This window comes from Vigna unguiculata, chromosome 5, assembly GCF_037176805.1.
Source record: "Vigna unguiculata cultivar grain cowpea cultivar isolate G323 ecotype 2 chromosome 5, ASM3717680v1, whole genome shotgun sequence".
NCBI classification, from domain to species: Eukaryota; Viridiplantae; Streptophyta; class Magnoliopsida; order Fabales; family Fabaceae; genus Vigna; species Vigna unguiculata.
This window is the reverse complement of record NC_140796.1, coordinates 29134877-29206965: the sequence shown is the minus strand read 5'-3', so window position 1 is coordinate 29206965 and position 72089 is coordinate 29134877. Positions and strand designations below refer to the sequence as shown.

General features: G+C 33.3%; 2 protein-coding genes and 1 long non-coding RNA gene across 6 annotated transcripts; 1 reads left to right on the top strand and 2 right to left on the bottom strand.

Moving 5' to 3' along the window:
• Positions 1 to 7382: 7382 nt before the first annotated feature.
• Positions 7383 to 9206, bottom strand: LOC114184563 (uncharacterized). Its single transcript, XM_028071869.1, has 4 exons — positions 9003 to 9206; positions 8419 to 8642; positions 8075 to 8320; positions 7383 to 7983 (listed from the first exon to the last, which is right to left on the bottom strand). Exons 1-4 carry the CDS (start codon positions 9204 to 9206, stop codon positions 7383 to 7385), a joined length of 1275 nt encoding a protein of 424 aa, XP_027927670.1.
• Positions 9207 to 36476: 27270 nt separating this feature from the next.
• LOC114186173 (germin-like protein subfamily 1 member 7) lies at positions 36477 to 37285 on the top strand. The gene is made up of 2 exons (XM_028074200.2): positions 36477 to 36594; positions 36683 to 37285. Exons 1-2 carry the CDS (start codon positions 36477 to 36479, stop codon positions 37231 to 37233), a joined length of 669 nt encoding a protein of 222 aa, XP_027930001.1. The 3' UTR covers positions 37234 to 37285.
• A 4889-nt stretch (positions 37286 to 42174) lies between these two features.
• On the bottom strand, positions 42175 to 46514 carry LOC114185623 (uncharacterized). 4 transcript variants are annotated; one of them, XR_003604845.2, is made up of 6 exons: positions 46264 to 46514; positions 45991 to 46085; positions 45824 to 45883; positions 43123 to 44957; positions 42509 to 43044; positions 42175 to 42422 (listed from the first exon to the last, which is right to left on the bottom strand). It is a non-coding gene; the product is annotated as an uncharacterized LOC114185623 (long non-coding RNA). The 4 variants fall into 4 exon arrangements; XR_003604848.2 differs by having other exon boundaries at positions 43123 to 43215; XR_003604844.2 differs by having other exon boundaries at positions 42509 to 44957.
• Between the last annotated feature and the right edge of the window lie 25575 nt (positions 46515 to 72089).

Below are 72089 nucleotides of genomic sequence, written 5' to 3'. Positions count from 1 at the left end.
AAAAAACAAAAAGAAGTCTACTAGATTGAAAACCCAAAAGGCCAATCTAGGAGAAAAAAGATGAAACAAAGGAAAGAAAGAAAAAGAAAAAGTGACTCGTGTTGAAGTCATTGAGCTTTGTCACAAAGTTAATCTTTTGAAAATAAAGCAATCGAAATTTGAAATGATGTGTGGCCATTTTTCTTCATCCGAAAAAGTAAAATATCCTTTGTTACCCTGTTGAGCCAAAAAAAAGTTTTCTTTTAAATTGTTCCGAAACAAGGGTTAGCATCGTCATCGTACTAGAAGTTAGCTTGAGATGCACACAAAAAGCACTCAATGATCAAATGAAGAAATTTCAATGAAAACAAAGCCAAAAAGCAAAAGTAATCACAAAGTGATGGGAAATGAAAAAAAAAATTGAAATAAAATTTGAAAAAAGAAAAGTCTTAAAAAAGTCTTGAGAAATAGTTGTTGCAATACCTAGATGGTAGGTCTTGTTTAAAAAAAATTGCAAAAAAAAAAATTAAAAAATTATTTGGGCCTTTATATCCTTTCTTTCAAAGCCTTTTAGCCCATAGCCACGTTACAAGCCAAGTAAAAGTCCACACATATTAATATTGATTGTTCTGATTTTTATACGCTTAATTTTGTGATAAAAGCCACATGGCTAACAATGTGGTCGTAAAAAATGAATGAAAGAAAAATAAAAATGGTGTCTTAGGAAGAGGGGAACTCCGTACTAACTGGCCAAAGCAAGTGAAAGAAAATCAAACCAACTAGGGCAATTCCTTTAGCCAATTCTTTCCATATCCATTATCTCTTCTGAACAAAATCCATATCCCAAAACTGGGGCAACTTTGTGGGTCTCACATGAATTTTTTCCACCTTGACATTCATAGATCCATTCCCCCATACCTTTTTCCCAAACACCATAATTGGGGCAGCTTTTGGGTCTTTTGTGTATTTTCACACTCAGTGGCAGAGCTATTTGGGGGCAGGGAGGAGCCCTGGCCCCCCCAAGATTTTTATTTTTTATTTTTTTACATATATATATATATATATATATATATATATATATATATATATATATATATATATATATATATATATATATATATATATATATATATATATATAATTTATAAATATATTTAAAATTTATTAATTTTTTTAAATTATAGATAATATATATTAGAAATTAATAAAAATTAAATTTTTTATTTTTTATTTCTTTTATTTAAACATAACATTTAATGTAAATACATAAAAAAACATAAAATTAAATATAATAGAAAATAAAAATATTTAGGTTTAATTATTCTTTTGACCCCTGATTTTATTTAAAAATTAATAGTAGGATTAGGTTAATTTTACCAGCAAAGCAAATCATCCATATTAACTGTTTCAATTTTAATGGAAAGATCATTGATATGTTTCGAGGAATTTAACAAAATTTATCATACAAGACGATCAGTTTTTCAAAAATTGGGACCAAATTGAGACTAAAAAAAAATTAGAGAACCAACTTAACATTTTTAAACGAAAGCATGAATCAAAAGAATAATTAAACCAAATACTTATTAACCTAATTTTTATTTTCCTTTTCATTGTCTTTTTAGTTTTTCACAAATTGTAATAATTTCCCACTCTCATATGTCTTCTTTTTGTTTTTAAAGAAGAAAAAAGTTAGACATAAACACCCATTATATTTCTCATTTATCCTCTTCCTTTCATGTCTTTTTGTCTTATTTGATAATGAAAACATTTTTTTTTATCTAATGAGCTTTTCGTATTTTTTTATGAATGTAGAAAAAATAATAGTGTATTATGTATTAAGAATAATGAACATGTTTTTCTTTTAATAATTACATATCTCAATTTTTTATTAGATTATGATCACTTATTTTTTAGTATTATTTTAAAAAAAGTATGTTGATAAAGAATGAAAGAATAAATTAATCCTTTAAGAGTGATGAAAAGAAAATTATTAACTAAAACAAGATAGATTCTATCTCTTCACATATTTTAAAGCATTATACTAATGATAAGAAATGTTCAGTTAGAGAAGTCATCTTTTGAAACATTATACTAATGATCGAATTTAATAATCTCAAAATTATATTACTTTGGCCCCTCCGACATTTTTAGTCAAGATCTGCCACTGTTCACACTGATATTCACAAAGTATATCTCCTTTGAGGAGTGTGTGCAGAACTACATGCCCACATGGCTATCCCAATCTCCTTCAAATACTTTTCAAAAAAGAAATTCGGCCTTTCACTCACTTGTGAATTCAAGCACATGCATGCAATGATGTTGTGAAAGAGAAAGTCAAAAGTACATTCATTTTAAACATTAGACCTCAAGGTGTGTGACATTCCTCACTTTCAAGAAATATTGAAAATAACAATGAGTTTGATGATTGCAAATAGAAGAATTGACTCGAATGTGCAAAAAAAAAAAAGAGAAGTCAAAAGGACAAAGCATTACAAGGTTTTCATCATGCATTCATGCATATCAGGGTTTTGATCCTTATGTTTGTGTTTGAAATAATAAATGTGCATTCTACAATACATAACCATTTCTATGTCATATAATCATAAACATGTGTCAACATATCATCATAACATGAGTCAGCATAATTATGCAACATGTTTCTTCAATCAAAAGTTTTTCTAGAAATAAGAAATTAATATTATAAAGGTTACTTGTGACATCTTTCAAATTAATGGTCCTCTTCATTCATATGAATGACTTATAATCTCAAGCCCAGTTTAGTCTGGCCCAAGCCCAGTTTAGTATGGCCTTCAAGCCTAGTTTTGTTTGGCCCAAGCCTAGTTTAGTCTGGCCCTCAAGCCTAGTTTAGTCTGGCGCAAGCCCGGTTTAGTTTGGCCCTCAAGCCTAGTTTAGTCTAGCCCAAGCCCAGTTTTGTTTGACCCTCAAGCCTAGTTTAGTCTGGCCCAAGCCCAGTTTAGTCTGGCCCCCAAGCCTAGTTTAGCCTGGCCCAAGCACAGTTTAGTCTGGCCCAAGCCCAGTTTAGTCTGGCCCAAGCCTAGTTTAGTCTGGCCCAAGCCCAGTTTTGTCTGGCCCTCAAACCTAGTTTAGTCTGGCCCTCAAGCCTAGTTTTGTCTAGCCCAAGCCCAGTTTTGTCTGGCCCAAGCCCAATTTTGTCTAGCCCAAGCCCAGTTTTGTCTAGCCCAAGCCCAGTTTTGTCTGGCCTAAGCCCAGTTAAGTCTGGCCCTCAAGCCCAGTTTGTCTGGCCCAAGCCCAGTTTAGTATGGCCCCCAAGCCAGTTTTGTCTGGCCCAAGCCTAGTTTAGTCTGGCTCCCAAGCCCAATTTGTTTGGCCCAAGCCCAATTTCATATCGGCCCCTTAGTTTGGTTTCATATTGTCCAAAAACTCAGTTTTTGTAGCTTAAAAATAATAAGAATTATAAAAAGACAAAAAAATAAAAATGAAAATATATACGATTTATATGGAAGCTTTGCATAATAAATTCATACATTTAAGCATATTAAGGTTTTGATACCTTCAACTCTGAAAAAAAAAAAAAGAGAATAAGTAAAACTGAAAAGACAAAGGTCTTAAATGATTCATGCATAACATGCATTCATGTACATATGCATTTCATATTATATGTATAATTAAGATATCATACATTCCTTAAGTTTATATCAAGACCCTCTTCAATGGAATGGTCTTCGATTTCCTTATGAATGGAGATAATGTTTTTCAAAAAAGTCAAAATACAATTTTAAAATATTCTAATCAAGTTTTATCAAGAACTACATGATCCTTGATTCTTCATTATGAATGGAGATACGTAGGAGCAGGGCAAGTCTTTGTCAGGTTCACTCCCCAAAAATTAAAAAGTTTTCCAATTCATTTTCAAAAAGTTTTATAAAGAATTACGTAGCCCTGATATCTCATTTTTTTTAATGAGAATACGTAGGACCAAGGTTAATCCTTGTCGGGTCTCTTTTACTAAAAGAATAATTTTGTTCAATATTTTCTTATTTATAGGAAAAATAAATATTTAAAATAAAACATCTCTTTTGCAAATTTTATTAAAGGTACCGCCTTTGGACGGACGCTGTAGGGTGCTAATACCTTCCCTAACGCGTAACTGACTCCCGGACCCTAAATTTGGTTTTCGCAAACTTTATTTTATTTTTATGGTTTTCCATAGTTTTCTAGAATAAACTATTAGTGTCAAATTGTAATGCGAGACAATCTAAATCACAAAAGGAAAATCTTAATAAAATATATGAAATTAGTTAAATTTACACAAGGAAAGGACACCAAAGAGTCGAATTAACAATATAACCCCAACACTTTAGAAGCAACATAATACGCACTCCTAGAGAGTTCAGAATTTACTTTAGCTGGTGTGTTATTCTGAGTAGTAGTACCATGGAAATTCTAATCATTATTTGAGAACAAAATGGTTTCCGGATATAAAATTGCAAGTATTTTTTAAAAAATTTTCTATGAAACATATTTTGTGCATAACATTTTTCAAAAAAAAAATTGATAACAATTTCTTACAAATTATTATTCATAACAAAATTTAGAATTATTTCCGAAGAACAAAAAAATTAAAAGAATTGGGAAGAAATATGTGTTTTTTTAATAGGGATTATTGTCCACTATAATTACTTTGCACTAGAGGTTATGTATGATAAGTGCTCTAATATAAATTGATTTTGTATATGAAATACTTTCAATAACATGCTTAAATTTTTATTTTTAATTTAGTTCAGAGTTTGTGCATAATAATATTTTTTATCTACATGTTTATTTGAAGTAATAATTTTAAAGGAGCCCGATTTAGATTTTATCTTTTCTAAATTTGATACTTTTATGTCGGTTGTTGTCAAGACTACTGTGACACACTTTCAATTTGAAAGGTATTTGGCTCTTAAATTATTTTTATGTATATAATTTATTTGATTTTATTTCTCTTACTTTGTACATATTTATATTTATACTAATTTGATTTATTTTAAGGTGAATTTGGCTATAATGCTTATTATAGTCTCTTGATGTTATTGATACTCTAAACTTGATTTGGTATTGTAATATTTTAGGTTCGAACTTTCCTTCAACAACAAAATAGATAGAACCTCCAAAAGATTCAACTGAATCAAGAGGTAAGACTCTCAAAAGAATGTAAGATAATATAAATGTCTTATACCGAGTACTCCCTGTATAAATCTATTTTATGTGGTTATACTATTTAGTATCTTTGTTTAAGTTGTGCTCCAAACAATAGTTATATGGTTATGATTGAGTTTAAATTAAAATTGGTAAGTATGTCTCCTTTTCAGGATCCCGAACACCAATTCCCAACTAATGGAACGACCATGGTGATGTTATTGAATACAATTACTAAGCAGGAGTTGTAGTAACGTCTAAATGTTTATGACACTAATAACATCTTTTTACAAAGTTCATACAATCATCACGCACTGTCGGCCAATAAAAGCTTACCCTTAAAACCTTGTAATTATAGAGCCATTCTCCCTATAAGACTTCCACAAACTCCTACTTGCACAAGTATGACCAGCTTGCTCTTTTCTACACATTTAACGCTAGCTAGATTACCATGTAGCTTATTGAGTTTCTGTGTACTATTCTACCTCTTATGCATTGTCAGTCACTTTCCCTTCATGTTATGAATATGAGTATGCCTTCATCCACGAGTTTCCCGCCTGCACCTGCATGACAACCTCCATAGTGACACTTAGCCAAATACAATAAAAAAATACAAAAAGATAAAGGTAAAATGAAAATTTTAAATAATAAACTAATAAAAGAAGGAAATATAATTGAAAAGATAAAAAGAAATAAAAATAATTATAATGAAAATAAGTTTATTCCTCTGCTTATTTTTCAAAAGAAAAGTCACCATTGGTTATCCAAAGATTATTTTTCAATTAATTATTGTCTTAGATTTTCAAATTAATCAATGTAAATTCTCAATTATTTTGTTAGCGTTGTCACTACTAAAAAATACATTCACAATTAAAAACAAGGACATTATAGATTAATCATAGTAAATTTAACCAAAGTACATTCTCAATTAAATATTATTATGCTTAATCACGTCTATTTTTTTTTACCTCTTCTATCAAGTAAAAAGCTAATGAACCAAAGTACATTCTTGATTTATTCTTGTTAAAGTTTTCACCTTTAAACAAAGTACATTCTCAGTTATTGGCAAAAACTCATTCAATCAGATAATGGCCTACTTTCATTCATGAAGCACAAACTGGCTCTTGAACACCAAAGGCAGAAGTTGGATTCTTGTTGAAAGAAAGCAAATTTTGGTTTGACTATTAATTCCATTAATGTGCACATTCAATTCGTGATTCATTATTTTTGTTTTTTCGTATGTTCTAGCTGTGAATTTGTGTTGTTTTTATGCTTGGTTTGCTCCCATGAACCTCTAGAATTCATTTCACACAGATTATAAGTACAAATTAAAGGATTTCATAGTGTTAGTTAATTATGTTAATTAGGGTTCAAAAATTGGGGATTTTTTTATTTAATTAATCTTTTGTTAAATTTTTAGTTAAGTTTATTGCTTTTAGTTATGCTTAAGTGTTTTTAAATGTCCAGTACATGAAATGCATGTCACTAAACCAGAAGTTTACAAATCAATGGTTGAATAAAACAAAAAGTGTATTGGAGAAATTGTCAACCTTCTCTTGTGGCTTTTATTGCACTTATCTATTAATAATACAAATGAAGGTAGCACAAAATGCAAGTTTTTAATAAAATAATATATATGTAAAACTTGAATTTCAAATTTGGTATAAATACAGATTTGGTACCCAAACTTTTTCGGAAAGTTCAATTTGGTACCCGAACTTTAGGAATGTTCAATTTGGTACCCGAACTTTTTAAACGTGTTTATTTTGGTACCTTCCGTTAAAGACTACATAATGCCGTTTGCCTTCTGTTGAGGTGGCACTGTGCTGGGGATACGTGGCAGAAACAATTGTTCAGATAAAATGAGTTGGAATCCCCCTTTATTTGTAAACTTTAAGTGCACTATTTTGTGGAACCCTAATAGGTGGTTTTCTCTTCTTCTCATTTTTCTCGAAATTGAAGAAATGTCAAGGGCTCAATCATCTTCCTCTTGCTCTCACAATTCATGGTTGATGCGAAATCAAAGCTTGTCCTGTAATAGTGGTGGCTGTAGAGGGTTGGGTGAAGCACCCATTTGCAATTGCAGAGTGGAAGTTGTGCTGAGAACGGCTAGAACTGTGAAGAATGGTGGGAGACAATTTTAGGGATGCCCTAATTTCAAGGTCAGGCTTCTGTTTTTTTGTTTAGATAAGTTTATGTTTGTGTTTCCATGTAGTTGCATACTGAAGTAATTTTTTATTTTGTTATTTTTTGAATAACAGGGTGGAAAGTGGAGCTTCATATGGGTGCAATTTCTTTAAATGGTGCATTGAAGATGGTGATAACAAAAAGGATGCAGATGCAATTCTTGTTTGTGGTGCAGAAGCTGGTGCAGGTGCAGGTCCATACTCTTTAGGCCAAAGGGGGCAAGTTTTTTTGAAATGGCCAACTTCCATACATATAGCACATTTTTTTCGTACACATGATCTCTTCACAGATATAACATGTTTATCTTTCTTCTTCATTTCCCAAGCTTCTAGACGTCTTTTCTTTTTTGGCCTGCCTAGTAGGATTCTTTTTGGTAGAGGTAAAACATCTGGATATTGTGTGGCATCCCACTGGTGTTGTCTATTGGTTGGGTATATTATTGGCTGGTAAGTCTCCTCATATGTTGACATCTTGAAGCATAGAGGTATGAACTCTTCTTCATCCAAATTCAAGAATTTCATTGCAGCCAATGAGTGACAGCAATGCAGCCCTGTGATACTCCATTTTCTACAGCTGCACTCCCTGGTATCTAGGTTAACAACAAATTTCTCCCCATTGAATGTGTGCCTAACCTCAAAATTTTTTTCTGCAGACCACCTGGTATGATAAAAGCAAAATTGATTCTAAATTAACCATTGAAAATGTAAAGATTACATGATACTAAGAAACTAATTACAGGAGCAAATACCTTGGTAACCAATTTTTGGTTTCTTTAGATTCCTCTTTCATTCTTGATTTAATTCTTAGGCAGATTGGCCCTTCTATTGCAGTCACCTTTGATCTGTTGGTGGCCCATCCATCCATCAAATAAACTCTAATTTGTTCCATCATAGTTATGATAGGCTTGCTCCTCGCCTCAACAATCACACCATTGAAAGCCTCACTCATATTATTCACTAATGTGTCAGACATAGACCTTGGGTTGAACCTAGACCTAGACCAATACTTGTTTATGCAAAACAATGAGAACATGGTAATGGAAAATTTCGTACTGAATAATAAATCATAGCAATATTGTATAAGTTCAGTCACCTAGAAGGTATGGCTATTAGATGCTTGAATGCCTCCAAGTTAACTTCTTTAATCATCCGCATAGTTGTTTCCCATTGTTGTGGATAAGTACTCACTGCAGCCTTCCACATCAGATTCTTCAGATTTTTTCCTAGGAATTTTTTCCTAAAGTTTGCATACAAGTAACGCATGCAAAATCTCTGAGCAGCTCCTGACAAAATGTCTTGTACAGCAGGCAGCAAACCCTATTCAACAATTCAGTGCATAATTGTTTCATCCATGTAGTTGTTAAACAAAAAACATTAGTGAATGGAAGTGGTGGAAGAACATATATTAGGCCCACCAAGATCCTCAACTAACAATTCCAAGAACCAAGTCCATGTATCTTTATTTTGTACTTCCACCACAGCTCATGCAATTGGCATCATTTGATCATTTACATCCCTCCCAATAGCTGTCAACAATTCACCTCCATATCTCCCCTTGAGAAAACACCCATCCAAACCAATAATAGGTCGACAAAAAAAAAAACTATCTTTGCAGGCTTTAAGACACATATAAAATCTCATAAAGTATGTTTTCCCTTCAATTGGATCAACTTTAACCTTTGCAGTTGATCCCAGATTAGATCTCAGAATTTCATGGGCATAATCATATATTCTTTTAAATTGTTCATTAAAAGAACCTTCAACTTCCTCATTGGCCAATGCCCTTGCTCTACGTGACATTGACTTAGTCACATTCATATTCCACTTTCTTGAGATTTTCTTACGAATATCCATAGCCCTAGTACTTGGATTATCTCTCATTGTGTTTTTTAACTGCCCACTTAACCACTTTGCATTTATTACATTCACATTGAATTCTACTACATGTGTGCTTGTCAACTACTTTCCTTAGTTGCCAAATGTTTTTAGCAGGGACATATCCACAATATGCAAACCACTTGCATTTTCCCTTAGCTCCCAAACAAATAACTCTAAGTCTGCGGTTATCATTTCTTTGAATTTTCAACTTCAAACCAAAATGCACACCATACGTCCTAATTGCATCTACAAATTGGGCCTTCATCCACCTGTTCATTATTAGCATCATCCTGCAATTCAGGATCAACTACATTATCCCCTGCATCTGGATGTTCATTATTACCATCATCCTACAATTTAGGATCAACTTCTTTGTCATTAATACCATCATCCTGCAATTCAGCCTCCACATTATTGCCACCTATACAAACACTATCACAATCCATCTGCCCCTGTACCTCAACATTTCCATTACCAATTTCATTGTTGACATCACCTAAAGGGTAATATTCCAAAAAGTTATCAACTACTTCAGCCTCAAAAACTGTGTGAACTACAAACAAATGCACATTCCCATTTCTTCTCGCAATATTTACCATGTGCAATGCTCCCTTATCATCACTCAACAACTTCAACTTATTCTTTAACACTGACCCTTTTCCAACTTTATACCACAATTCCTTCACAAGATGATAACCCATCTCTTTAAGTTTCCCTATAATCTCAAAGAAACTCCACCAATCAGGATCACATACCCATGTAGTTGTTTCCCCATCACTATAAATTAAGCTACCATTCTGTATAAAATGGCCACCATGGTGAAGCACAACTTCAAAACAATCATCAGACATCACAACCTATAAAGTAAAACGATTTACCCAATTCAAAAAGAATACCCAAAAAAATGCCACAAATTACAGCCCATACCCCAAAATAAACAGTATAAAGTCATAAAGGGGACCACAACCGACTTACTCACCGCATACTTTACTTTACACTTTACACTTTACAGAACCCCATAACATTTATGAAATTTAATCCCTTACCCCACAGCATTTATCAAATATATCACAACTTCGCACACACAAGGACCCCTACAGCACAATCCCCACAACAAAACCCCCACATTTACGCAATATAATACAAACCCTAAAACGAAAGTGCAGCTTCAAAAATCAAAAAAATCAGAATGCATTCATCAACTAAAATATAAAAAGCAGGAAAGAAAACTCACCTTCCACTCGAGGATTAACGCTCTGTCTTCCACTGCCAAAGCTCCGTCTTCCAACGAACGAAAGCAAATCTTCGACCTTCTTTTATTTCTGGTTTAGAGTGATGTTTTGCTCTCAGAATCATGAGCATCGTCAAGAACATAAAAAAGGTAAAAACATTTCTGCTATTTTTCATTCTTTTACCATATTTAACTTATTTTCTTTGTTGTATTTATTTGTTGGATGGATGTTTTGCTCTCAGATATACTTTTCTTTGTATTGATGTTTTGCTCTCAAATTCATGAGCACCGTCAAGAACATCCAAAAGGTAAAAAAAAAATTGATATTTTCTATTTTCTACCTTATTTGTTCTTCTCGCAGATCTTTTCTTCTTCTCCAAGATCTGAATACTTTGAATACTTTTTTATGTTTGTTTGCCTCTAATGAATGAATGTTTTTTGGCAGATAGATAAAATGTGTCAAGAACACAATAAAGGTTGAAACTTTTGTTCTTCTTGCTTGGTTCTTCTCGCATATCTTTTATTCTTCTCCTAGATCTGAATATTTTTTTATGTTTTTTTTCTTTGATGAATGAATGTTTTGTAGCAGATGGATGAACTATTCCAACAACACAATAAAGGTCGAAGCTTTTTGTTCTTCTTGCGAAATTTTTCTTCTTCTCCAGATCTGAATACTTTTTTATGTTCTTTTTCTCTGATGAATGAATGTTTTCTTTCAGATGGATGAATGGGTTGAGGAACACAATAAAGGTAGAAGCTTTTGTTCTTCTCGTACATCTTTTTTTCTTCTCCCAGATCTCAATATTGTTTTGTGTTTTTTTCTCTCTAATGAATGCATGTTGGAGATGGATGAACTGTTTCAAGAACGCAATAAAGGTATAAGCTTTTGTTCTTCTCGTGAATCTTTTCTCCTTCTCTTGGATCTAAATACTTTTCTATGTTTTTTTTCTCTGATGGATGATTTCTTTCTATCAAATTGATGAAATGTTTGAAGAACAAAATAAAGGTACAAGCTTTTCTTCTTATTGTGAATTTCTTTTCTTCTTCTCCCATATCTGAATTTTTTGTGAATCGTTTTTGCTTCTACCACCCGTATGTAATGTTGTATGTCTTCTTTCTTCTTTTTTATCAATGCAGTTTTTCTTTGAAATGAATTAATTGTTTCAACAAGACAACAAACCTACAATTTTTTCTTCTTCTCTTAGATGTTTTCTGATTCTACCACATTTAAGTAGTTTTCTGTCTTTTTGCACTTTAAAAATGAAAATTTTCTTTTAGATGAATGAACTCTTCTTTTTTTTTTCTTGACAAAGTGTCAAACACATTCATGTTTTTTTTAGTGATTTTCACTTTTGATTTTTTATTTATGGATTTTTGTATTTTTGGATTCATAGTTCTACTAAAGTTTTTGTTCTGCCACAATGAAAGTTATCTTTTTTTTCTTTTCTTCATTTTCAAATCAGATATGTATTTCTTTTTTCGAAAGATTCCATTTCAAATATTTAAATTTAATTTATTTTTTTATTATGCATTCCATTTTAATAACTCTGATGTTATTATTTACATTTACCGTTAGAACAGCCATGATCAACACATTTATAGTTTTGTTGTTATATTTGAATTAAAATTAATTTATTTTTGTTTATTTATTTAACCATAATTATTGCTATTTAATAAATCATGTAAGTGCAGGATAAACAATAAATGTGAACCATCATGGCGTACAATTGTAACTCTTGGAATAACTATCATTATCATATTCTCTTCATATAAATTGCGAATGTTGATTTTATTTGTATCTTTCAATTTGATCTATGAGTAACAATCTTCTCCCACTTCATTACCCATCTATAAGCAACAATCTTTTCCATTTTCTGTTAAAAATATTCTATTACTATTCTTCTTCATTACCAATATATTGTTATGGTTAAATATTAGTTAAAATTGTTTTCTATCACTTTTTCTATGTTATATAATTTCTTAAAAGTAGTAAATTATGAATACATTTATCAACACTTATGTGTATCCATTTTAATCAAAGTAATGGCAAGAAATAAATATTTAAATTTAATTAACTTAATTAAATATTACAAATGAATAAAAACAAACTAAATAATTAATAAAAATAAAGTTTGGATGAGAAATATTTATAACAAAATAAATACTTAAGAAGAAATAAAGATTGGAGAAACATTATTATAATATATTCATATTTGTCAAAAATGTTTATTGGTCAATAACGTTTACAAAGTTTGAACTTGAGGAGCGAGAATTACTTATTTTTGAAAGTGATAAAGACAAGATCAACAAGGATATCATAATTATCTATCCGTTTGATTAATTTTTTCTATTTCATTTCTTTTTCATCGCAAGTTTTTTATTATTATTTAAAAGACCTTTATGTTTACAATGTTTTATGTTTTCTATTTTATATTTTAAAATAATATTGTTTTGAATTCTTATTTTAATCATTATTAATTATTTTATATTACTTAGTTTTTTATATTTTCAAAACTTACTTTTCATCCTCCAAAAATTAAAAGAGGTTGAGAAGAATAAAAATAACTTTTCAATTTCTTCCAACACTACTTCCAAGATAAACTTTTGTCTCTTCCAACGCGTTTTTGTCATTAATTAACATTAATTATGAAGAAACAAATGACTTTTTATGTGTCTCAATGCAATGTTATATTTGAATTTATTGTATTATAATTTTAAATGAAAAATGTAAAAAATCTACCTACCTTCTTGAAAAAGTTTAAACTGGTCTCAAAAATCTTCTCACCTTCCTATAAAGTAAAAGTCATTTTGAATTACCAAATCTCTAATGATATCTAATCTAATATGTAATACATAATATTATATACAATTGCAAAGCTAACAATATTGTTTTGAGTTCTAAGTTTAACCATTATTAAACGTAAATATTACAAATACAAATAAATGAATAAATAGTGAATAGCGGACAACAATTAACTTATAACAAAGAACAAAGATATATACTTATTACATATAATATATAATAAATATTGTTCTTACGGAACCGAAGGTTGTAATTCACAAATCACTTGAGGGCTTCAGATGGTTGATCTCGGCTGTTCTCCTGTTGCTTCCAAAGGGATTCCAGGGGCGGAGTTGGGGACCTGCAAAAGACACTCCAATGCCTAAGTCAGCACTGGTGATATCAGAGTATCAAAATAATTTAATCCGTCATCAATGCATGGAACAGTGTGCTATTTATACCTTTTTTACCTGTGGGTCCTACCTGGAATGGGGTTTCTGGCCCAACATCCCCTTTTTTGGCTATTCTTGGATCCAGTGTTCAGAGGGGAAATTACCAAAGGATCCTTCAGGGGTTGGTGGTATTCGGTACTCGGTCATAAGGATCTCTATAGGTGGATGATCTCATCTTGTTGGTCGGAATGGCTGTCACAAATCTGGGCTGTCTCGTGGAGGGATATTTGCAATGCGGGGTAGGCGGCCTGCAATGCGGGGTAGGCGGCCACCAGGAGGTTCGCCAAAGACCACGTAGTTTGTTAGATTTCCTTCTGTGAGTATGCGGTCCTCGGTCTTGTTGAGGGCCGTGCTCTTCAAGGAGGGTGTTTGGTGTGATGTATGCGGCTTTGAGACTGCTAGGGGTGGTATATCAGGGGCTGGGATCTTCCAGAGTGGAAGGTGATGTATGTGGCTAGTGGAACTTTGGTCGAGTAAGCGGCTCTGAGACTTGCTGAGGGCCATCTATCAGGGGCTGGGGTCTTCCAGAGCGGGAGGTGATGTGGGCGGTCATTAGACTTGTTGGATGCTACATGAACCAGGTGGGCTCTGCTAAGGTAAGCGGTCAGGGGGTGCGTCTGGTGCCGCGTATCTAGGTATGGTTGGGACAAATACATATACTTTAGATTTTATGAATTTGTCAATAAACAAATAATAAAAATAAAAAACCTGATTGCACACATTTATCAATAAATTTATTCTATATTAAATAAGTGTACATCTTTTCATGCATTGATTTTAAATAATGAAATTAATTTCATAACATAAAATTTACTATTTGACAATTATAATACTAAACTACATGCAAATCATAAACTACAATTTATTTTTATAATAAATGCATATACAAGTGATATCCAAAATTTTCAAAAGATTAAAAAATTAAAATCAAGATCACACTCTGATAAATATTTATTAAAGTTTAATAGGTTAAATCTATGAATGACTCTTTTACTTAATTTTATTTAACTTTCCGAAGAAGATTTATACACCTTTCAAAACTTTTCATTTTTTCATACCTACTTTTCATCTCCAAAAATCAATTATATTGTCAAAAATAAAAATAACTTAGGATACATGTTCTCAAAGATGACGGTTTGCTTTTTTTTGTTTCCATACACTTAAGATACATATTACAAAATTTTAAATTCGAAATATATGGTATTAAAATTTGTATTTGAAATTCAAAATCACAAAAACTATTATAATATGGTAACAAAGTTTGATTAATTGTTTAATTCTTATTTAATTGATTTGGTAGAACATATAACATTAATATTAATTAATTTTCATAGTGGCATATTTTGAAAGTATGTTTTATGTGAGTAGTATCATCTCTCTATGTATGGCCACTGATTGAAAATGACAATTTCATAATTAAAATTTTAAATTATTTTAATATTGTAGTCGGTTACTCAAGTGTTATATCTTGGTATGTTTTATTTATTTATTTTATTTCTCATATCGTCCTAATGTTTTTGTTCCTGATAAAGAAAAAAAGAAAGGGCTTGATCATAATTGAGCATGTATATGAGCAGGTACTTGAGATACCTTTAGTTCAAGAGGTTGGTGCATCGAGAGCACAACGAAATTAATGTAACAATTATCAGCAGAAAGGTATGCTTGAAGCTAAGATTTGGAATGATATAGTTGATTCATGGAAGTTGTTCTTTTTCTTCATCTATTAGGAGACAAGTTCTTCTTCATCTTTATTGTTGTTTATATGTACAAGTTTAGTTCTTTATAGTTATGGTTGATTAATTTCACCGCTGATTTGTAGAAGCTGCAAGACAAAATGGAGTCTCAGCCAACAACTTCACCAGATGGAAGCAACTTAAAAGGAAACAACTAGGACAAAAATAGATGAAATTGAATCTGTGGAAGATATGAAGAATTAGTGGGTACATGATATGACTAAGACAGTTCCTTAGAAAAATGAATAACTTAATTGCCAATGTTAGCGTTATTACTTTTTGCATGAAGAGGTCACTATGGCAATAATAGATGAGAATACGCTTTGGGTCAAGATCATCATGAGAAAATGAGTAAAAGAAGGGATGTTTCAGGAAGTTGATGGAGACACTCAATTTTACTTCGAGATTGAGTTCATAAACATTAATTTCACTATCACAAAAGAAGCATTTTTTATTACAAGCTGAATATAGGTGATTCTGAGAATGATAATAATCAATAATGTTTTTTACTTCAATTATTTCTCAAATTCATAAGAAACTTGAAGATGATATGTGATTCATCTTTTCACGACTATCAAAAAGGACTTTTATTTTTTTGTAATAATGATTACAGTGACAACATAGAATTAGTTTAGTTTATGTCAATTAAGATATATGTTTTTTTGTTACAAATATGAATGATGTATGTACATCCTAATCCATCCTACCTCTTTGAATATATGTAGTGGGTTTTAACTAAGAGTCTTACGATATATAAAATAAAATTTGGTGTATTATTATTACATAATAAAAGAAATGTCAGAAAGAAAGGATATACACATAGACAAGAACTTGAAAGACTATGTCTACTTAAACCATAAAATAAAATGAAAGATAGTTATAACAAAACTATCATTGTTACATTTTTGCTCTTATATTTTGATGTACTTCAATATAAAAATAGATTACCGATAATCATGTATTAATTTAATTGTTATTATACATCTTTATATTAACAAATTTAAATAAAAAATATGTAAATATATATTATTATATAATAATATACTCTATTAGAAAACAAATAAAAAATAATAATTAAGGTCATTTAATTATTACAATTGTTTATTCATATTTCAAATATTGTTTGACACATGTACTTTATCATTTGTTCTAAACTTAACATATTTCTATATTCAAATCACAATATATAAAAACAATTTATATTATTATAAATAAACTTATCATATTTTTTTATTATTCATTATTTTAATTAATTATTATTTAAAATAATAAATATTTCATAAATTTTACTATTTTTTATATAAAATAAAATACATGTATATAAATATTTAATAAATCTTTATTTCAATAAAATACTTGCATTGGAAGGTTGAATTCTTTATTTCCATGAATAACATTAATATACCGTGTTTGAAGATAATTAATGTAATAAAATATGAAAATATGAAAAGAATTAAAATAAAATAAAAGATGGAAAATAAATCAAAAGAAGCAATTTCTCATCTATCTTCACGAATAACATTAATAAAAATTTCTTTACACAAGAAATAATAAATAGTAATGTTATAATTAATGAATACATAAAGTAATAAATAATAACTTTATAATTAAGAAATATTAAACCTTATTATGTTTTGGTTCTATACAAAATTGCGATTGCAAAATTGGAAAATTATAATTGTATTAATTTTTAATAAAATTGTTTTGTGATGTATTGCAATTGGATTTTAATGATATTATTATTTTTTATTAAGAAATGAATTTTAATTATATTAATGTTTAATTTAATTAGGTGAAAGGTAGTTGTGTGACTTAGAACACATATAACAAAAGACAAGGGCAAACTCTCTCTAAAGTTGGACTTTATCTTTCTCGCGCCATATGCACTCATGGACAACTATATGTAACAGTTTCTAGAGTTAAATAGAAAAAAATATTGGATTGAAAATACTAATTATGGATGAAGATGAAAATGTAACTAACCACTACAACTACAAATGTGGTTTACAAATAGATATTTAAAAATCTTTGATAAGAGGTATACAAATTAATCTTATAATATTCCAGTTATTTGTCAATTATTGTATTGCATTCTTTTGTTTTTTTAATCCAATTTTAAATTTAATAAAGTTATATCGATTTTATATTGCAGATTGTAATGGTCTTCTGAACAATGAAATCAGTAAGAAGTTTTGTATAGATGTTCATAACAAGTACATCTATAAATGTTTAAAAAATTATAACTTTATATTGAACAAAATAATAATTACTACAATTAGTATTGTCATGATCTAAATGTTTCAGAACTATTGCATTCATTTATAAACATAATAAAAATGATATTTCCTATTTTAAATCATATTTATCATTATTATTATTAATATCTACTTTTAACTTTTTAATTTTTTTCATTTACAAAAAAACAAAATTCATTCATTAAAGAATAACCCGTGCGTTGCACGGGTCAAAAATTCTAGTATTAGTAAAATTGAAACGCATGTCATTGTAAATAGAAGTTTACAAACAAAAATAAATTCCTTGTTTGACATGATTAGTTGGGTCATCCTGAATCTATCATGATACGAAAAATAGCTTAAATGTGAACACCCACTTAAGAGTCCTAAACTTCTTCAATCTAATGATCTCTCACGTATTGCTAGTTCATAAAGGAAAGTTGACAATAAGATCATCACCAGAAACATTAGAAATAAATCAATTTCATTTTTAGAACGAATAAAAAACAATATTTGTGGTCAATACACCCATCATCTGGATTATAGATATTTCATGGTTAATTGATGCATCAACTAGAAGGTCACATATTTGTTTATTATTAACTTGCAATGAGAAATTTACAAATTTATCAGCACAATTAATTAAGTTAAGAGCTCTCTAACTAGATTATCTGATTAAGATAATCCATCCTGATACAGTTGGTGAATTTACATCTCATGCTTTTCATGAGTATTGTAGGTCAAATGGAATTGAAGTTGAACACCTAGTAGCACATGTTTAGACTCAAAATGGACTTGCAGAATCATTAATAAAACGTATAAAATTGGTTGCAAGACCACTACTTATAAGAGTTAATCCTTCAATGGCTACTTGGGGATGTGCAATTTTGAATGTTATAGTATTGATTTGCATCAAACCAACAAGTTATCATAAATATTTTATTATGTAGTTGGTTTTGGGTCGATAACCTAATATTTCTCGTTTAAAATATTTTGGGTGTGGTGTATATGTTCCAAATTTCCCCACTAAAAGGAACTATGATGGGTCCTCGGAGACGATTGAGAATATATGTTGAATGTGATTCTCCACCAATAATAGAATATTAGGTTTTCCAACATTAAGGGAAGAAAGAAAGCATTGGAAAAAGATATTGCTTGAAATAAATTATCATTATCTTGTCACGATCCTGGTACAAAATAATATGAACTAGAAGTTCAAAGGATAATTCCTTTACAAAATTATTCAATCAATTACCATATGTTTTTATTTACGCAAAAAGAGTAAATAAATTATATATACCAACTGATAATGCTTTGAATAGAATTGATATTAATTTATAACACGCTTGAAGCATGGTATGCCTGTTAGTTCCAAAGACACCTTTGAAACATGGTAGGTCTATTGGTTCCAAAGATAAAAACCCTCAAATGAAAAAAAGAGCTAAAATGTAAGATGACTTAGTAAAAAGGTGGAAACCCCAAAAGATTTATTTAACATAATTAATTATTCGGTTCCAGAAGAACCTCAAGTACCTGAAATTGTTGAAAATGATGAGATCTCAATAAATTATGTCATGAACAAGATAATATGGAATCAAAATGAAGTCAACATTGATGAAATTTTTTTCATATAATATAGCAATGAATGTTATGAGTGACAATGAGCATCAATAACCAATGATCATTGAAGATTGTCGACAAAGAAATGATTGCCTAAAATGAAAAGATGAAAAATAGCATAACTAAATTTGCTTGCTACACGAAAGGTTTTTGGACCTGTAGCTCGCACACCCGAGGGTGTGAAACCCATTAGGTACATATGGATTTTTACACAATTGTTAGATTCAAAGCACAATTGATTGCTCAAAGTTTTTCACAAAACCTTATATTGATTTGTGAAGAGACATATCCACTAGTATTGGATGCAATAATGTTTCGATATTTGATTATCCTAGTTGCACAAGAAGGTTTGCATTTACATCTAATAGATAATGTTATGACCTATTTGTATGATTCTCTTGAGAATGATATTTATATGAAAATCACTTAAGGATTTAATTTTCTCAACAAGCCAAATTCCAACTATACTGCAGCATTCCCATCATCCTGACGACTAATTGGGGTTTCCACATTTACTCACACCAAATAATTGGTGATCATTGCAAAAAGGAAGACCACAGAAGAAAACATACACAAGCAAAAAGGTAAGCTAGAGTAAAATAATTTTTAACATAGCATTGAGCAAGCAATATTAAAACAGTTTTCAAACAGGCAACACAGTAGGCACTCAAACATGTGATGGCAAACAACGAGACTCTATGACTCAATTATCCAAATACATATAATAAAATCGAATTCATTGGATGCTTGCACCTGTGGTGGCCTCTACTGCACTACAGAGTCATTGCTAATGGGTTTCGCCCTACCACGCACAAGGTTAGCCCATGATCATCTAAGGTCATTATCTTGCCAAAGACTAGGACCTCATGTTACTTTCACCACTTGAATCAGTCTGCTCTATATGGGACTGAGTAATTCTTTAGAGTTTCATGATGCAACCTTGTAATGAGTTCAAATTTTTGCCCTCATTTAATATTTAAATTTGGGGATTTAATTGAATTTTCTGTGCTAAAAGATTGATTTAATTAGGATTTGTGATTATTGGATTTATTGAGTAAGTTTGGTAAAAGTGGCGTAAAAATTGATTTTAGTTGCATAAAATATTATTGGATATTCTAACGTTTGTTAATGCAGCTGAAATTTATTTTTGGTCAATTAATAGTGTGATTTTAAAATATTCAAAGTTACAAAATAAGTCCAAAATCAAGAAATTCTGAAAAAGAATAAATCAGGAGCTAAATGCACCCCCAGATTTTATTTGCACACTCCTCCCTCAAGTGGACCACAAAAACCTGTTCTGCACCCCCAGTTTTCACTAAGTTGCACCCCTCCTACCACTTAAACTCCATTCAACCAGATCATGCCATGTGGCAATCCCCACCTTTTAAAATTAGCCAACCATAAGCCGCCACGTGTCATAATCCCCACCTCACCAAATTAACCAATCAGATTCTGCCATGTCATCATCTTCATCTCCCAAAACCCTAACCCTAATTTTCTTCTCTCCTTCCACCACCATGGCAGCCGCCGCCGCCGCCATCTCCACCGCACATTCATCTCCTTCCCACACCTCCATCTTCTCGCGAGCACCGCAGACCTGCAACCAAGACGTCCGACCACCGCGAGCCACCAGCGCCTGCATCTGCATCTGCGCGAACTAGTTCTCGCCTCCACTGTTTGCACAGCCACCGCTGCAGCAGCGAACACCACCACGCCGGAGAAGAAGCCGGAGCAGCCGCGCCGTCAGCCGTCATTGCCATCTCCATCTCCATTGCATCTGCAGAAACCCTAATTCTGGAGAGAGAATCTGCACTGCCACGTGTCAGCGTCTGATAGGACAGTCAAACTGGTCAACTGGTCAACTCTGGTCAACTGGTCAAAGTCAGCAGTCAATTCTGGTCAATTTTGTAAAAATGCTTAAATAAGAGGGGTAGAATTGGAAATTGGACAGGAATTAAGTTGCTAATTAATTAAATAAAAATAAAAGATTTTAGCAACTGACAGATAAAGCCCAAAGTCCAGTGGAAGCCTATATAAAGAGACTTAAGAGAGCAGAAGGACTGACAATTTTTACTTACAGCTTAGACACTTAGAACTCTCTGGTTTTGGCAGATACCATCTCCACCACATCTCTCATTCTTTCTTTTATTTTCTTTCCTTCATCATATTATCATGTATTCCATCAAAGCCATGGAGGGCTAAGCTTTTAGGGTTGATTCCACTGTAATTTCTTAAATGGATTCTGAGGTTAGATGAATTTATATGTTTTGTTATTTTGATTATTGTTGTGGTTTTTGTTTATCTATGTCCTTTGCTTCTTAATCGAATAGAAAATAATGATTTTAAATCTACATGCATGCTAATCATATGAGTTAAAAGGTTTTTAAATTAAATTGAGACTTTACTTTAATTTTGTTTAGAAACTTTCATTTGATTAAATAAGTTTTTGCCAATAATTGAGACTTTAATTTGATTAGAGGTAATTACTTTAACCAAAATTAGTCAAGACTTTACTTTGATTAATTAAGTTTTCTATTTGGTAAAGGAACAAAGGAATAGACATGATTAGGCATAGTAAAATTAATTGAGACTGTACTTTGATTGAATTTACTATGGATAATCTAACAATTCTCACTTTTAATTGAGACTGTACTTTGATTAAAAGTGAGGATGCCAACAAATGAATTGAGTCTTTACATTGATTTATTTGTAAATCAACAACAATAATTAATTTAACAATAATCTCTAGATAACCAATGAAGAATCTTATTTAGAAAAAGCAGTGGAATTGACCTATTTACTATTACGGTGTTTACAATCTTCCGTGTCATTTTCTTTGCATATCAAAACCCCCTATTTTTATAATTGCTAATTGCATTTTTAAGAATCAAATATTTGAGATCAATTCTGTATTCGTTGTGAGACGACTCAGGGTTATCTTAACCCTAACTATTTTCTTCACTACAAACTGGCAATACTGAAGTTGCTAAAGTAGTGGTAATTTCATCGCCCAACGACAGCGATATCAAATTTGGCGCCGTTGCCGGGGAATACGGTTAGTATTTCTTTTATTTTGATTCTGTTTTTATTTATTTATTTTATTTTATTTTATTTTATTTTATTTTTTATTTTTATTTTATTTTTTTATTTTTATTTTATTTTTTATTTATTTTACGCATATACGTTTGATATAGTTTGTTATTTTGTAGTATCTAGTTTTCTGTTAATATACTCCAAGCAAAGTTCTATTTTTGTTTTGATTAAGAATTTCTTTTAAGAAATTTTTGAGACTAGTTTGGAAAACTTTGTCTAGGAAAGACTTGGTATTTAAGTTGTCCACTGTGACGCACCTCTCTTTCCTGGGAGTAGACCCAACGACATCTTAATTTATTTCTTTCTTGAAATCTTTCTCCAAAACAAGAATAGGAAGAAAAAAAACACGCAGGGAAACACTTTCAGGTGGACTGCATAGTGCATGACTCGGGCCAATCCGGGTCAATTTTATCAACTTGATTCAGAACTTGAAAGGAACTTGCGTAAATCACGTAGGAGACTTGAACTCAGGTGTTCTACTGAAGGAGCACCATCATCATCTGAACCTACCACTGAAAGTGTACCACTAGAATCACCTCCGGTGATTAACATATCTTCTGATCCATCACCTGAACCAGAAATTCAAGAAGATAGAATGGAAGAAAGAACAATAAGAGAGTTGGCTTCACCGGATGCAGCAATTACACAAAACATGTGCATCCAATATCCAGATGGAGAATGTGAGCTTAAGTCTGGGTTAATCCATCTTTTACCCAAATTCCATGGATTAGCAGGAGAAGACCCGTACCATCATTTGAAGGAATTTCATGTTGTTTGTTCATCCATGAGACCTACAACAGTGACAGAGGAACATATCAAGCTTAAGGCTTTTCCATTCTCATTGCAAGATGCCGCTAAGAATTGGTTATACTGCCTTCCGCCAGGATCCATCAATACCTGGGAGACTCTGAAAAGATTATTTCTGGAAAAGTTTTTTCCAGCATCTAGAGTTGCTGCTATTCGCAAAGATATTTATGGGATAAGGCAACAAGAAAGAGAAAGTCTTCACGAGTATTGGGAGAGATTCAAAAAGTTGTGTGCTTCCTGTCCTCATCACCAAATAAACGAGCATCTCCTCATTCAATACTTTTATGAGGGATTGAGTATCATGGATAGACAAATGATAGATGCTGCAAGTGGAGGGTCATTGGTGGACAAAACGCCAACAAATGCAAGACAATTGATTGAAACTATGGCGTCGAACCATCAACAATTTTCCACAAGGAGTAATTCTATAACTCTATTGAAGGGAACCCATGGAGTAGAAGCTTCGTATGTTGCAGATCACAAGAAATTAGAAGGGAAGTTGGATGACTTAGCAGCCATGGTAAGGACCTTGACAGACTTACAGAAAAAGCCTATCCCTTCTACTTTATGTGGAATTTGTGCTTCTACTAATCATCCTACAGAGGCTTGTTCTATGTTAAAAGAGACAGGGACGTTAGACAATGAACAACCTCAGGCATATGCTGCAAACATCTATGGCAATAATAGACCACCTCGGCAGCAATACAACCATGATTTGTCCTCCAACAAGTACAACCCAGATTGGAAGGAATATCCCAGCCAGAAATGGGGAAATCAACAGCCTCAACACCAACAAGTCTATGTTCCACCTCAACAGAGGCAACAACCACAACCAGCTGCAACCTCTGGTGATTCAAACATGGAAGCAATGATGAAAATGATGGCTGACATGATGAAGGGACAAATCAATGAGTTGAAACAGACGATGGAAGCAACCAATCAAAACTTGCAGAACCAGATTGGACAAATGGCAAATGAGTTAAATCAGATGAAGTCTCAACAAGGCTCAAGCAATTTGCCTGCACAAACTGTAATCAACCCGAGAAATGTAAGTGCTATTACTTTAAGATCGGGTAAGCAAATACAAGGTCTTGGGGATGCCCAAGAAGATGAAGATAAGGACAATGAAGTTGTACCTAATGATGAAAGAGGAAGATCAGATGAAGCAACACAAGCAACATCTGAGATGCCTGCACCCAGTGATAACTCCAGGTTGGTATCCCCTAATACTTCCTCTGAAAATCCTTCTCCTTATTCTCCTCCTCCTCCCTATCCAAACCGTTTGAAACCAAAAACTAAAAAGATGGAGGAGTTAGACAAAGAAATCCTGAATACCTTCAAGAAAGTGGAGATAAACATTCCTTTGTTGGATGCTGTGAGACAAATTCCTAAATACGCCAAGTTTCTCAAAGAATTATGTACACATAAAAGGCGTATTATGGACAAAGAGGTAGTGAACATGGGAAGAAATGTCTCTAGCTTAATTAAGAAGCCTGCAGTCAGAATGCCACAAAAGTGTAAGGATCCAGGTATGTTTTTTGTTCCCTGCATTATAGGAAGTACTAAGTTTGACAATGCTATGTTAGATTTAGGAGCTTCTATTAATGTAATGCCTTTATCTGTTTTTACTTCACTTCATCTGGGACCTCTTAAGTCTACTGGTGTGGTCATTCAGTTGGCCAACCGTAGCACAGTTAACCCTGCAGGTGTGCTAGAAGATGTGCTTGTCCGTGTGGACAAGTTAATTTTTCCTACAGATTTCTACATCTTGGACATGAAGGATGATGAAGGAATAAGTTCAACCACAATTATCTTGGGAAGACCATTCATGATGACAGCACGTACCAAGATAGACGTGCATGCAGGATCCTTGACTATGGAGATAGGAGATGAGAAGGTGCAGTTCAACGTGCTAGAAGCCATGAAGCACCCAATTGAAGACCATTCTTTGTTTTGTATTGATTTATTGAGTAATGTAGTGAACAATTATGCTTTTGGACTTTTGGACGTTTTATCTGGTTTTTCTTCTTCTTTGGATTTTTCTTTTTCGAATGTTTCGGGCTCAATTTTAGACGAAAGAGAAAATTGCAAAACAGGTGATGTTGAGGACGCGGTGTCACTATTTGATACCTCTGTGGCGTCCAAGTGTGATGCTGAGGTGGCTGAAATTACCTTAGGCAGTAAAATGTTGTCATCTGTGGAACAGCCACCCACTTTGGAGTTGAAACCTTTACCATCTCATTTGAAATATGTTTATCTTGAGAGGGATGGGAAACTCCCTGTTATTATATTTGCCTTGCTTACTGACGAGCAGGAACAAAAGCTATTGCAGGTTATCAAAGATCACAAGCGAGCAATAGGCTGGACTTTGGCAGATATTCCTGGTATTAGTCCTTCTTTTTGCATGCACAGAATACTCTTGGAGGAGGATGCTAAGCCAGTGAGGCAACCTCAGAGGAGACTGAATCCTCAGCTGATGGAGGTTGTGAAGAAAGAAGTCACCAAGTTGCTACAAGCAGGTATTATATATCCCATTTCTGACAGCACTTGGGTGAGTCCTGTACATGTGGTCCCCAAGAAATCTGGGATCACCGTGGTCAAGAATGAGAAGAACGAGTTGATACCTACTCGTATTCAGAATAGCTGGAGGGTCTGTATTGATTATAGAAGACTAAACCATGCCACCAGGAAGGACCACTTTCCTTTACCATTCATGGACCAGATGCTAGATCGATTGGCAGGTAAGTCTCATTACTGTTTTCTTGATGGATTCTCTGGGTATTTTCAGATTTGTATTGCCCTAGAGGATCAACATAAAACTACCTTTACTTGTCCATTCGGTACATATGCTTATAGGAAAATGCCATTTGGCCTTTGCAATGCTCCTGGAACATTTCAGCGATGTATGATGAGTATTTTTACAGATTTGTTGGAGCATTGTATTGAGGTTTTTATGGATGATTTTAGTGTATATGGTTCATCTTTTGATCACTGCTTGTCTAATCTTGCTAGAGTCTTGGAGAGATGTGAAGAAACTAACCTTGTTCTAAATTTTGAAAAATGTCATTTTATGGTGGAACAAGGTATAGTTTTAGGTCACGTTGTTTCCAAGAATGGTATATCTGTAGATCCTGCTAAAATTGATATTATTTCACAATTGACTTACCCCTCTTCTGTGAAAGAGGTTCGATCTTTTCTTGGACATGTATGATTTTACAGAAGGTTTATCAAGGACTTCAGCAAGATAGCTAACCCTCTCTCCAACTTGTTGCAAAAGGATGTAGTATTTGACTTTGGAGAGAGGTGCAAAGATGCATTTGATACATTGAAAAAGGCGCTTACCACCACTCCTATCATCCAGCCACCTGACTGGACATTACCGTTCGAGTTGATGTGTGATGCATCAAACTTTGCAGTAGGAGCGGTGCTTGCACAAAAAGATGGGAAGCTATCACATGTGATATATTATGCTTCCAGAACATTGGATACAGCGCAGGCCAACTACACCACGACTGAGAAGGAATTATTGGCCGTTGTGTTTGCCTTGGACAAATTCAGACCGTATATACTTGGTTCCAAGATAATTGTTTATACTGATCATGCAGCATTAAAATTCCTTCTGAAGAAAGCAGATTCGAAACCAAGGTTAATCAGATGGATGCTACTGCTCCAAGAGTTTGACATTGAGATTCTAGACAGAAGTGGAGCACATAACTTAGTAGCTGATCATCTTAGCAGGATTGAAAATGGAGAAGATAACATTCCTATTAAGGATGACTTTCCTGATGAAGTCCTCCTAGCATTGACTGCTGTGAAAGGTATGTTTCCTGAACCTTGGTTTGCTGACATTGTTAATTATTTGGTTGTATCTGCTATTCCTCCTTCCTTCTCCAAATATGAAAGAATCAAGCTAAAAAGTGAGGCAAAGTACTATATCTGGGAAGACCCAATTTTATGGCGCATTGGTAGTGACCAAGTCATAAGGAGGTGTGTTCCAGATATCGAGATACCTCATGTGCTTGAGTTTTGTCATTCATCTCCTTTTGGTGGACATTATGGCACACAAAGAACAGGTAGGAAGGTGTTGGATTGTGGATTATATTGGCCTACTATTTTTAAAGATGCACAGAGGGTATATGAAAATTGTGAGCAGTGCCAAAGGGCAGCCAGATCCATTATAAGAAGGGATGAAATGCCTCAACAACCCATGCTATATTGTGAGGTATTTGATATTTGGGGTATTGATTTTATGGGTCCTTTTCCTCCTTCTTTTGGGTTTTCTTATATTTTGCTTGCTGTAGACTATGTCTCCAAATGGGTGGAAGCCATAGCTACAAGGACTAATGATTCTCGAGTTGTTATGAGTTTTGTCAGGTCTAACATTTTCTGCAGATTTGGGATACCACGAGCCATCATCAGTGACCAGGGGACTCATTTCTGTAATAGGCTACTTGAGAACATGTTGAAGAAGTATGGGGTGACACATCGCATTGCTACACCATATCACCCCCAAACCAATGGACAAGCAGAGATCTCTAACAGAGAGATTAAAAAGATACTAGAGAAAGTAGTGAAGCCTAGTCGAAAGGATTGGGCAACAAGATTGGATGATGCACTTTGGGCACACAGGACAGCCTACAAAACACCTATAGGTATGTCACCTTTCAGGGTGGTTTTTGGAAAGGCTTGTCATCTACCTGTGGAGATTGAACATCGGGCCTATTGGGCCGTGAAAGCATGCAACTTGGATTTGGAAGAAGCAGGAAATGAGCGAAAGCTTCAGTTGCAAGAACTAGAGGAGATTAGGCTAGCAGCCTATGAAAATTCAAAGTTCTACAAAGAGAAAACCAAGAAGTTCCATGACCAAAAGCTTGTGGCTAGAAAGGATTTCAAGGTAGGCCAGAAGGTGTTACTATACAAATCCAAGCTTGGTCACATGAGTGGTAAGTTGCGTTCTACTTGGGAAGGACCATACATTGTTACAGAAGTCTTCCCTTATGAGCAGTGGAGATCAAGGAAGAATCTTCAGCAAGAACTTTTAAAGTTAATGGGCATCGTCTTCGGATATTCAATGAAAATCAAGATATGCTGAATAAGACGATGGATGGGATGAACTTGACTTCTCCCTCATACCTTCCACCTTGAGGAGGTAAGTACACTTCATACTTTTTCTTTGCATTTTATACATATTGAATACATTGAGGACAATGCATGGATAAAGTGTGGGGGTGTGGGGAGATTTCCCCCTTTTCTGTTTTTGTTTTCTATTTGTTTTGTTTTTCCTTTTCTAATTTTGTTTTCTGTTTGTTTTTATAAAAAAAAAAGTTTCTGTTTTCAATAAAACATATTGACATTGGATTTTTGGATTTGATTTACTAATTGGAACGGTCATAATTCTGGGAAAATAAGAGTCATGTGCTATGAATGGATTGATTCTGTGATTTACTTGATTGAGTTGATTTGAGAGTTTCTGGAATAAATCTTTTGTGAAAGAGTTTTTGACCTTGTGAGTTTTGAGCTTTATTGTAAGGATGAACTACCATGTGCCATTCCTATTTTTCTTGTGTGATTTGCTCATGTCTTGTTGGTACTCAAATGTTTAGCTTAATTCTATTGTTTTGCATCTTAGGTGAACATGCATGATTTGATATGACTGAGGCATTTCTTGTTTTTAGCTACTTGGCCAAATAAGCTAACCATAACATTGATCCATTGGTAGCCCCTTGAGCTTAAACCTCTTTTTCTTGTTTTGAGCATATTGTTAAACCTTAAAAAGAAAAAGACCATGTTTGTCCTTAGGGAGAAAGAAGGAGCTAGTGGATTATGTTGAGATTGGTTGAGGAATAAAGTGTGGGGGTGTGTATTTCCCCCACAAAGTTGTAAAAATGGCAAAAGGAAAATAATTGTTGATGACAGAGTGTTGAAATGAAAAATGATTGCTGTCTGAAAAAGAGCAACAAAGGATAAAAGAGAAAAAAAGAAGAAGAAGTAAAGATTGTTTTTGAAACTGTGCTCCATAACTCTTTCTTCCTTACTATTTCAAAAACACACAAATCCTAAAGTTTTTCCTACCTTTGCCTTGGCCTCATTATAACCTGTGGAAAGTCCTCATGATTTTTGAATGCATGTTTTCTGAAAGCTGTGAATATTAGAGTCTTGCTAAGCATTGAGAGTGTTTACTTGCATGGGTATTTTGAGTGAAAACACAAGCCAAAACACTTGAGCGAATCTTGGTGAGAAAATATATATTTAACTTGAGTGTTTCTCTTTCATATTTGATTATCTTGTAAACTCAAAAGATTAACTCATGTGTGAAAAATAGAATTTCATCCATTTGTTTGTGCATGACAACATGATTTCTAGAAGATTGATCTGTTTCCATTGGTATTCATTTCTTTAATCCACTGAAAATATGGAATAAAAGACCTCAGAAAAAAGTTTTGAAATTGTTCAATTTTGCCCAGGAGTGCAAAAGGATAAGTGTGGGTGTGTAATGAGTTCAAATTTTTGCCCTCATTTAATATTTAAATTTGGGGATTTAATTGAATTTTCTGTGCTAAAAGATTGATTTAATTAGGATTTGTGATTATTGGATTTATTGAGTAAGTTTGGTAAAAGTGGCGTAAAAATTGATTTTAGTTGCATAAAATATTATTGGATATTCTAACGTTTGTTAATGCAGCTGGAATTTATTTTTGGTCAATTAATAGTGTGATTTTAAAATATTCAAAGTTACAAAATAAGTCCAAAATCAAGAAATTCTGAAAAAGAATAAATCAGGAGCTAAATGCACCCCCAGATTTTATTTGCACACTCCTCCCTCAAGTGGACCACAAAAACCTGTTCTGCACCCCCAGTTTTCACTAAGTTGCACCCCTCCTACCACTTAAACTCCATTCAACCAGATCATGCCATGTGGCAATCCCCACCTTTTAAAATTAGCCAACCATAAGCCGCCACGTGTCATAATCCCCACCTCACCAAATTAACCAATCAGATTCTGCCACGTCATCATCTTCATCTCCCAAAACCCTAACCCTAATTTTCTTCTCTCCTTCCACCACCATGGCAGCCGCCGCCGCCATCTCCACCGCACATTCATCTCCTTCCCACACCTCCATCTTCTCGCGAGCACCGCAGACCTGCAACCAAGACGTCCGACCACCGCGAGCCACCAGCGCCTGCATCTGCATCTGCGCGAACTAGTTCTCGCCTCCACTGTTTGCACAGCCACCGCTGCAGCAGCGAACACCACCACGCCGGAGAAGAAGCCGGAGCAGCCGCGCCGTCAGCCGTCATTGCCATCTCCATCTCCATTGCATCTGCAGAAACCCTAATTCTGGAGAGAGAATCTGCACTGCCACGTGTCAGCGTCTGATAGGACAGTCAAACTGGTCAACTGGTCAACTCTGGTCAACTGGTCAAAGTCAGCAGTCAATTCTGGTCAATTTTGTAAAAATGCTTAAATAAGAGGGGTAGAATTGGAAATTGGACAGGAATTAAGTTGCTAATTAATTAAATAAAAATAAAAGATTTTAGCAACTGACAGATAAAGCCCAAAGTCCAGTGGAAGCCTATATAAAGAGACTTAAGAGAGCAGAAGGACTGACAATTTTTACTTACAACTTAGACACTTAGAACTCTCTGGTTTTGGCAGATACCATCTCCACCACATCTCTCATTCTTTCTTTTATTTTCTTTCCTTCATCATATTATCATGTATTCCATCAAAGCCATGGAGGGCTAAGCTTTTAGGGTTGATTCCACTGTAATTTCTTAAATGGATTCTGAGGTTAGATGAATTTATATGTTTTGTTATTTTGATTATTGTTGTGGTTTTTGTTTATCTATGTCCTTTGCTTCTTAATCGAATAGAAAATAATGATTTTAAATCTACATGCATGCTAATCATATGAGTTAAAAGGTTTTTAAATTAAATTGAGACTTTACTTTAATTTTGTTTAGAAACTTTCATTTGATTAAATAAGTTTTTGCCAATAATTGAGACTTTAATTTGATTAGAGGTAATTACTTTAACCAAAATTAGTCAAGACTTTACTTTGATTAATTAAGTTTTCTATTTGGTAAAGGAACAAAGGAATAGACATGATTAGGCATAGTAAAATTAATTGAGACTGTACTTTGATTGAATTTACTATGGATAATCTAACAATTCTCACTTTTAATTGAGACTGTACTTTGATTAAAAGTGAGGATGCCAACAAATGAATTGAGTCTTTACATTGATTTATTTGTAAATCAACAACAATAATTAATTTAACAATAATCTCTAGATAACCAATGAAGAATCTTATTTAGAAAAAGCAGTGGAATTGACCTATTTACTATTACTGTGTTTACAATCTTCTGTGTCATTTTCTTTGCATATCAAAACCCCCTATTGATGAGTACGTATTTTTGCCCTCATTTAATGTTTAATTCTGGGTATTTAATTGAATTTGTGTGCCTAAAGAGTGATTTAATTGATAATTTTGATAATTAGGTTGTTTGAGCTTGTGTGATAAAAATGTCTTAAAAAGTGATTATTAGCTGCATAAATTATTTTTGGATATTTTAACGTTTGTTGATGCAGCTGAAGTTAAGTTTTAAGCTCATTTAGAGGTGTGGAAATAAATTGATTAAAGCTTCATGACACCTTAAAGATAAATCAAAGAATAAGAAATTATCAAAAGCACAAAAATTCAGGCTAAACATTACATGAAGACGGCAAGAAAAGCTTGAAAAAAGTGAAGAAGTTTGGCTAAACCAAGAAGAGAGGAAAGAAAAATTGGACCTTGCGGTTTTCTTTATCTTTATGATAGAAGATAATTTGGGAAAATATATCTTTAGATATTTTATTTGATATTTTTAAATAATTATCTTATTTAATTATATCATAAAATATTAAAAGATAATAACTACCAAATCTTTTTAAATATGACAAGATCTTCTTGAATCCTTTTAGTTCCACAACAAACAAATATATCTTGAAGATATTGGATTATTTAGAAGATAATTTAAGGAGATTGCAAAGGGTTGATTTGGAAAATTAATACAAATATTAATTGGTGATAATTTATCATATATCTTTAAGTAATTAATTAATTTAATTATATTAGATATTGATATTATCAACCAATTATATTTGTCAAATAGTCTATATCTCTCCAAGTATTTTTAAATATTTATATTTATCTTTATTTTAAAAGATATTTAAGAGATTTTAGCAACAGAAAAGCCCAGTCCAATTCCTATATAAAGAGACCAAGGGAGAAGCAGAAAACAAGCTCGGGACTTCGGAGTTTAGGAACCCTCAGGGGGGCCTAATTTCGTTTCCTTTCTCTCTCTATTCTTCTTTTATTTCTATTTTGTATTTCATGGAGTGCTAAACTTCTTGGGTTGATTCCATTGTAATTTCATTATGGATTCTGAGGTTAGAATGAATTAATTTCTTTGTTCTTTTTATTATTGTTGAGGTTTTAATTCATCTATGTCTTTTATCTTTGAATCACGTAAAAAGTAATGATTTTAAATCTATATGCATGTTGATCATATGAGTTCAAGGGTTTTTAAATTTAATTGAGACTTTACTTTGATTTTATTTAGAAACTTTCATATGATTAAATGAGTTTTTACCAATAATTGAGACTTTACTTTGGTTAAAGGTATTTACTCTAATGAAAATTAATCGAGACTTTACTTTGATTAATTAAGCTTTTTATTTGGTGAGGAGATAAAAGAATAGACATGATTAGGCATAGTAAAATTTGATTGAGACTGTACTTTGATTGAATTTACTATGGATAATCTAAAAGTTCTAACTTTTAATTGAGACTGTACTTTGGTTTAAAGTGAGAACACCAACAAATTAATTGAGACTTTACATTGATTAATTTGTAAAACTATAACAATAATTAATTGAGCAATAATCTTTAGATAACCGATGATGAATCTATTTTGAAAAAGCAATGGAATCAATCTATTTTCTTTACTATTGTTTTTATTTCTTTTTACCATTTAAATTTTATTTCTATCTTTGTTTATCTTAATCCCCTATATTTTTTATTTTATTTGACTAACTCATTTGTATAGTTTATAAGAACTAATTTGTTAAAAATCAATTCCGTGTTCGTTGGGAGACGACTTTGGGTTACTTTACCCTTACTATTTTGTTGACTACTTTCTTAACAATACTGAAGTTGTTATAGATAAGTAGTATTAATTTGATCGCGTCAACGACAGCGTTATCACCTATTTTTATAATTCCTAATTGCATTTTTAAGAATCAAATATTTGAGATCAATTCCGTATTCGTTGTGAGACGACTCAGGGTTATCTTAACCCTAACTATTTTCTTCACTACAAACTGGCAATACTGAAGTTGCTAAAGTAGTGGTAATTTGATCGCCCAACGACAGCGATATCACCTTGCTTGAATCCTTATCTGATTATATACACTACAACACCACCATGAAATCACTTAAGGATTTAATTGTCTTAACAAGCCAAATTCCAAAGAGGATTATTCAATAAAATTGAACAAGTTCCTTTATGGATTAAAGCAATTAGGGCATATGTGGTATAATCATCTTAGTGAATACTTGTTAAAAGAAGGGTGTGAAAATGATCATATTTGTCCTTGTATTTATATGAAAATATTACAAAATGAATTTTCCATAATTGTTGTTTATGTAGATGACATAAACATCGTTGCAACTCCTAATGAGCTCACGGAGGCAAATGATTACTTAAAGATAGTTGAGATGAAGGATCTTGGAAAGGAAAAGATTTGTTTGAAATTAGAAATTGAGTATAAATAAAGGTGTTTTTGTACATCAAGAGTCTTATAGAATGAAAGTGCTTAAAAGGTTATAAATGGACAAGTCACATTCATTATGCACTCCAACAGTTGTAAGGTTGTTAGATGTTGATAAAAGTTCTTTTAGACTTCTAGAAAATGATGAAGAACTTCTTGATACAAAAGTATCATATCTTAGTGTTATAGAAGAACTAATGTTTCTTACTAATTATACTGATCTAGTATTGCATTTACTATAAATTTGTTAAACAAGATATAGAAGAACCCAATTTTGTTAACTTTTTTTAACATGTGGAATGTGTTTCATGTTAATATTGGAGTTGTTTACGCCGTTTGACACATTATCGGCTCAATATTTACTGAGAAATATGTTCGAAACCTAAAAAAAAGTCAACATAATTGGGTTAAAAGGACTATATTCATTCATTTTTAAAGTTTAGAGACCAAACTTTATTAAAGTTTCGATCAGGGACGAATTCCAATTTTTGACCAAAGTTCAAGGACTAAAAACATACTTAACCCAATAAAATTTGTGTTACCGACAGATTTTTCCATCGGTAGTTAAAATTTGAGAATCGGTCAATAAAATCCGTCGGTAATTCAAATTTACCGACAAAATTATATCCGTCGGGAATTTCAATTTTTTTGTAATGTAAGTAAATAAACGTCTATAAAATAAAGTAGCATTTTATTTGTAAATTTTGTAAATTATAAATTTATTTTTACTTTCTTTCTTCATAAATGCGATTATGATATTTTTTATTTATTTATCGAAGGATTTTATCCATTGATAATGTGTCAATTTTTGTCGGCAAATAATAAACCAATTTAATATGGACATTACTAACGAATATATCTGTCGATAATGTCATCAGGAGATTGTCCGTCGGTAAATTCGTTGGTAATGGTATTTACCGATGGATCATAATCCGTCAAAATTTATCCGTCAGTTATTCCTATTTTTGTTGTAGTGTAGGTGTATGTGGTATAATCGTCTTAATGATTACTTGTTAACAGAAGGGTGTGAAAATGATCATATTTGTCCTTGTATATGAAAATATTACAAAAATGAATTTTTCATAATTGTTGTTTATGTAGATGACATAAACATCGTTGGAACTTTTAATGAGCTCACGAAGGCAATTGATTACTTAAAGAAATTTGAGATGAAGGATCTTGGTAAGGCAAAGATTTGTTTGAAATTAGAAATTGAGTATTTAAATAAATGTGTTTTTGTACATCAAGAGTCTTTCTTATATAGTGAAAGTGCTTAAAAGGTTATAAATGGACAAGTCACATTCATTATGCACTCCAACAATTGTAAGGTTGTTAGATGTTGATAAACGTTCTTTTAGACTTCTAGAAAATGATGAAGAACTTCTTTGTGCAAAAGTACCATATCTTAGTGTTATAGAAGAACTAATGTTTCTTACTAATTATACTCGACCTAGTACTGTATTTGCTATAAATTTGTTAAATAAGATATAATTTTTCACCTACAAGAAGACATTGGATTGCAATAAAACATATACTTCCTATCAGTAATAAGATACACAGAAAAGTTGCACCCCATTCTCTATTCTTCATTTTTCTTCTTCCCTCTATTAATAGCTTTATTTTATAACATAATTTATTTTTATTTTTTTTTATAAAAATGTGTACATTTAACAATAACTATAAATAAATAAATGTCTATAAAATAAAGTAGTGTTTTAATTGTAAATTTTAGAAATTATAAATTTATTTTTACTTTCTTTGTTTATAAACATGTGTACAATAAGAAATATTTAAATTTTAGCCTATTAAGAGAAAATAAGTTAAGGGTGGAAATAATATATATATATATATATATATATATATATATGTGTGTGTGTGTGTGTGTGTGTGTTTGAAAACGTGAAACAAGTTTCGTTTGAAGGATGTTATTATAAGAAAGAATAAGAACTGTAAAGCTTACAAGTTATAAAGATAAATAGTAGAAAAGAATTAGAATACAATAAGTAATTGTTTTATTTACATTTAAAATAATTATCCGGATGAAATGAGTAATGTTTTAAAATGATTAAGAATAAAATTAAAAAATAAAATTGTTTATACGGAGAAATAAAAAGAAACAAAAACGGTTAATATATAAATATAATGCTTGTTGTTAGCCTTGGATTGTAGGCATTGGAAGGAAAAGCAAAGAGAAGTTGAAAGGCTCCTAAGCCACGAAAGCCAAAATTGTTGATGAAAAAATAAAGTATTCCCGCCGTGGGAAACCATTTTATGTTCGAAAAAGAGAACAAGTCTAAACTTGCCGTTGACGTGGCTAATGGCTTTCTCATTAATTTATAATTTAAGAAGATTACAGAAGAACAAGTACTAATAAAGAATGGTTCTTCACCTAATAAATAATTAACTCTAGGTAAAGATGAATAACAAGTTAAACAAAGGGTTCATCCTTATAAATACCAAAGATCAATTAGCCAAAATCATAGAGAAAAAGAGTGCAAAAGAAAAATGAAAGGTGTGTATTTCCTTGTGGCCATCTTGGCTTTGACGTCGTCCATTGCCTCTGCCTATGATCCAAGTCCTCTGCAAGATTTTTGTGTAGCTTTGAATGATACCAAGAATGCTGGTACGTATATAGAAATAAATTATTTACATGAACATGATTCTAAGATTATTACGATTAGAGATTGATTTTGCACTATTTATGGTTACAGTATTTGTGAACGGAAAACTTTGCAAAGACCCAAAAGTAGTAAAAGCACAAGATTTTTTCAGACACGTGAAAGCTGGTAATACATCGAACCCACTTGGTGCACAAGTGAGTCAAGTGTTTGTGGATCAGCTGCCAGGATTGAACACACTTGGCATATCGATGGCTCGTATAGATTTTGCACCAAAGGGTTTAAACGCTCCCCACACTCACCCTCGCGGCACAGAGATCCTTATTGTTGTTGAGGGAAGTCTTTATGTTGGATTTGTGAGTTCCAATCAAGATGGAAACCGTCTCTTTACCAAAGTCTTGAACAAGGGTGATGTCTTTGTCTTCCCAATTGGTCTCATTCATTTCCAACTGAATGTCGGTTATGGCAATGCAGTTGCCATCGCTGCTCTCAACAGTCAAAATCCAGGAACTATCACTATTGCCAATGCTTTGTTTGAGTCCACTCCATCTATTTCTTCTCAAGTTCTTACCAAAGCTTTCCAAGTCGACAAGAGCATAATTGATTACCTTCAAAAGCAATTCTGGACCGACAACAACCACTAGTCATTCTCATTCATTATCCATTTCCTCTTTTAACGGTTATGTAATAGATCAAAATTCGTGTGAGTTCTATTTGTATGTGGTTTTTGTTGTATTTGGAGTTCAATTTAATTTATTATATCAGAATAACATTCTACTTTGCTCAATAAAAATATATCAATATCAATGACCGTAAAACCATGTATAGCATTACAATCATTACATCTGACATTTGTTTGTATTACACCTGTACGTTCAATAGAAATCAACAAAATATATGGCTATAACTCCAATTGAATAGGAAAGTTAAACTTACCCAGGACTTCAATTCTTGAGAGTGTTTTATTTGGGATCAACTCGTAACATGTTCTTGACCAAATCTTCGGCATTACTTGAAATGGAAGGCTGATGCAACATCAATATGTCCACAAAGAATATCATCCAAGATGGAAAGGCGCAAACACAATTATGAAAGAGGTATCAACAAATAATGTAAAAGGAAAGGAAACCTACGTACTAAAAAAACAATTAGCTAATATCAAAACCTTTAAATCTGAACAAAAAAAAAAAACAAATGAACAACCATCCAATTTTCAAAATCTAACATAGTCATAAAATATGCATCAATGTTAGTAAAACTCAAGCTTAAATTATAATGCAAGCCAATCTAAATCACAAAAGGAAAATCTTAATAAAATATATGAAATTGGTTAAACTTACACAAGGGAAGCACACCGAAGAGTCGAATTAACAATATAACCCCAACACTTTAGAAGCAACATAATACCCATTCCTAGAGAGTTCAAAATTTACTTTAACAGGTGCATTATTCAGAGCAGTAGTACCATGAAAATTCTAATCATTCTTTGAGAACTGAATGGTTTCCACCTGTACCCAACTATGGCCAAACTTATGATGGATGATTTGCCCACTTAAGAGTAAACAAAAAATGGAACCTAACTTCGAGCAAATTGGATCTAGTGGATCAGGAAGTGGAAATTTCACTAGTAGTGTGATAAAGCCTATAGTCACCTAAAGATCTTAGTCAAAATCCAATTTCCCCCTAAAATATAGTATAGAGGTAACCTTATGAATCAAAATGTGGAAATGAGAATATATAGATGCAAATGCTTGTAAACAACTTGTGTTAGGGAAATTAAACTAACTAGAAACACTAAAAGCCTAAAAATATTATGAAATGCATGTCTTAAAGCTATAAACTACAAAATATTACTCAAAATGCTTATTCAATGAATGGATGTTAAACATGTGCTACTGGACACTAACATATGCAAGCTAACTCTTAAAAACACTAGAAAACACATGAAAATATAATTAAGCAAATTGTGAAAGGAAAATCCTCAATGACACACCAAAGTTCATAAAATTTGCATATAATAGGGTAGTCCATAAAACTACCAAAGTCTCTCCATTTGAGGTTGTGTATGGGTTTCATCCTCTCAATCCTTTGGGCATAATGCCCCTACCTACTCCTAGTGACTTTATTCACAAGGAATGGCTTTCTAAGGCCGATTTTGTGAAGAAAATGCATGAGAGGGTGAAACATCAAATACAACAACAAATAGAAAGATACATGATATAAAATAGTAAGCGGAAGAAAGAAGTCATATTTGACGAAAGGGATTGGGTTCGACTCCATTTGAGCAAAGATAGATTTCCAAAACAAAGGAAGTCCAAACTCAACCCTTATAGGGATGGTCCCTTTGAAGTGGTCAAAAAGAGTCAACAATAATGCATATAGGCATATCTGCATAATGAGTATGAAGTCAATGCTACTTTCAATGTGAGTGACTTGATTCCTTTTGATGCTAACACAAATGATGAGGCAGATCCTCTAAATTTGAGGACAAATCACTTTGAAGAGGGAGGGGATGATGTCAAATCCCTAGCCAAGGGACCCACCACAAGAGCCATGACAAGAAGGATCCAAGAAGAATAGGCTTCAACTGAGCTAAATAGGTCGAAGTTGATGTTTACATCGGCTAAGGAAGTTATGAAGACCTAGTCTAGGACTTTTTGTAAATATTTAGAATAATATTTTGGGCATTGCATTTTGGGCCTAGTAGAATAGGGTTTTTTCTTTAGGCCATGTATTGGGCATTGGAGGAAATTGGGCTTTAGAAGTATTTTGGACCAAAAAAGGAGTTGAGCCTAAATTTGACCCTACTTTGGAGCACATAAAGTTAAATGTTTCTAGATGCTTCATGCACCTAGCTTGCTCACCAAGCTTGTTCCATGCACCTATGTGCAAGGAAAGTGTGACTTGCTTAGGTGGCAAGTCACACCTCCCACATGCTTTTTTTTGCTTCAGTTTTCAATTGTTTCAGCACCCTTTTACCCTCCTTTATTGGAGCACCTTGCCCTCCTTTTCCCTTATAAATAGAGGGGCTTACCTCATGTAATCTTAGCTTGAATTTGAGTATTGAAGTGTTGCTAAAATTGTGCACATTTATCTTACTTGAGCTCACTCTAGAATAGTCTCCTTATTAGTCTATGTTATCGTTCTTCTTAAGAGTTGACCTCACCTCTTTTAAGATATTTTCACCTCCACCGAACCAAACACTCTTAACCTTCATCCTTCATAACTTCTACATCATTCTTCATCCATGTAGTCTTCATTCCAAGTGCAACCTTCAATGGAGCAAATGAGAAGTTATCAGGTGAAAATGTGTGTATATAATACATGCCCTCCTTTTTTAGTGTAACATTTTGCCACTAGATGTGCTTTATAGCATTATATGACTTTATTAGCCATGTACTTGACTTTATATACCCATTTGCATCCAAGGTAAAGGATTCATTGTACAAGTGTCATTCTACTCAGTAGTTATCAGCTCTCCTGTCATTGCTTTCCACCAATGTTCATACTATGTCTAGTAGATCTTCTAAGATCATTTTTCTCTAAGATAGATTCAAAATTTTGTTTAATATCAACACTATCAAACTCATCCAGTCTAACATGATGATCATTGTTTTGTGCATGTGTATGTTGTTTTCAGAAATAATGAGTAATCATTTTGTCAACATGACTTTCTTCAGAAATATTTTTAAAAGGAAACTTGTCTTCATAAAAATTAACATTTCTAGAGACATAAATGTAATTGGAATTTAAATAATATACAACATAACCCTTAACATTTGGTTTGAGCCCGAGGAATATTGGAAAAAATGGTAGAAACATAACAAAAGCATCAAAAAATATATAGTTGTTTCAAAAGAATTGCCATATAAAATTTCAAAAGGCGTGGAATTCTTGAGGAAGAGTATAGGAAAGAAATTTATCAAGGTAACAACATATAGAACGAAAAAAAAATCCAAAACTTTTGAGACAAAACTCAATCACTCAAGATCTCACTTGATGAAAGTTATCGCTTTACCCACACTAGATTTTTCAAAGTCTTCCCACAGAGAGTTCTCAAGTACTCAGACTTCTCTAACTTCTGTATTTACAAATAAAAGCTTACCACTTTATTTATAGAAGCCTATTTAGAAATTATGTTAAGAATATGAAAAGTTAAGTCACAACTGTCATAGATAATCGATTATCATAAGTGATAATCGATTTTTTATCACAGAAACTTTTATAAAAACATTTTTCCCGCTGTGATATTATCACCAGGGATAATAGATTATCAGCAGTGATAATCGATTATCAACAGTGATAATCGATTACCACAAAAATAATCGGTTATCACTAAGAATAATCAATTATTCCATTAAGTTTTGCAAATAATTAAAATTCTCTTGGTGCTCTACTACTTGGATTTTGCCTTTTGACTCTTGACATACTAATTTAACTATTTTAAATAACATACACATATTACAAGACCTAAACAACTGAACTCTTAAGTCTTCAATTAATCTCTTTAATGCAAGCTTCATGCATTATTTAAGTCTTCAACATTTTTTCATAAGTCATCATCATCAAAACTCCTTATTGAAGGAAGATGTCCATTTTCTTCTTTTTGTTAACATTTGAGACATGATTATTTTTTCTTCAAAAAGAATTCCTTAAGAGACTTAAGGAAGTAAAAGAAGCTCAAGTTCACTTCTAGGAAAGAGATGTGAATCACAAAGGATTACTTAATAATCAAGTTTTTCCTAATCAAAGTTTACCTTAGGCCCTCTTGCACCAAACTTCTCAAAGGGAATTAAGTTTGATAAGCAAGTAGACACACATTAAAACCAAGTAATAATAGTATTCATTTGCATATTTTTCATGATTTTTCTTAGATCTTTTGGTAGTTCTTTTGTAACTTTTTTTCTAATCTTTTGAAATTTATTTTTCACTCTTTTTTAAGCCCAAATCGTGATCATTAGTGCACTTAACTCGAAATATATATTTATTTTGAAAGCTCAAAATGAAATTTATATAACTTTTACATGGAATTTATCATGACGGTATATATATAGCTTAAAAATAATCAACATGCATTCAAAATACACTACAAAAAAAAAGTTAAATTGTGGAGGTTTTAATTTCGTTTAGCGGGAGTTTTTACGCTTCGCAAATTAATTTACAAGGGTTAATCAAACCTCCGCAAATAGGTTTGCCACTAGTTATTTGTGGAGATTTTCTAGAACCCCTGGTACATGATTTATATTGTAGAGGTTTTTTAGTAGAGGGTTGTAACCTCCTCTATTCATGACTATTATTTTGTGGAGGTTTTAAACATTCATTTATTTCCATCCACCTATTTGATTCCAAATATTTAAAATCCCTATTTTTCACTTTTTTTGTGGGGGTTAATACCCTCCTCAATTTGATATTGTATTGTAAAGGTTTTAACTTGTCTCGTTTGTATTATTTATTTTGTGGGTTTACTGTTATATTTTTCATGCGTTATTCAAATCTCTTAAAAATAGTAATTTGTTTGTAATTAAAATCTCATGTTGTACCTAATAATGTATATTCATGCTCAAATATATCATTAAAACTATTCATTCTCAAAATCAACATATTAACATAAAAGTTAATACTTACTCAAAGTTCATAATACATGCTTAATAAAAACTATTGATTCTCAAAACAAAATTGAAATGTAATTACAACTTAATCCATGCTTACTCAAAGTTCATAATACACTAAACATAGTTTCATCCTAAAAAACACCAACAACCACCTAAATGTTGCTACCAGATGATCCTTTTGTACCCATAGGAGACTCAGGCTCATTTGCATCATGAGTTTTCTGAAATGATAAAAGAAAGATATTAAAGTTAATCAACATCATCAACAACACTCTTATCAAGAGAAATAGAAAAAATCATAACTTACTTGTGGTTAAGGATCAAAGAAGGCAGCCAATTCATCAGGGATCTTTCCTTCCTTCATTATCATGTAGGCTTTTAGTGCATCCAAGGTGGTTTGAACCTGGGATTCTAAATTAGTGTATTTTTGTTGCCACTGATTAGAAGATGTTGATGATGTGGCAGTGCTAGATGAAGCAATGCTTAAATCAGAAAGTCGAAGTCTTGTATTTCTAAATGAGTTAGTAGGAGTTGCTCCCAGACCCATGCATCGCACCCTCCTAGAATGCTCTGAGCCTAACACTCTACCAATAACATCATTAGGGGAAACCTCTTATTCATCATTAGTGCTTTGAGTCAAATACACTTCAATTTGTTCCTATAGGCATACAACAATATGTAGTGAAAACTCTAAACATTGAAGGAAAACAGATGAAAATATCATATTATAGTAAAGCTAACTGCTATAGCCTTTGTCGCATCATTTACAAATGATCCATCCTTTCTTTTATGAGTATCAATGTATAACTTTCCCCGACTAGGCAACTGTCCAATTTCCAAAAACTAAATAAAAAGAGAAATTAAGTTAAATAGTAAACTTTAAAAAATAGTAAAAGATATCATGTTAGCTAATATCATTACCATCTCATGCCTTCTTCTTGAGATAGGTTTAGAACCACCGGTATGCGGAAATACTTGCTTGTGGCGATTTTCTCTATTTTTTTTACAAATCTCCTATGAACAAAACATTTGTAAGTTCATACAACAATAAAAAAACACCTACACAAACCATTCACACCATTCAAAATTGTACTGAACCTAGGCGGCCTAACAAAACTACACGGATAAATTCGCCTACATAAAGCCCCACAAGCACGCAAGCAGTTATCAAACAAATCAACGGACAAACATAAGCGGCCTAGGTCACCTACTTCAAAGGACAAGACGACATCTGGTGACCATTCCAAACTTAGAATATTACAAACAAAACCCCTAAGACCAACAATCATTGAACTAAGGGGCTTGGGCTAGGCCCAGGCCTATCTACGACCCAAGTAATGGCCCAGCCCATGACAAGGCCAAACATAATTAATAACTCTATAAATACGCGTGGACCCCAGTAATTAAAGGTGAGCATTCATTAATCCCTTAATCAAGTAATTTGACCTTTTAAGAATCTTTTGACTGACTTGACATCAGAGTCCTCTTCGTAGGTAACCCCTCATGGGTCCAAACTGTGACACCAGCAGATGACATACGCAAGCCGAGGATGAGCCATCTCGAGAGATTGTGGATTGAGGTAATGTGACATTTGTATCTGACTTCTCTTATTTGTTTCCGCAAGAACAAAAATAATGAAACTTGTACCATTGTTTTCGGTTTTAGAAGATAAGTAACAAAATGAGCCCATTGAATTCTGTCTATACTAGTTGGCACATTACTTATAATTTCATGTTTGCTTTTCATAAACCCACATTTGGGACATGGGCATTTAATTGTATCTCCAATAGCCCCATTCTCAAAAGCAAAATCTAAGAATATTCAATTGTATTTCGAGGCTTAGCAATCCAAGATTTATCCATTGAAATAAATACCTAAAGAAAGTGACAATGAGTATTTTATAAAATACACTAACACTTGTAACACTTTTTGATTGAAAGTTATAATATATAAGAATATAAGAAATATGGTTCACCAATAATTAAATTTGTAACCCTTTCATTCATCAATATATATCATACCAAGGAGGGAAAGAACAAAAATAACAAAGATGCGTGAATTTAAATCATTCATTTTTCTCTTTTTAAAAAGATGTGATTTCTATAGGACTTTACGAAAGTATTTTAAAAAGAGAAGTTTGGATGTCCTATATGTAGTACACAACTTTTGGCTTTTATAATAAGGAAATAGATAATTGACAGAAAAACTCATGACATGGGTCCATCATGCAATCCCATCCAAGGTAGCTGAATTTCTAAAATATTGAAAGCAAATATGATTGAGAATGGAAACCCATGAGAATCACACATTAGAGTAATGATCGAGAATAATTTGAATCCAACAAAACCACAAACTTATGCATGCATCAACATCGCTCATTAAAACAACACAAGGAGATTTTTTGCTATTTGTTGGAAAAGGAATGAAATATGAATATATCCATCAAAAGAACATTAACTAGCAACTCAAAATCATTTACAAAATAGAAAAAATCATATGATTTCTTAATAATGCTAGTTTTAATAATATAGGCCACACAAACATGAAAAATGAAACAAATAATAAAGCAAATGAATAAAAAGATAGAGAATAGAACTAGGATGTTAGTTGAGATTGGTGATGAGTCGATTCACAGTCTGTGGAGTCTGCAGAGTCCACCTCCAATACAGAAACTATGTTAGACAACCTATTTAAGAAGCAATTTTAATTTGCTTTCCCCCATCATTAGTATAGAATTCAGCTTTATATAGTACAACCTATGATCAGAAAAAAATTAATCATACTAACAAAGCTACAAGAAGGAAAAATAGATAAATGATTGATCACAACCATCAAATTTATAATAAATATCGTATATATTTTCATATCATTGATAATGGTGTCATGTACAGCTGACCATATATCACCACCAGTTAACAGTAATTAACTAAAGCTAGTGTCGCATCTTAATTATGAAACCCCTCTCTTTTCACTATATTTCAGCAGAGCCTCATTTTAGGTGTAGTTTGCTTCCATCATTATTTTAATGTTAGTTCCACCAAACATGTTTTGGATCATTCACTCTTTCCCTTTTGTTTCTCTCTAGTACTTACTAGTAACAAATCACCTCTAACCTCACAACAAAAGTTCATAAACAAAGCCCAAAAAAAAGGCCATAAGTGTCCTATTACAACTAATCTAATTTTTACATCACACTTTTGAACCTTTTCCTTCGCCAATTCTTTCTCCTTTCCAACTTTTCTCAACATCATAAAATACTAGAACACCCAAAAGCTCAAACATCTAAATTATTAATTTCAAGTTTATTATAAGGTATAGAAAATTGACCCTAGTAATGTCTAATTTATAAAACTAGTTAGTCATCACATCAAAGGGACGTGAAGCATGTGATGTTTTAGTAAGTTGTTCTTTCGTGTTCTTATATATATATATATATATATATATATATATATATATATATATATATATATATATATATATATATATATATATATATATATATATATATATATATATATGATAGTTTATATTGATAATCAAATTTAATAAAAGATCAAAGGTGTGTGCAAGTGGCATCCATGTATTCCATCATCACTCTAACAATAAGTTAGGGTCTTATTACCTTTGGGGACAAGAGTTGATCAAGAGTTGTAATTCAGTCAGTTATCTACTCCTTCCTAACCTAAAAATGAGAAGAGGAAGTCATATTAATATGTGGTTGAATATAACTTTAACAAATCAAACATGAGTCAAGATTGAAAATAAGTTTGAATAATAAAAAATCATTACCTTTCCTAAACAAATATCATTTAGTTGGTAGCTTTTGGGTTCACTTGACAAATAAAATATAATCTAGTGTCATTCTTTCCTTTTCATGGTGGTACCTGTACACATAAAAAATATCAACGACATCCCAAAAACTAAATAAGGACATTCATAAACACTATCTTATACACCCTAATCCCTCTACCACTTGGAATTTTTTGACAACCAGAGGCTCAAGAAGGCTCAATAATTTGAGACAGAGGAATCATATGGCAATCCAACTCACAGAGTTCGTACCTTGAAGGTTGACGATGACAAGCACAGGTCGACGACAAAAGAGCCACGACAGAGACGATTTCACTGAACGTCGCAGCCGACGACGAGCATTGACCGACGATGACTGGTGACGAGCGACGACGGAGACCAATTTCACTGAACTGAACCCTAATCCAAAGCAAAAATGAAGGCAGAGTGTAACCAAATGTGGTGGAGGGAAAAGCTAAAAAAAGATAAAAGGAAAATGAAAAGTATAAAATAATTTGTGGAGGTTATACACCTCTTCCAAAAATTAAAAAATCCCACTAATTATAGCATTTTGACAATTCAAGAAAACCATCATAAATAATATTAATTTGTGGAGGGTTTTTATAACCTCCACAAATAAACCCCCACTAAATAATTTTGTCAAATTATGTTTTCTTTAACAGTAATCATGTGGTAGAAATAAATTATTACTTAGAAACTATGATAGTTTTTTTAGTCTTTATAAAAAATTTATTTATTTATTTATCAATATCAATATCATTGAGTGTATTAATTTTATAGTTACATTTTAACAAAGAAAACAAGAAGTCGTATTATTTACGAAAGATTTTGTGTAACTTGTTCAAGTCTTAAAGAAAGTAGCAAACAAATTCAATTAGAAAAAATTTATAATAATAAACATATCAATGGTAACTATAATAAGGAAATAATGAGTATGATTAATGTTTTCAAGAAAATGAAATTAATATATTGATTTTTTTATATTTTCATTGATTTGTGACATTTTATTAAAAAAATATATTAGAAAAGACAGAGAGAATCAAAATAATAATTACTTTTAAAAGAAGACATGATATATTCTCTATATCAAAATAATATTATTATTGTATTACGAGAATCTTGAGGGAATTAATGAAAAAGAATTCTTTTATTATATGTTTCAACTAGCTTTTTCCTAAAGATGATTTAAAAAGTAAAAGAAAAATGAAGTATAGTTTATTTAGAAATTTAAAATGATTATATAAAATATTTCTTACAGAAAAGTTATCTATATATCAATTTTAATTTACTAAAATATGCACAAACAACTTCAATCGACATATATGAGAAAAAGTGACCGTAATTAGGGTGAAAGGATGATGTGAAGTTGTGGAACGTTTAAGATGTGTGTTTACTTAGATGTTCCTTTCTGTTGAACGTTTAAGACTTTAACTACAACACTTCACTCATCACCTGAGAAAGTTGGAACTAAGGGAAATGTGTGCATTTGGCTTGAGAAATTAGCAATTGATTTAGGCAATTCCCCACCAAAATTATTTACTCCTAGACGTAAAACTTGTAGGACTGTGCAATTGACCAAAGAGAAGTCAAGAATCTCTAGTTTTGATGCATTACAATGATGCGAGAACAGAACCTTTGAGATTGTTGACCGAACCAGCAAATACTTGAATGTTAATTCCAACATCAGCTTGAAGATGGTTTTGAGTAAAATTGAAATAGTCATTTCAATAACTCATAATGTTGAATGGATCTGCTACTATCCTTCCTTAAGATCATCCATACTAGAAGACATGTATTTAGGATTTTTTACAACAACCTTCTAGAACTTGCACAAGGATCATTCATATTTTCGGTGCAAAATTTTTATGCTAACTCTCAAATGATACAGGTTATGTTTTAAGGTGGTGATGCTATTAAAAAGGTAACTGAGATTGCCAATTTGTATCAATAATCTCTACACACTAATTTATGATTCGGAGTTGTGCCAGGTAAGAAAAAAACTTGTGTATTTATGCAACTTTAACTTGATCTCACTAACAAATAAAAATCAAATTTCATCGAATTACGATCATGTAAGTGTTTGGAGTCTTTGAGATGTTCTTTATTCAATTTGTGTAACTATAATTTACATATAGTTTATTTATTCAAGAGTTGCCTACATGATTTGTAAGGTCCAGTTTATTTTCTGCCCTAATGTTTAAGGGTTGACCTTAATCTGTTGGACCTAAGGGCTGGCCCAAAAAGGGGAACCAGACCCTAAGTCTGTCCTAGCCTAATCTTTCCTCTCACTTTGCAGAAAACACAGTCGTCAACTCTCCCCTTTCGCAACGAGAAGCTTTGCTAGGGTTTGATTCCTCGTCCCTGTAAGTTCGCTCAAAGCTCCTTCCTGCTCAATGTAAGTTATCCTTCGTCTCCTACCATCCCTTCCTTGTCATATTTTCGTGTTTTCCCAGCTAGGGTTATGTAGGGAGCTCTTCTTATGTTTTGTTTCATTGTTTTTCTAGTTCCCTGAACTGTTCTGGAGCTGATGTGCTCACTCTTGTGGTGTCGAGGTCCTTTGCCAAACCCTTTCCAGGTAAAAGAAGCTAGGACTCATTGTTTTATTTGATTTTCTGGAGTTTTGGTTCTGTTCATTGTTTGGAAATGCTTTGTTACTGTTATAATGGAGTGCAAAATTGTTGAAACCTTGTTTGACTCGAATACCTAACTGTGCCTACGTGAATAGTGGAGAGTTCTGTTCTTCTCGCCCAAGCGAGCCTTTCATCGCCTAGGCGAGATTAGCAGGAATTCGCCCAGTTTTCTGCTCGAGCGCTCGCCCAAGCGAGGGGTTGTGGTTTTGAGCGACGAACTGTCTCGCTCAGGCAAGACAACCTCGCCTAAGCGAGAGCTTGAGAAACCTTCTAGGGGCACTGTTGCAATCTCGCCTAAGCGAGAGTCTGCAGCTTGAGCGAGAGCACTCCTCTCGCCTGAGCGAGGACTCCCAGCTTAAGCGAGACCTAGCTTGAATTTTTGCTATGCTTTGTTTCATGAATGTTGATGGTTGTTTGATTGGTTGGTTCGTTGATTTATTATATATAAATGGGGTGGATATGCATGTACTATGTATGTTATAGGTGGGAACAAATGAATTGGTAATGAGCTTGGCATGAGATATGATTGATGGTTGGTCATTTATACTAAATGACATGTTAATGGTATGCATAAGAACTTCATGATTGGTTGATAATGTGTGAGTAAGGTTTGTGTAGGACATAATTCCATGACCCTTGTAGCGGGGCTTGTGGTGGTGCCTCATCTTATGGACATAATTTTGTGGGCCCTTCTAGGGGGAGTTCACGGTGGTTCCTCAACTATTGGACCTAATTCCATGAACCTCGAGGTGAGAGTTCACGATGGTGCCTCGATATCAGGACGTAATTCCACGAGGGTAACGTGGTGGTGCCTCAAGGCCAGGACGTAATTCCACGAATGCCACGTAGTGGTGCCTCTTGTAAGGGTGTAATTTCGCGAAGGCCTCGTGGTGACACCTCACTACTAGGACATAATTCCACTGTCTCGTGGTGGTGCCTCATTAAGTGTATTCGGATAGTCAAGTATTGGAGTTTTAATTGGTTTGGTATATCATGTGTGGTTCCCCAGTATTTATGCTTGAATATGCAATTGTATGTTGAGTGTACGATGTAAAGACTTTTTCACTAGCTTACCCTTTGCTTGTTTGTATGATTGTGTGTGGTTTCCTCCTTTGCGATGATCATCAACCTTATTGATGTGAGCAGACGTGAGAACCTCTGGCAGTGGTAACGATAATAGAGATGCCGCAGTTTGATGAAATCTCGGGCGTCTATCGGGCTCACTTTGGGGACCCACAGCTTTTGGAGTTTAGTAGTAGTAGTTTCTCTCGCACTTGACGAGACTCTGTACTTCGTTTAGACCATGTGGAGCCTTTTCCTTTTGTTATGAATATGTTGGGGTACTATGTACGTCATATTCCGAATTTCCATACTCTCTAGATATCTTTATGTGTGGCGTTTTATTTAAATTGATTGTATCCATTTGGGACGTTACATGGTTGCTACTTGGTATAACATATTTAGTTTATTACTTACATGACATAATGAAAAGTCTTATTTAAGTGAGCATTTATGTCGAGTCTTAGGTGTAACAGGTTTTCATGTGAAACAGATTTTGACAATACAGCATTGGACAATGGTGAATATTTTCAGGTTCTAATTATGTCAATAAGTTTTAACAAACACAAATGACTATTTTAAAAAAATAGATTAAAAATAATCAATTATTCGATTCTAGAACTTATTTTTAGAGTTTTATTAAGCAAATCTAATTTAGTTAATTAATTTAAAACTTCAATTGGATTTATAAAAAATCACTTTAACGTTTGAGCTAATCCAAATAAATTCAACATAACTAACGAAGTTATGTTGGGATCGAAGAAACCTATATTTATTTTTAATGTGTTAGTAGGAAAAAGAAAAATCCGATTCTATGACCCCAAAGTATTCTAAAATCGCTTATATTCATAATATCTATTTTATTCTAAAATTATTTATTGAAAAAATAATCTAAGATCTTCAATAAAAGAATTTAATTGTAATGTAATATCATTATACTTCTATATGCACATTTTACACATAAAATACGCAAAAAAGTTCAATTTTCTTTGCGTTGTGAAATGGATTATGTATGGTAAGATTCTAAAGTTGTTGTCCAAAGTGGGACCATTCACCAAATTAATGCAATTCTGAATCAAAATTATCAATACTATGCAGAAAAAATTACACAAATGAGCAAGTCATATTTTCTAAACGTTCTTTTGAATGACAACTTCTATATTTCTTTTAAAGTTGTGTTTCTGATATACAACTTTGTACATTTTTTTAATCTCTATGAAAAAGTTCATATCTTTCACGATTTTTTTTTTTATTTATGTTGCCTAAAATATTTTTATTTTTTTAATTATTAAAGAAGTCGTACCATCTATTGTACGTGTAAGGCCCATTAAAATCAGTTTCTCTTTTCTGCCCTAATGTGTAAGGGCTGACCTTAATCTTTTGGGCCTAAGGGCTAGCCCATAGGGTGCAAAAGCCCTAAAGCTGCTAGGGTTCCCTTTGTCAGCCTCACTTTTGCAAATTCGTACCTAAACATTGTCCCTCCTATTTCAGAGCTCTGCTAGGGTTAGTTGTCACCCTCTCCGAGCGAACTTCAACTTCTCCACTCCATGTAAGTTATTTCCGAGCTCGTTGTAGTTTCTACTAACTCTTCTGTGGCATTTCCGTGAGACTTTTTGATGACCCCTTTTGCTATATTTTCTTTGGTTTCCTTCCAGCCGTTGTTCTCCTTCATTGAGTTGTTGTGCCCTTACCTTCGGTGTCGAGGGCGTGTAGGGCTGTCTTGCTAGCTTATTTCCAGGTAAGGGAAGCTAGAACCCTTTTGTCTGGTCAAATGATGGTGGTTTTGATGGTGTTCTGTGATTTTTCGTGCTTATATGTGGTTGTGATTGTATGGCATGATTTGTGTTGTTGTTTGGGCATGAACTGTGTTGATAGCAGTGAGGAACAGTAGCGAAGTCTGTTAAACTTGCCTAAGCGAGCCTGCTTCGCCTAGGCGAGATTAACAGAGACTCGCCTGTGTATTTCTCCACGAAGGGTTGCCCAGGCGACCCACTGCACTTTTGGGCGAGCGAATGTCTCGCTTAGGCGAGGAGGGTCTCGCCTAAGCGAGAACGCGCGTAGGGTTCTAATTCTGGAAGTCGAGCTCTTGCCTAAGTGAAGGGAGCTCGCCTGAGCGAGGGTCCTCCTCGCCTGGGTGAGACCCTTCTGCCTGAGCGAGATGCTAGGCGAGAAGGTGGTTGGAATTGATATTTTCTTTGATTTCAAAAGTGGACAACATGCTTGTATGAGTATTCTTTTAAGTTTATAAACTGGATGGCCATTGTGAATGAGGTGGTGTATGAGTTATGATTTGTGGGCTTTAACATGATGTGACCATGACGATTGTATGAGATGATTCATGAAATTGAAATGATGAGTTTGGTATGAGTTCAACATGAGATATGAAAGGGTTGGTATCAATGTGACATGGTAATGGTATGAGACAGAGCTCCATATTCTGGGCTCGTGAATAACGAGTTGGCAAGGTTTGGTTGGGAATACGAAAGATGTGGACAATGAGAAATTGTATGAGATGTATATGTATAAGTATATTGTGTGTATGCATGCCGAATCTGTTTGATTGATTAAGAAAGTTTGGTCCGTGTCAGTGCGTAAGTCCTTGGGATCTCTAGGTGAGATTCCCAGGGTCGTGCTTCAGTGGTCGGGACGTAATCCCATGGCCCCTGTTAGTGGGTGTCCATGGTGGTGGCCCATCTGTATAACTAGGTAAGGATTCAAGGTAAGGTTGCATCCTGACACTCTAAGGAGTCAGTTAGTCTCATCTAGAGCGGACTGACTCCTGTGGTGAGAGTAGCAGGAGGCTCAAAATTCATTGAGGGCTAACCTTGTGGTGAGGGAAAATTGATTCATTATAACACTTGTAACACATAGCTCGGGGGTGAGCAGAGGTATCCACCACAAGCGCAGGCATCCGCTGAATCCGACCAAGTTATATGTATCTGGATGAGTCGAGTCAAGTTGTAGTGTATTGCTTGTACATTCTTGTTTGATGCATGTATAATGGGCTGTGAATATGTATATATCTGACTTTTGATGAAATGATTTTGTGTCTCTAGCTTACCCTTTGTTTGTTTGATTGTCTTGTGTGTGGTACTTCTCTTTTGCGATGATCATCAATTTATTGATGTGAGCAGAAGCGAGAGGTTCTCGCGGTCAACAGGGAAACGGTGACTCCGCTGCATAGCCCATCTGGGTTGGAGCTGGTGTTTTATCTCGTTGGGTTTCTTAGGGCTACGGCCCATGTATTTCGTTGACTTATGACCTCCTTGTGTTTCCTTAAATTTTATGTCTGGTTTCCTGTGGCATCGTGGTGTGCCTTACGTTGTATGGAGTGGGTTTAAACTTCAGGACTACGCTGTTACATTATAATCGTGTGACATTTTCTTTTAATTACGTTCATTAATTAATCAGGACGTTACAGTACGACTTCCGTGTTTTTTTTATTTCAATTATGTTCTTTTTTAAATGTAAGCATATTTTTTTTAAGAATTTAATTAATGGATTTTTTTTAACTTTTTATAATTTTCTAAATTTTTATAAATCATATTTTTATTCTGATGTATGTATTTTAATAATATGATTTTTTATAATATTTTATATGTTAAAATATTTTTTAATAAACATCATTAATTTTTTTTAAAGTTTTTAGGTAAACATTTTTAAATAATGAATTATCTCTGATAGATTAAGAATATTTAAGGGCTAAATAGTGTAAAAATTCATTTATGTATCATGGCCAAGTAGAACAGGGTTTTGGGTCAAATTAGGTCTACTCCCAATTTGTGGCTTAGCTTAATCTTGGGTAGTTTAAGCTTTTAACCTAACTTGGTGGACAAGGCATCATGGTGGGCGTCCCACATTACGAGAAGCAGCCAAGTGTCATGATTCTATTAGTGTAACTTTTGCAAGAGTAGTGGCCACATAGAATATTAGGAATGGGGAGTTTTTCTAAGAGTTAGTGGCCATATGTCCTCCTCTACTTCACCAAGATAGGGTGTTTAGGGTTTGGAGCCAATGAAGCATTTTTAGGGTTTTGGTCTACTTTGGAGACACCTCCCTCTATAAATAGAGATGTTTCCCCCTTGTAAAATCACTTTGAGATTTGTAATGAAATGTTGCCCTTATATTAAGTCATTCTTAACTTGTTTATAAGTCTAGGTAGTAATGAAATGTTTCCAACATCTAAAAAGAACCATAACCATCTCCATCCCACCACAAACAACCACAAACATAGCAGTTAATTTTAGGCTTTGTATTATGGGCCTAATAGAGTAGGGTTTTCTTTGGGTCGTGGAGGAAATTTGGACTTTAGAAGCATTTTGAACAAAAAAGTGAGTTGGGTCTAACTTTGGGCCCTTTTGGAGTGCAATACCACTAAAGGATTCTAGATCCTTCATGCTCATAGCTTTCTTAGGTTGTAAGTCATACCTCCTACATACTCTCTTTTGGCTCCAAAATTCAATTTTCTAGCACCAAAATTCCCTCTTATTTTTCGAGACACTTAGTTCTTCTTTTCTCCTATAAATAAAGGAGCTTAACTCTTGAAATGTAACTTGAATTTTAGTAATGAAATTATGCCCAATTATGTGCACAACCTCTCTTTTGAGCTCACCTTAGAGTAAACTCCTCTCTAGTTTACGCTAGCCTCTATCCTTAGGAGTTGGCCTCACCTCTCTCTAGGAGCTTCACTAAACCGAACCAATCTTCATCCTCTCAACCTCTTCTTCTTACAGCTTCTGCAACCACTCTCTTCCATCGAGACCATCTTCTTTAGAAATTCATTGCAAGAGCAAAGGAGAAAGTCATCATGTGGTATCTAGAGCTTTGGCTGCTCGCAATCATCAAAAGATAAGTTTTTCTCCTTAATTTTTTTTTTTGTAATTCTGTGTTATTCAATGTTTCTTTTACTTGTCTTGTGAGTTTGTACCGATTGATTACTCATATATGTCTTCTTCCTTTGGTTCAACTTCATTTGCTTCATCTTGAACCATCCATGTGTGCTTTAGGTATTTTCCTTTGATTATACCGATTGCTTTTTTACTTCCTTTGAGTATTTGTATTGTTCGGTTAAAGTGTTTCATACTTGAGTTAATTTTAATTTTGAGATCCAATGTTGTGTCTAGAGTCATGTTTAGTCCATATATGTTATTACTTCCTTTTTAGCCTTTTAAATTTTGATTTGAATTTATGTTGTTGCTTTGAAATGGTGAATGCGTTTCTAGTTTAGATTTAAGTGCACATTTTTTTGCTATTAAATGAACATTCTCTTCTCTCTTGGAGCCTTGGAAATAAACCTTCACATCTAGATAACCTTGGTTATCTTAATATCCAATGAAAATTTTCCTTGTGCTTCCTTAATCATCTAATCATCATTTCCTATTCTTGTGCTTTTGAGTGCTTTTTCATTTTTTTTTTTGAGTTCATTTTGCTAATTAGTTCTTAGCAATTTCTAAAAGTTAAGATTCCATTATGTTTCATTGAGTATATCATTCTATATTTTGATTCCTTCCAGCTTCCATTCTACTATTTACTTCTTGTTTTTCATTAAAAGTTTATGTTATGAAGCCTTGTGTAGTGGTGATTCTGATTTATGGTGGAAAATTATTGTTGTAAAAGTCATAAAAATAAAGAAAAAGAGCACAAAAAGAATACAAGAAAGTGCCAAAAAGAATCAAAGAAAAATAGCAAAACAAAGTGTCAAAAGAAGTACACTAGAATCGTTACTAGCATTTGTGTTTTGAATGCTTTGTTGGTTGTAATTTGGTGCGTTTTTTTACCACTATTTTGCATAAACTTTTATGCTAAATGAGTTGCTTAGTGCACCATGGGATCATAAGCTTGTAAAGACAAGAAGTGCTCAAGTTTGACTTTAGTAGTTTTTTGGTTTTTTTTATCCAATCTAGAATCTTTCTTTAGGTGTTCAATTTGGAATGCTTAGTTTTATTTTGTGCCTTAATTTATTGATTGTCTTTTGTAACACCCTCTATTTTATGTTAATTATATTTAACTTTCTTGTTTAAATATGTCGTATGAAACAACTTTATGATTCCATAATTAAATTGATAAATTAAGAGGAAGGTCTTTGTACAAAGTAAATGATGATTTTTTTTTATGCCAACTACCTCCTATTTTCGAGTTGTCTAACTAGCATTGTGATTAAGGCTTCATAAACCATTGGATTAGGATGCAATTTTTACAAAGCATCACTGAAACATAGTTCTTCACTATGACTGGTGGGATTTTAAATAGGAGGTGTATGTAAGGAGCAGTAATTCCCACACTTTAGTGTAAAATTTAGGTCTCCACATATTGTCTACTTTTGAGTTGCCTTGGTAAATATTTTATTCCTGGTTCATTAACCGTTGAATCGAGATGATATTTTTATATAGAGTTCTTAAGACATAGTACTTAACTTGGACTGTTAGGATTTAGATTTAGAGGTGTGTGGTTAGAGAAATAATTTTCGTAGTTTGAACTGGTTTCACTTACATCCTATTTTGAGTTATTTTAGTAAAAATTCAATTCCAATTCCATTAACTGTTGGATTGAGCTCAATTTTTTAGACATGTTCTAGAGACATAAGTATTTATTTTCACTATAGGGATTTACAAATATATATGTGTGGTAAGATATATAAATTTTACAATTTGGAGTAAGAACAAGTCTTCTAGAAAGTCAACAAGTCTCCTTGCAACTGCCATGAAGTTCCAACTATTGGAAATTCGAACAACTCTCATAAATATACCATTAATTCATCCTTATCCATTTGTGCAAGGTTTTTCATATAAACAGGACTTCATTTCCCACATCTTCACAAAATCCTACAAAATAGAGAAAGAAATGATGAAGGATTATCTTGTTCCTTTTTAAGATTATTGAATATGGTGTGAGTTGATTAAGAAAGCTAAGTGAAATCTCCACTGGACATTAAGATAGCAAGCTATCTAGATGTAAAGGTTCCCTTCACAAAGCTCAAGAGAAGAAGATGATGGATTGATTCAAAACAAAAACGAAATGGAAGGCACAAAAACCATAGAAAACCAAGAACAATTAAATGAAGAAGAAAACATAAAATGGAAAGGAAAGAAATGGTAAAAATGTGAGAAGCACGCCACTACAAGGCTAGGCTAGAAGCCATGGCAACCTTGAAGATGAGTGGATGTGTGCCGCCACTTGCTATGCAAGATAAGGCTTAAAAGTATTCACTCCATAGGGAGGAAACTCTCACAAATGGTTGAGACACAAGAGTGTTTTTACTTCAAAATCTTCAACCCTTTTACATGTCTAGGAGCACCCCTTATATAGAAGAGTTTAGGGGCCTCTAAGCAAATAAAAGATACCTAAGGATGTCTCTACAAAAACCTAACCCTAGCTTCTAGAAACTAGGTCAAATAAGGTTACAAAAATGAGAGACAAAAAAGCTAACTATAGTGTGTGCAAGGCTAATTTCGTTCTAGCACAAAAGGAGACCAAGAATGTGTCTCATATGTCTCTAAAAAGTGGTCAAAGTGTGCTAAAAACAAAGGAGACCAAAGGTACATAGGTACACTTGCTTCATGCCTTTTACTTTATGCTTTATGCCTTTGCTTTACTCTCTCCTCCACATCATTTATGCTCCCCAATCACCATGCGCCACCTAGCATTGCTTTCTTACTCCTAATTAACCTACAAAGCAAATAAACATAGATTAGTATGTTGGCTTAAGTCAAGTCAACTATAGTCAACAAGTCAAACCTAGTCAAAGGTCAACAAGTCAATTAAAGTTGATTCAACTAAGTCAACTTAGGGAATCAAAAATAACAAACACAAATGAAATGGATGAAGGATTAGTGATCTTCCTTCCTAAACATGCTTAGTCTTCTTAAGCATGTGCCTTCATCCTTGGTTGGGGTCAATCGTTCATCATCCTCCCCTTCTTGGAGAGAATTTGACCACAAATTCTTTAAGCCTTTGTAGATGGAGCTTGACTTGATTTGGGGGAGGTTTTGCGCCTCCCTTTTATGAGCTCTTGTTCCATCTTTTCTAAGGGTACTATCCCTAGCTTTGGTTAGGTCATCCCTCTTTTCTAGACCACTCTTCTTCTCATGCTTGCACATTGGGTCTTCCTTTTGAGCCTTCCATCTTGCTTTGAAAATCTTTTTTTAGAGGCAAGTAACACTTTGGAGGTAACTTGCTCTTTTTCTTTTTCATCTTTTCTCTTATCTTTCACTTTATTTTGGTCCTCATTTGCTTGATTGGGTGAGAGAGGTAGGAGTGTGAACTTCTTGCCTTGGAAGGAGAAAGCATAGGTGTTAGGATGACCATCATAAAAGACTTTTCTATCAAATTGCCATGGCCTACCTAACAAAATATGAGTTTCTTGTATAGGCACAACATCACATAACACCTCATCTTTAAAATTTCCAATTGAAAAGTTTATGAGGACTTGTTGAGTTACTTTAATGTCTTCTTTCTTAAGCCATGATAGCTTGTAGGGCTTGGCATGAGGGATAGTTTTCAAGCCAAGCTTGTCCACAACCCTTGTGCTAGCCACATTTACACAACTTCCATTATCTATGAGGAGGGGATATAGTTTGTCTTTGATATGACACCTTGAATGAAAAAGTTTTTGTCTTTGAGAAGGGTCAAGTTCCTTGGAAACTTGTCTTAGTTGGTGCCTTATCATTAACAATCCACCTTCAAGGGGTTTAATCCTTTCACTTGAAGAAGAAGTGTGGGAAGAAGTACTTTTGGGGGAAGGGGGAGAAGAATGTTCACTCTCTACTTTTTTAAGGTTTAAGGCCATGGTTCTTTTGGTGGGACAATTTGAAGTTATGTGCCCATATCCCAAACACTTAAAACATTTTATAGAACTTGTCCTTTGACCTTGAGAAGAATTAGGAGTTTCATTAGAAGGCCTAGACGAATTAGTCCTAGGAGGTGGGTCTTTGGAACTCTTGAGTGGTGATTTATCATGTTTTCTTTCTTTATCTTTCCAAGTACTAGAATAGTAGTCATTGTATGAACCACTCCTCTTGGCCTCTTTTTTCTTTTGCAATTGAGTTTCAACTTTGATGGCCAAATGTAAAACTTTGTCAAGAGAGGAGTACTCATATAACTCTACTAAATCTTGTATGTCCCTCCTTAACCCACTCACAAATCTAGCTACCTTTTCCTCTTCACTTTAAAATTGGAGTCCTACTTTTAGAAGCATGGACTCCATTAACTTGTAATATTCATCCACACACATGGACCCTTGTTGAAGCCTTTGGAGCTTTAAAAGAGTCTTCCTCCTATAGTAGGAAGGAACAAATCTAGCGCGCATCAAATTTTTAAGGTCCCTCTAAGAAGTTGCGAGTGACTCTTGGTTAATATTGTCCTTACATAATTTATACCACCAAGTCATGGCATAATCCTCAAACTCTAAGACTACTAAATCTACTTGCTTTTGATGACTAACTACATGAATGGTAAAAATTTGGTCCACTTTTTGTTCCCACTCAATGTAGATGTTTGGGTCATTTTCTCCTTTGAACTTAGGAATCTTTGGAGTTTGCTTCTCTTGTGATGGTTTGCGCCTAGAATGCCCTCTTTTCCTAGCCTCTCTTTCTTGCTCCTTAGCTTCAAGCCTTTGAATGTGCTTTTGGATTCTTAGGTCACTTTGCTTCTTGTCCTTTCTCAATTGTTCAAAGGCCTCCTTCTTAGACAACTCCAAATCCCGAAGCAATCTCATCAATGTATTGTTTTTGTTTGGTGTAGGTGCATTTGATGAACTTGCCATGATTCCTACAACAAAAACACTCAAATCTGAGACAAAATAAATGGATTACGGGTTAGACAACATGCAAATCGAGACCAAATCCAACCCAAAATGCAACCCAAGTGTTTAGATCACACTCCCAAAGTAACAAGGTAAGGCTAGCACTCAAAATCCACCAAAGGAGTGAAGCAAACACTTTTAAAAACTTGTTCAAAACCTTTCAAATGCAAGACAAGTGATTCGGCCATAACAATCCCAAGAGTTTCAAGAAAAGAAAACTACTATGACTCAACAAAGAACACCTAGTGACAAGCAAGAAAAGTACAAAAACAAGAAAGTTTAACTTCTAAGGAAATTTTGTTTTAAAGACAAAACTTGAACAAGACTAAAGCAATGAAAAACACTTTTAAAGACTATGGAAAGCATTTGAACAAGCCAAGATTATACCTCAAATTATGCATACACCAAGAAAGATCATAACCAAGTTAAAGCATGGAACTAATTTGCCAATATCACCCAAAATCCAAGTATAAAATTTGGTAGCATAACACCTAGTAAAAATGGCCAAATGGATTCACCAAGCAACACATTAGCTCTCGGCCAAACTGTTTTTGGTCATGAAAATAATTTTTCTTTTCAAAACTAGGTACTTAAGATGATGAGAAGGATATTTTAGGGTGTCTTGAACACTTAGTTCCTTAAAAATTAGGTCAAAATCAATTTCAAGGAGCATGCTACAACAAAAGGCATAGATCTCATGCAATAGCTCAAATACTTAGAAACAAGAATGAGAAAACTCAAAGAAGCATATGACATATGACTCAAGCAAAAGTTAGACACATTTAAAGACTCAACATGACATACACAAAGACATAAACATGTAGCTATCATGCATTTAAACTCATGGATTTGAGGCTCAAAGACTAAGCATCCAAAGACATGTTATCCAACCACATTTAGGAGTAAGAAGAGTAACAAAAACAGTAGCCAAAACTGCCCAACATAACCTGAAAAACGTTGATTCGCGATGATCTCGGCAGCTCTGACCTTTGCTCACTATTTCAATCATAACTCTCTCCACAGAACTCTAAATGCATTGGTTCCTTTTTTGTTAAAAACTATACTCACAAAGATTTCTTTTGAAATCCAGAACGTAATTTTTGGACCACTGAGCAGGTGCAGTTTAATCTTTTAAAATCGTCAACAGTTTCTGCCAACATTGTTTTTATGTGGACCAATCAAAGATAGCTAGACAAGACAAGGTTAGAACATGAAAAACACCATATTCAAGATAACCTAGGCTCTAGATACCAAATAATGAAGGATTATCTTATTCCTTTTTAAGATTATTGAATATGGTGTGAGTTGATTAAGAAAGCTAAGTGAAATCTCCACTAGATATTAAGATACCAAGCTATCTAGATGTGAAGGTTCCCTTCACAAAACTCAAGAGAAGAAGATGATGGATTGATTCAAAACAAAAACGAAATGGAAGGCACATAAACCATAGAAAACCAAGAACAATTAAAGGAAGAAGAAAACATAAAATGGAAAGGAAAGAAATGGTAAAAATGTGAGAAGCATGCCACTACAAGGCTAGGCTAGAAGCCATGGCAACCTTGAAGATGAGTGGATGTGTGCCGCCACTTGCTATGCAAGATAAGGCTTAAAAGTATTCACTCCCTATGGAGGAAACTCTCATAAATGGTTGAGACACAAGAGTGTTTTTACTTCAAAATCTTCAACCCTTTTACATGTCTAGGAGCACCCCCTATATAGAAGAGTTTAGGGGCCTCTAAGCAAATAAAAGATACCTAAGGATGTCTCTACAAAAACCTAACCCTAGCTTCTAGAAACTAGGTCAAATAAGGTTACAAAAATGAGAGACAAAAAAGCTAACTATGGTGTGTGCAAGGCTAATTTCGTTCTAGCACAAAAGGAGACCAAGAATGTGTCTCAAATGTCTCTAAAAAGTGGTCAAAGTGTGCTAAAAACAAAGGAGACCAAAGGTACATAGGTACACTTGCTTCATGCCTTTTACTTTATGCTTTATGCCTTTGCTTTACTCTCTCCTCCATATCATTTATGCTCCCCAATCACCATGCGCCACCTAGCATTGCTTTCTTACTCCTAATTAACCTACAAAGCAAATAATTATAGATTAGCATGTTGGCTTAAGTCAAGTCAACTATAGTCAACAAGTCAAACCTAGTCAAAGGTCAACAAGTCAACTAAAGTTGATTCAACTAAGTCAACTTAGGGAATCAAAAATAACAAACACAAATGAAAGGGATGAAGGATTAGTGAATTTACTTTCTAAACATGCTTAGTCTTCTTAAGCATGTGCCTTCATCCTTGGTTGGGGTCAATCCTTCATCAAGAAAGGTCTAAACTCTTTTGAGACAATTGGAGTAGGAGGGCAATCTAGCACCTTGAGGTCTTCATTTCCATATTAGAATATAATTAACGTCACTAAGGTATGGGAGTATATTTTAAATATCCAAGTCTTTATCTTAGCAAGTTTTTTTAAGTGTACAATCTGTCTTGATACTAAATTTGTTGTACAATATTTTGTAATTCTAAGTTGAAAAATGGATTCCTTGAAAAATGTACAATTATTTGAAGTTTTACTCAAAAAATTATAAATAAAACAAGTTTGGTATTTTACTTATAAGATATTATACGAAAAGTGTATTTTAATTACGATTATAATTTTGATTAATTTTGAGTAAAGTTGTCGTAAAAGAATGATTTATGCTTGGTTGTTGATTTTATTCTATTTTTAATTTGATTGTTTTTTACTATTTTCAAAGCTATCAAAAATTAAAAACGTAGTCGTTATGTTGTTAAAATTTTGTGAAAGTCTCAAGAATTATAAAGATATTTGAAAGGATGATTATAAATTGAAGTATAGAAATAAAGAATAAAGAGAACTATACGGATAGTATAGAGATACACTAGGTATAGAGTCCAAAGAAAAGTTAGTGATGACGTTGTCATTGACGCGATCAAATTAATACTGTTAAACTATAACAACTTCAATATTGCTAAGATAGTAGTCAAGAAAATAGAAATGGTAAAGTCAACCCTAAGTCATCTCCCAACGAGCACGGAATTGATTCTTGGCAAATTAGTTCGTATAAAAACTATACAAAAGGGGTTAGTCAAATAAAATAATAATTGAAAGAAAGAAATAAAATTGGAAAAATATAAAATAAGATAAAAACAATAGAAATAAAATAAGTTGATTCCATTGCCTTTTCAAAATATGATTCCTCATTGGTTTTCTACAAATTATTGTTATTGATTTCTTGTTTAAGATTTCAAATTAATCAATGTAACTTCTCAATTAATTTATTGGCGTCCTCATTTTTAACCAAAGTAACTTCTGAGTCAAAAGTAAGAACTTTATATATTAACCATAAAAAATTTAACCAAAGTAACTTCTCAAGTAAATATTACAATGTCTAATCATGTCTATTCTTTTACCTCTTATATCGAGTAAAAAAATAATTAACCAAAGTAACTTCTTGATTAATTCTAATCAAAGTTTTCACCTTTAATCAAAGTAACTTCTCAATTATTAGCCAAAACTCATTCAATCTTATAAAAGTTTCTAAATTTAACCAAAGTAACTTCTCAATTAAATTTTAAAAACCCTTGGACTCATATGATTGTTATGTTATGTAGATTTAACACTATACTAACTTGCTACAATGTAAAAATTGTTACTTTTAATAGATTAAGAACCAAAAGACATAGATGAAAATAAATCATAACAAAAATCAAAAGAACAAACAAATTTATTCATCTAACATCAGAATCCAATTAAGAAATTACAGTGGAACTAACCCTTGAAGTTTAGCCCTCTATAGAATGCAAAATAAAATAACAATTAGGCCCATGTAAAAAGGTTCCTAAACTTCGAAGTTCCAAGCTTTTTTTCATTTCTGCTTCCCCTTGATCTATTTATATAAGACTTGAACTGGTCTTTCTATTGCTAAAATTTCTCAAATATCTTTAAGATAATCATATATATCATTTATCCTTATATAGTTGTTATGAATATCTAAAAAGATTTGGAGAGATATAGCCAATTTTTGAACTATTTGACAAATATAGTTGGTTGATAATTTCTTATATAATTCAATAAATTAATTACTTAAAGATATATGATAAACTATCACCAACTAATATTTGCATTAATTTTTCAAATTAGCCATTTGCAATATCCTCTAATTATCTTTTGTTTGTTGTGGATATCTAAAAAGATTTAAGAAGATCTTGCCATATTTAAGAATATTTGTGATAGAGGACTATCCCTAGATTCCATACAAGAAGAACTTGAAAATGAACCTTTACAATTCAAAGGACTAATGATAAGGGCAAGGAGCAAGAGATTGGAAAATCAAATCTATTCAAGGCTCTTGATGCTACAAGCAACTGCCAGTGGAAATTCAAAGGATATGAACATCGTGGCTTGGAGCACTTTTGAAGGTTAGTTATTAGGAAATTAGTTTATACTTTTAGACTTTGGATTTTCTTTTAGAAATTAGTTTATGTTTTATGTTTTAGGCTTCAACATTCTTGTAGGGTTCTTAGGTTTTCTTAAACTTTTATGCCTATATATAAAGGTACCAAAACTAATGTAGACACTTTTAGTCATATATTGAATTCAATTTCATTAAAGAGAGGATTCTCTTTGTTCTTGGCTTAGGCCTCTAGTTCTTATCAAAGATTAACATCTTTGTGGCGAATCTTCACTTGACTAATCAATTTACTAGATTGTGGGGTCCTTCATATTTGTCTTATTCCGCATTCTTCTCTGATTTATTCGTGTCGTGCCTCTTGAGGATTTAAATTCAGAAATAATCGTACTTTTCTCTGGATAGGATCGTATCAATTTGGTAGTTATTATCTTTTGATATTTTATAATATAATTAAATAAAATAATTATTTAAAAATATCAAATAAATTATCTATAGATTTGTTTTCTCCAAATTATCTTTTATCGTAAATATTTATGAATTATCAAAGTTCTTTTCTGAAAAAAGGATAGAGAAAACAAGTCCATTTTTGTTGCATGTTCCCTCTTCTTGGATTAACCTAACTTTTTCACCTTTTCAAGTTTTTCTTACCTTCTTCATGCAATGTTTGACTTGGATTTTTGTGATTTTGATACTTTTTTATCCTTAGATTTATCTTTAAGGTGGCATTAAGCTTTAATCAATTTATTTCCTTACCTCCATGAGTTCAACTTATTTGTATTTGTATTGAACTAACACACCCCAAAATATTCAAAGAACATTTATGCAACTAAAAAGTTATTTTTAACATTCTTTTGTATCTCATGCTCAATAAACCCAATTATAAGGAACCCCAATTAAATTAATCTTTTTAGAACAAAATTCAATTAAAAATCCAAAATTAAACATTAAATGAGGGAATAAATATGAAACCATTAGTCACGTAGACTTAGGAGAATGGAGGGTGGTGATACAAATGTCCTAGATTGATGTACACAATTAGTTGTGTATTCAAAAATTCACGGGCCTCACACTCTATTCTCGATTGTCCTTTTGACTATACTTTAAGACCAGTAAGGTGGAATAACACACACATTGTATCTGTGAGAATGTTTAGCTTGCTGGCACTATCTATATTGGCGTAAGACCATTATGATTCAGAAAAGTATAATAGTAGTGTTTGAAATCCAAAGTATATAAAGAAAGAATACAAGATTAATATATAGATGAGTTGAAACTCAAAATTAGATGAATATGATTATTTAAATATTGATAATGAGGATTTTGAGATCCTAGATTCAAAACGTACGATAATGATTATTTTATTGATTAACTTGATTTTGATATTTTTGTCATGGTTAGTTATGTTTTCATGATATTTTGAAGATTTGAACTTCTATGAAGTTATTTCATTCAATTGCAAGTTTATTCAAATAACCATGTTTTGAAATGTTATGATGAAGTTTTAGTTAAGGAAAAGTCTCACCCTTGCTTTCTTTATTTTCCAAAGGAAGAAAATGGAGACGTAACATGTAAAATTGAAATTGTCTAGCTTAACTTTTCATGTAATTCTAGACTTTGTTAAAGCTACAATTGATATAGTGTAACTTTTTTGTAATGTATTTCAAATTAAAAAGTATCTTTAGTTGGTTGTAAAAGTATAAGCAAAATTCTATTACAAGAACTTATATGTATATTAACATTTTATTCGCATAAATATCATGTATGTTTAACAAATGATACATTTGAGTTATGGATTTTTTTTTATTCTAGTATTTGTTAAACAACTACAAATTAATTTCCCTTACACAAGTAAACAATACATTAGACAACTAAAGAACATCTAGTAGCACCAGGTTTGAGGTGTTACATCTTTTAATCATTATCTTTGATTATGTCTCGATTTTATCTTACATGAGTTTAGCAATTTTAATTTTGAGCTTTTCTTGCTTTACTTTTTTTGCCTCTTTGGTTTGGTTATCATATTTGGTGTAAAGTTCCTTTTTGAGGTGGAGTACCTTGTCCCAAAGGAGAATCCTCTTTTTTGATATCAACAAGAGGAATGCTAGAGTGATACACTTGTGAGGACAAAACCAAGCCAAAAGAAGGATCTACTTAAAGACTTTAATTTTGTACACTTTGATTGTATTTTACTTGAGTTGTAAAATTGTAATGCTTTCTTCACTTTTTTCAAGGCCTAATTTGGTGTCTTGGGGGAGTCTTTGGTGCTCAATCCCATATTCTAATTACAACTCAATTTATACTATAGTGAAGCACTTTTAGTTGGTGGAATTTTCAAGGTTCCACGTGCCTTCTAATTCTACCATTAGGCCGAATATAGTCTTTTGTTTCTTGCTTTGTTTCTTGTTTTATAGTTTTTCATCTAATTTCATCTAAAATTTTTGTACAAAAGTTACAAGTTCCCTTGGCTAGGAAAGACTTGGTATATAAGCAATTCAAGTGATTGACCTCTCTTTCCTAGAGGAGAACTAACTTTTGTTATCCACTTCTCCTTTGAAGTCTCTTTAAAAGACCAAAAACAAAAACAACCTTGAAAATGTCTCGACATTCTTCTTTTTGAAAGACGTAGTGCTTCAAGTGATGAGGAAAAAGATTTGAAACAACTCACTTTAGAACTTAAAGCTCTAAAACGTTGGAAGGGAGAAGAAATACTTGTTAGAGAAAGAGAAAAAAATAAAGAGATAGATACTGTGGCATCTTAGAGGAGGAAAAGAGAGGAATAAGTGATATGGAGAAGTTGCAAGAAAGAATGAGGAGTAGTAATCACTCAAAACACTCCAAAACTACTACACTTGTCACACACTATGAAGAAGAAGATAGTAGACTACCAAATAACTTCTACTAACCTCCTCCATCACTAAGAAGAGAAAGAAGAGAACCTAGGGAACCAAGAACCATTAGACTAGACCTACCTCACTTTTATGGAAAGGATGATGTTGAAGTCTATTTAGATTGGGAAATGAAGGTTGGGAAACTTTTTTCTTGCAATCAAATAAGTGAAAAGGGGAAGGTACCCTTAGCCACCCTTAGTTTCCAAGGTAATGTTATGTATTGGTGGACTACTCTAGAAAGGGAGAGGAGAATCAATCATACTCCTTCAGTCCTATATTGGAATGACCTTAGAGGAGTCCTTAGGAGGAGGCATATTCCTTCCTATTATCATAGAGATCTTATGGATAAGCTTCAAAGACTCCACCAAAAAGACCATAATTCTTAGGGGTGTTGACCAATATAGTTACCAAGATGAGAAAAAAAGTGAGAACATATTAGAAGATTCTTATGAAAATGATTACCTTTGTGATGGAGACCTTCTCATGATTAGAAGATTCCTCAACAACCAACCTATTCCACAAGAGCCAACACAAACAAAGAACATATCTCACACAAGATGTAAAATTTTAAAAAAAAATTGTTCTCTCATTGTTGATAGTGGTTCATGTTGTAACTATTGTAGTACCATGTTGGTTGACAAGTTGGCTTTGACTATAATTCCCCATCCAAAACCTTACAAATTACACTGGCTTCATGAAAGTGGGGATTTGTTAGTCAAACATCAAGTGAAGGTCAAGCTTTCCATAGGGAAGTATGAAGATAGTGTGTTATGTGATGTAGTACTTATGGAAGCTTGTCATGTTTTGTTAGGCAGACCTTGACAATTTGACAAGAAAAGCATGCACAATGGTCTTACCAATGAAATTACCTTTCTTCCGCAAGGATACAAAATTTGTTCTTCATCCTTTATCACCACCTCATGTGGTAGAGGATCAATTCCAAATGAGAAAAAAGTTGGAAGAGGAGAGAAAAGAGGATAAAAATGTCATCAATCTCTCCCAAAAGTAAATAAAAATAAAAATGAGGTGGGGGAGCATAGTGTTCCATCCCCTGAGGTCATTCATAAGGAGAACATTTTGAATAATAAAATTTTGCAAAGAATTATCCTAGTTGAACAACCTCCACACCTTGTACTATGTAAAGGGACACTCACATACACTACCACATTTCTAGAGTCAAAGAAGTTATCTACTGAGTTAGAAAAACTTTTGAAAGAATTTAATAATGTATTTCCCAATGAAGGACCAAAATGACTTCCACCTCTGAGGGGAATAAAGCATCAAATTGATGTTGTTCCTAGGGCAAGTATTCCCAATAGACTAACCTATAGGACTAATCCACAAGAAACTAAGGATATATAGTCTCAAGTTCAAAAGTTATTAGAGAAGGGTTGGATTCAAAAGAGTTTTAGCCCTTGTCTTGTGCTTATCCTCGTAGTACCTATGAAAGATGGCAAGTGGATAATATGTTGTGATTGTGGAGCCATAAATAATATTACAATTAAGTATACGCACATAATTCCTAGACTTGATGATATGCTTGATGAGTTACATGGGTCCACCATATTACAATTGGAGGATAAGCTTGATTGGAGACCATGTGATGTATGAGATGAGTCTTGATGGTGCCAAGTGGCATGTCACACTCTCATTGCCAAAGTCACACGCTCCATGCTACCATCACATGCTCCTTGCTTGGCTCATGCTTTGCTTGCATCCAAGTGTAGAGAGAGCTAAGGATTCTCGGCCAAAGATAGCAAATTGGGCTCGGCCCAATTGTTCCAAAAGTGTTCTAGATTATTTTATTGGAAGCAAAGCCTAAACAATGGCCCAATTTAAATCTAGACTACTTCCTTGATGCATCAACTCATATTTTAAAGATTTCTTTAGCCCATGTGAATATTGTAAAAAGCCAATGATTGACTTGATCATCTTGTGAAAGGCCCATGTGAATCTTCCTCATCATGCTTCTAATGTTTAGGCCTTGATGTGGGCTTGGGCTTGTTGATGCTCTTGAGATTGGGCTTGTTGGGGTCACATCATCCCCTCCCCTTTGAAGAGGATTTGCCCTCAAATCTTAGTGGTCATCCTCTTCATCAAAAGTACCTATAAAAGGAACCAAATCAGTAATATTGAAAGTAGGATGCACACCATATTTCGCAAGAAAATCCAATTGATAAGCAGTGTTGATCTTCTTGATGATTTGGAATGGACCATCACCTCAGGGACTAAGTTTGGATTTTCTAAGGTTAGGAAATCTTTCCTTCCTTAAGTGCAACCAAACTAGGTCTCCTTCATTAAAAGACCGAAATCTTTTGCCCTTGTTTTTAAAATGTGCAACCTTTTCAACTTGGGGTTGAATTTGGTTTTACTCGTCCTAAGATTTATGATTCCCCTTAAGCAAAACCCTAAGCAATGTGGAAAGGGATCTATTGACTACCTCTGTTTGCCCATCAGTTTGTTTCTAGCCTAGACCACGAGGTCCTCCAAAAATGGCTTAGGAATTTAGCATCCCTATCATACACAATTTTTTGGGTAAGCCATGGAGGCGAACCACTTCTCTAAAGAACAACCTTGTTATGTTGCTAGCATCATCTACTTTATGGCATGGTATAAAATGTGCCATTTTAGAAAAATGGTCCACTACCACAAATATTGAGTCAACACCCCTCGAAGTCCTTGGAAACCCTAGGACAAAGTCCATGCTTATATCCTCCCAAGGGGTGGAAGCAATAACCAAGGGAGTATACATCCCTGCAGGCATTGCGCTAGACTTAGCATGCAAGCAATTCAAACAACTAGCGTAATGATTTTGTATTTCCCTTTTCATATGGGGCCAAAAGAATTTTTCTTTGAGCATGACCAAAGTTTTGGTGATCCCAAAGTGACCCATAAGTCCCCCCTCATGCATCTCTTTGATCAAAAGTTTTCTATGAGAACCTAGAGGAAGACATAGGTGGCCTTCTTTGACAAGATGCCCATTTGAGAGATAAAAGCCGCCTTGGGACTTAGTGAGACAATCATGATAAATGGTAGCAAAGAAGGGATCATGAATATACAATTCACATATGTTGTCAAATCCAAGAATTTGGGATCCAAGCTTGGCTAAGAGAGTATATCTCCTTGATAGTGCATCAACCACCACATTAGCTTTCCCTTTCTTGTACTTGATAACATAAGGGAATTGTTCCAAGTACTCAACCCACTTTGCATGCCTTTTATTCAATTTGTATTGGCTCTTCATATACTCAAGAGTTTCATGATCACTATGGATAATAAATTTTTGGTCATAAGATAATGTTCCCAAGTATGAAGAGCTCACACAAGGGCATATAGCTCTTTGTCATAGGTGGGGTAGTTACGAGAAGGACCATTTAGTTTTACGAGAAGGACTTCTTGTAATAAAACCGCATCTATTCCAACCCTAGAAGCATCACATTCTAGCTCAAAAGTTTTTTCAAAGTTTGGAAGAGCAAGAATGAGAGCTTGGGTTAGCCTAGCCTTGATATCACAAAAGCCTTTTGTTGTCTTTCACCCGACTCAAAAGATATGTCTTTCTTAACAAGCTCATTGAGGGGTGAAGCAATGGTGGAGAAGTTAGGAAAAAATCTTTTATAAAACTAGCTAATCCATGAAAGCTTCTAATGTCCCCAACATTCTTTGGCACAGGCCATTCTTGGATGGCCTTGATTTTTTAGGGTCAACATGTACCTCACTCTTATTGACCACAAATCCCAAAAAGATGACACTCTCTACACAGAAAGTGCACTTGTCAATGTTAGCATAGAGTTGGTGGTCTCGGAGAAGATATAACACAACTCTAAGATGTCCCACATGAAGACTAGAGCTTGTACTATACATCAAAATGTCATCATAATAGACAACCACAAACTTTCCTATGCAATCACGCAAGACATGATTCATTAGGCGCATGAATGTACTAGGAGCACTGGTTAGGCCAAAGGGCATGACTAACCATTCATATAAACCAAATTTTATTTTGAAAGCGATTTTCCACTCATCACCTCTTTAAATACGAATTTGGTGATAACCACTTTTGAGGTCTATTTTTGAAAAGATTTGAGCTCCATGTAATTCATCCAACATATCATCTAGTATTGGGATTAGGTGCCTATATTTTATGGTGATGTTTTTGATAGCCCTACAATCACAGTACATGCGCCACTTTCCATCTTTCTTGGGTACCAACAACACAGGCACAACACAAGGACTTAAACTTTTTTGAACCCATCCCTTGTCTAACAACTCATTCACTTGAGTTTCTATCTCCTTGGTCTCAATTGGGTTTGTCCTATAGGCGGGTCTATTAGGAAGACTTGCCCCTGAGACAAAACCAATTTGGTGCTCAATCCCTCTAAAAGGTGGAAGACCATGGGGGCCATCCGTTGGAAAAATATCTTTAAATTCATGAAAGAGAGCATGAATGGAAGGAGGTATATCCTTAAGAGAAGAATGTTCAAGACAAGTAAGGATTGCCAAGGCCTCTCCAAGAGAATATGGCAAGCTTCCATTGGGATCACATCACATAAAACTTTATCTTTAAATTTCCCAATGGAAAACTTGACTTTCAATTGATGCTCAACTTTGTGATCCCCATCTTCATTAAGCCAATGAAGTTTGTAAGGTTTTGGATGGGGTAACAAAGTCAAGTTCAACTTCTCTACCAATCTTGTGCTACAACAATTGCAACAAGACCCACTATCAATGATCAAAGAGCAAGTGTTTTTCAAAACCTCACATCTTGTGTGGAAAATATTTTCTCTTTGGTCATTGAGAGGAAGGTTAGGTTTGTTATTGGGAAGCCTCCTAATCATCAAAAGTTTTCCTTCATTTGGATATGAATGTTCTTGAGAATCACTAGAATGGGAAGTCTCAGAGTCACTTGAGGATGACTCCTCTTGGCTAGTGTAGAGGTCTTTTCCCTTAAGCACAATGGTCTGTTTGGTAGGACATTGGATAGCCACATGACCTCGACCTAGACACTTGAAACATTTGATGTCACTACCTTTTTTGTTGGTGCAAGACTCACCTTTGTCACTTACCTTTGTATGGTTCTTATGAGTGGACTCTTTTTCTTTTGAAAAATCTTTCTTTTGAAAATCACTTTTAGAAAAAAAGGGAGAATCCTTGCGAGAAGGACGTCTCAAAAGTTGTTGCTCCACCTTGATGCTCATTTTAGCAAGATCATTAAAATTGTGGTAGGGGAGCAACTCAACTTTATCTCTTATGTTGTAATTGAGTCCATTTAAGA

Excerpts from the sequence above, each read along its gene's own strand:
- LOC114184563 (XM_028071869.1), bottom strand. The coding sequence starts at position 9,206 with ATGAGAGATAATCCAAGTACTAGGGCTATGGATATTCGTAAGAAAATC. Across the intron at positions 8,643-9,002 it reads ATCTGGGATCAACTGCAAAG|GGTTTGCTGCCTGCTGTACA; the intron begins GTTAAAGTTGAT and ends ATTGTTGAATAG. Across the intron at positions 7,984-8,074 it reads ACCAAAAATTGGTTACCAAG|GTGGTCTGCAGAAAAAAATT; the intron begins GTATTTGCTCCT and ends TTATCATACCAG.
- LOC114186173 (XM_028074200.2), top strand. The coding sequence starts at position 36,477 with ATGAAAGGTGTGTATTTCCTTGTGGCCATCTTGGCTTTGACGTCGTCC. Across the intron at positions 36,595-36,682 it reads GAATGATACCAAGAATGCTG|TATTTGTGAACGGAAAACTT; the intron begins GTACGTATATAG and ends TTATGGTTACAG.